Source organism: Patiria miniata, unplaced genomic scaffold, assembly GCF_015706575.1.
Source record: "Patiria miniata isolate m_02_andy unplaced genomic scaffold, ASM1570657v1 HiC_scaffold_5, whole genome shotgun sequence".
In the NCBI taxonomy this organism is placed as follows: domain Eukaryota; kingdom Metazoa; phylum Echinodermata; class Asteroidea; order Valvatida; family Asterinidae; genus Patiria; species Patiria miniata.
In genome coordinates, this window is record NW_024037072.1 from 24,695,349 (window position 1) to 24,756,296 (window position 60,948).

Sequence of the window (60,948 nt, forward strand, 5' to 3'; positions counted from 1 at the left end):
GTGGTGGACAGCCGAGTTTTGTGATCTTTTTATTGATACAAACATAACTTAAAATAGAGTATGGAAATTACGTGAAATTTTCGCAGTTAAAAGTCAATGAGATGTACCTTGTCCGTATTGGGTTTTTTTAAATGAAATGGAGCTAGCCAAATTTTTTTTTTTTAATTTTAAATTCGGTCACTTTCTTTTTCACTTACCCTGGAGTCATCATTGTGTGTGGTCCGTACAGTATATCTCATGAAATGTGTTTTAATGTGGGTTTCAAGTGGGTATTTTTTCTACCCATGAAGTAAAATTACTTGTAACCAGCCACGCTTATTAATGGTTTGTGTTTCCAAATTACTACGAAGAGATTGCAGTCATATATAATGCTCATTGCACAAAGGTGAAATTCAGGTTCCCTAGCCTTCCCTACCTAAAAAAAAAAAAAAAAACATTCCCAAGTTAAAGGAGGGTTAACAAATCTATGAGTTTTTTTTATTTTTGGAGTACAATTGGAATTGTGTTACTCGATCGCTGGAGTGATTAGGCCTATTATTATGTGAAATATAACACCTAGCCCATTGTGGGTATCAGGCGCGGCTTTGCTCAGGTTACACCACCTGAAGCCCGAAATCGGCATTAAAGGGGTACAAAACTGTTTGGTGTTTTTTTCACCAAAAAATAAAAAGAAGAAAAAAAAGTAAAAGGAAAGGTAAAAATAAACGTTCACACAAGTATCCTTCAAATTTTGGCCATTTTGTGTATTCTTGCCGGGGGTAATTTATGGGGTTAACGTTTTTACTCTCAAGAATCAAGCTGTTTAGTTGCTAGTGTTGATTCTTGTCCCACATATGCCTAGTACTTTGTGAAAATTTATCAAAACGCGTTTGTTTTCATCTGTTTGGTAAATGTTTGAGCTTATTTACATCGAAAAACCAACCGCTTCCTTTTGGAATAATTACCGCAGCTAGTAATGGGATCTCATCAAGTGAACGCCGCACGCATGTATGCACGGCACCGTGCCGCTGCATTGCATGCAAGGTGGGGGGGGGAGCGCGGCTAACAGTCAACACTCGTGTATTGGTGCTATGGTGACTGCTCTATGTTCCGACATCTCTATGTTCCCACACCCCTATATTCCGGCTGCTCAACCTATGTTCCGACACACTTATATTCCGACACACCTATATTCCGACACACCTATGTTCCGACACATCTATGTTTCGACATCCCTCCCTTCCGACCACCCGGACATAATATTGTGTTAGCCCGTTTAGAATAGTGCGTTGGGGCCATGAGACCAGCCTATGTTTACGTTTGTAGGGGTGTCGGAACATATGGGTGTCGGAGCTTAGGGGTGTCGGAACATGGGTGTGTAACCGGTGCTAGGACACGCACGTTACGTGTAGCGTATTCATTGCCATACATCATGGACGCATAAGTTGGGAAGGGGGACTCTTCGTTGAAAATGAATGTGCATGCAAAAAAAAATGTCCGCCGTGTCAGACGTAACTACCTAGGGCTTTGGGGTTAGTTTCCTTCCAACAGATCAGACCTTTGAAATAGGGTGTAAACATTCTAAAACAATATTTTCGACGATTTCAGAACGATGCGTCTTTTTAAATGCTCATGGTAAAAGTTTAAGAGGATTAGCGATTGGGTTATACTTGGCTCATAGTGTACGTTCCCAATTGCGAATAAATTTAGGATCACATCATAATAGCGTATACACAAGTTTAAACCTAAGTATGCAAAGTTTATTGTGTTGCTGACGTGCTCACCGTGATATAAGGCCATACTAGTTCCGAAAAAAATACCTTAACGGAAATTGAAGCTTGCGGTTCTGGTGACGTGGCACGAGCCAAAAGTTCGTCCTTCCGATGGCCTCGTTCAAAACCCCAAAATGTCCTTTCCTATAATGACGTCATATCGCAAACCTCTATGCCTAGCACGTTCGTGTTGACTACGTACGTGCAGCCCGACCGCCCTCTCACCTTCTTCAAACATCCTGGATGTCGACACCCCTGTCCCAGGAAGGATTAGAGTGAGGTCAGCAGTGACCAAATGGTATGTAGGATAGGAGGACCATGGGCCTCGCCAGGATTTTTCTAGAGGGGGCAAACCACATCCCCTCCCCCTCGATTTATCATTTTTCGACGGTGGGCAGGGATATTTACCACCCCCCCTCCAACCCAATAAGTTAACAGCTATATCGTTGGTATTTTCACGAAGCGAAAAAAACCTCAATATCATGCAAAAAGGTCATTCCGAGATAATCGCCTTTGAAGTTAATCATTTTTTCAAAACACCTTTTCGACTAGTATAACGAGTTAAGTTTGTGTCACTTCGTGAAAACAGAAAATACGGATTTTAGGCATTTTGTCAAATGTTTGTTTACGATAATTACAAAAGTAAACAATATTTCGCTTCCGAATTCTTCCTTTTGTCAAATGCAATAAATTGGTCGGCAAAACTTAAAATCGAAAAAATTTAGATTTTGGAGGTTTTTGTCACTTCGTGAAAACATCGACGATTTATGACTTCGCGCCTCTTAATCTTTACTTTTCTACCTTTTTTTTGCTTTTCGCGCTTCCCCCCCCCCCCCCCCTCTCCCTCGCGATGCCCTCCTGGAGGACCCTGGGGACAAGAAAACATTATTCCCTCTGTAATCATACAGTTTTAAAGTTTACTTAACACTTCCGGAAGATCATAAGAAGGGAAAACTTTCAAATTTTAAAATATCTCTTTGTCAATTTAAACATTTTGTGAACTTTTGATTCTTGATATATTGTGCCACGTTATACCTAGGGGCCCACGGCCGATGTGATTTAAGAAAGCCTACATTTACTTACGAAGCTAATCTCAAGTGACCAAAATAAAATACGTGAACAGAGAATTTCGTTAATAATCTAATAATCTTCAATGTGTATGTCGCCACCTAAACTTACTGCGTAAGTTACTCCGGGATATAGGTTGCGTATAAGTCGCGGACTGTTTTCAGTTTCCGTAAAAATATCATGAATTGCATAAGGAGCGGGGTAGCCGGGGGTGGCACTTTGAAAACTGTTAGTCATTATAAGTGACCGTGGTTAATGGGTTTAACGCCGTTATGCATAAGTGCAGTTACACCATTGCTTTAGGTTTTGTGAAATCAGCAGCGCGGCCTGGGCTTGGTAAGTCGTGCACTTGATTCCTCACTTACATCAAAACTTCGAAAAATCCTACATTCGCTACTTGAGTTTTGATGTTAATGCTAGTTTGTTTCCAATTTGTCCTCAGGACTTATGTTTCCTCATGGTGAACAGGAAGGAGACGCTATTGTTGAACCAAACGACGATGGCAGTTCTGGGATGGTGCCAATCTCCACTCTCTTCCCATATTTTGACCACAACCATGACTCTCTCTTTGTAAGTGTATCAAGTAAGGTTAAGGGGAATGTACAACATTTGCTTTTGCAACAATTTTCAGAAATAAATGGATTTGGAGGATTAGTATGTTTTAGCAAATATTGTTAAACTGACTTGTTTCACGTTTTGGGGTTGTAGATGCTGGGAAAAAAACAAGAAAACCAATCATGTTCTTGTATTCTGGTTCCTTGACTCCACTTAAGATGAAACGGAGCAATTTATAGACTTTGGGGAATTGTAAGTTCAGAGAATCGGTCTAGCTGGCTTGTACCCCATCACAGGTGTGTAATCAACTACAAAGAAAATGCGGAATAACTTAATATAAAAAATTAGGAGCAGTTTTTGACAAAAGCCAGTTTTCTCCAACGCTGGTCGGCCGACCAGCGTTGGAAAAATAGAATTTTTCTTGAAAATGTCAGCACACCAGGAGCCACGATTTTACAGGATGCTTCAGACTGTCATTCCTTATCAATCCAGTAAGGTATTTCGTGATAATTTGATCATTTAATTTGTTGATGTTTGCAAATGTTGTATCTTCCCTTTAATACACCTCTATGTTCCGACAACCCTATGTGCCGACACCCTATATATGTTCCAACACCCCCATGTTTCGACTGTACATATTCCTATTCCTCCTAACCCTAACCCTAACCCTAACCCTAACCCTAACCCTAACCCTAACAGGGAGTAACACAATCTTATGTGCGGGTTGTCGGAACATAGGGGTGCCGAAACATATCAGTTGTACAATCTCGAAAACAGGAGGGCATGGCTTGCATTTGACAATAAACTGGGGGACAAACTATCATAATTGGGGACAGAATATCCAGTCAGCCGGCCAGACACTCATGTCTAGGATTGTCTTCCATGGACATTTTGTACGGGGCGAAAATGCTGTTTTCACTAGCGATGAAGAAAGTCAAATAGGACGTAAGCTTATACGATTCTGTCTAGGCAAGTCCGCAATACAGAGTGAGTAAAAAAAAGCGGAACCCAAACCCCAAAAAATATATTTCAAATTTAAAATAAATACGGTGGCACCAAAAATAATAATGACTGGAAAGCCAATTTCATAAACTACTTTTAGATGAAAAAAATACTTAAATTGCTCAGTCCATATTACCATTCAAACGCAATGACCCTAAAACCTATTTCGCCCAAAAAATGCAATTTATTGTATGTGCTGACTGCTTAAGGAAATGAGACAAAATACTTGTTTCCACAACAGCCGTAGTACACAATATCTTTATTAACGACCGTGCCTAGGCAAACAATATGATTTATAAAATCATTTTTTTTTAAAAGACGGGCCTTCATAAGGATTAATATTTTATTACTTTTAAACTGAGGTGTGACGACGATTCTTCAAATCTCATTTTTGGACGAGAGAGGTTTTAGTGTCATTGCGTTTAAATGGTGAGATTCTTTGGACGGATTGAACAATTTAAATATTTTTTTCATCTAAAAGTACTCTATGAAATTGGCTATCCAGTCATTATTATTTTTGGTGCTACATCATTTTTTGTAATTTGAAATATGTTTTGGGGGGGTTTGGGTTCCGCTCTTTTGACTCACCCTGTATCAAGGGCGGATCCAGAACACAATTTTGGGGGGGGCCAAAAAAAAATTTGGTCCCCCCAAAAAGTGGGTCCAAAAAATTTCGGCGTGGGGTTCGGGGCCCGTAAGTGCCCCGAAAATTTTTTGGATTCTAGATGCTCTGTGGTGCGATCTGAGGCAATTTCTGACAACTTTAACCAATGTTTTTTGAGGAAAAGATGGTGGTGTACTCATTGCCTGCCTTTATTGCGATGTCACATAAAAAAAAAAAAAATTGGTTTCGTTTTGGGGGGGGGGCATGGCCCCCTTTGGCCCCCCCCCCCGGATCCGCCCTTGCCCTGTATTTACTCAAAATGGTGTGATTTCTACTTCACAATAGTAGTCCTTGAAATCAGAACAGGGTGATGAATGGACTTTTTGCCTAACATATCTTGTTATCCCTCTTCCTTGCTACAATATGAGTACAACCTACAACAACAACCAATTATACCATTGGCCTCAATCTTGTCAAACCGCAGGTGAACACGAACGGCGCCATATCATTTCTCATCCAAGTTTCGTCCTACACCCCGACACCATTTCCACTTGGCGGCGGCAGGCGAGTGGTGGCGCCGTTCTGGGGTGACGTGGATGCCAGATATGGCGGCAACGTGACCTATCGTGAACTTATCCGTGTTCCTCAGAGTGATCAGCTGTTCTCGCAAGCGGATAGTGTCGTCAGAGGAACCTTCGTTGATCAGTCGAGGTTCTCGGCCACCTGGATGTTCATCGCAACCTGGAACAAAGTGCCCTTCTTTGGAGCAATTGGGCACAACGCCTTGAATATAGTGAGTGTGGCTCATATTCGCGTAGGATGGCGCCTATCTATTAAGACATTGTCTAGACCTAGGCCTTAATATGACAATATTAAGTATTTTATTAAATATTGATATTAATATATTGAACGAAGACTAGGCAGTTTTGACTTTTGTCCACGATCATTGGTGTTTTTTATGTGAATAACGATGATTTGGGGGCATTTGTTTTAGTTTGGTAATGCTCGCTTACAGTAAAGCACAGGTAGACATGTAAATGATTGAAAAAGAGCCGGAATTTGGTTTCGATAATTTAAGCTGTTGCTTTTTAAGAAATATAAAGCAATGGCGCAGACCAATTGCAAATTACTTCATTATTGGTATATACTTGAATAACACACACACCCTGCCGGCCAAATGCGCACGAGAAATGAAAACTCGTGGTAAACCTTTCTGATAGAGTTCCTCATCATTCATAATACGTTCTTAATGAAAACTTTATTTTGGAAATAATAAGCGATTGTTTGTGCTTTTGATCTGCTGACGTTGCCCTCGGATACCAGCGAGTAGCATTGGTGAACATAAAACTGTGTTTTGTTTGAATAAACCATGTTTTACTTTATAGACAAACACATTTCAAGCCGTTCTGGTGACCAACGGAAGACACTCCTACGCCATATTCAATTACGAAGAAATCAAATGGACTACTGGTACAGCAAGCGGTGGCAACAACGTCGGGCTTCAAGGAACACCCGCGCAAGTATGATTTTTATATTCTTAAAACCCTTTTTTTTGGATAGCAAGAAATGTTTGTTTAGAACATTGCGTTTAGACAACTATTCAACCCTACTTCCGGCGTTTGAAAAGAGATTGAAATTTGAAAGGTGCTAGTATATGCCGATATAAAATATAAAGAAGCAAGAGTGGTCGGTGATAGTTCTTGGTAATTGGTCTGAAAAGTTATCCAGTTGTAAAACGTTTTCTGGAAACAAATTGTTTTAATGAACGAAATCCAAACTTTGTAGATAATCAACTTGATCACCGGATGTTCTCCCGCTGCCCTTTGTTTCCCTCAGTGCAAAGGTTGAACATTCAGGTCATACGAATACTGCTGCTTCTGGGCCTACTACATGTACTAATACAAAAAAAGTCAATGACTTTGGAATCACTTTATTTCTTTATCTATTAAGGTTGGGTTTAATGCTGGCGATGGCTTCACATTCTACGCTGTTCCTGAATCCAGGACAAACGCAATCGTTGACATCGATCAAGATTCGAATATTGGCACCAGAGGGCGCTTTCTGTTCCGGATTGACAGCAGTGATATCGTCGATTCTGGCTGCAACACTGCAGGTGTGGTCACTTGTTTGAAATTAAAGGGCTCATGAAGTGAATATTTCTGAGGAACATTTTTTTGTGCTACTTTCTATTCCTCTTAAGTGTATAGAAACTTATTCATATTCCTTTTTGGTTAATTTTGTTGAAAAGTGCACTACTTTAAACATTTAAAATTGTCCATGCTTTTCCGGACAACTGATGGGGCTGTTGTCGTTATTTCATTTCAGGAAAACACTGTTCATATTAGGTGTTTTTCTGTTGAAATAGTGAACCCACAAAATGCTCATTGAAAACATTTGTGAGAAAAGTTTGCTCATTGGCATTGGCTTACTGCCATGAACTGACACAACAACGAATCACTAATGAAAAGAAAGTTTACGACAGCGAAATATCCAAAAATTTTGCAACTTTTTGTGCATAGGCTATTGCAACATTGAGGTTTCCGCCTGGGATAGGACATCACAATTTTGCTCATGAATATGGACATTCGCATTAGCATAAAAACCAAAAAGGCACCAAAATACCCTTGAAAATGGCAAAATAAAAATTGAAAATAAGGTTAAAGGGACACAAAGGTGCATTTTCAAGGATTTCATTAAAAATTACATTTCATGGGCCCTTTAATCTTTTATCAGATAAATGCTGGGTTCAATACCGTTTTGACTATGGATTCGTCGATTTCATTCGCACGTTCAAGTTGAATGTTTCTTTCATTTCCGAGTATAAATAACTATTGTGTCTTTATTCGTAGACAGGCTGTTATAATTGTTTGGAACGGATACACAATTGTATTTAACGAGATCAACAAGATGCACCTCCATTGTTTTACTTCATATTCAGGGACTCTAGCTGTCTTCCCCGTTTCTGGCTCAATGCTCGGCGGAGATATTGTCCACATTTCCGGACCGTGTCTCGACGAATCCTCCACAATCGTGTGCCGATTTGCTGATGTTGAAGTACCCGGGCAGGTGGTTTCTAACACCACAGCCAGATGCGTCAGCCCACTAGTATTTGAAGTCGGTCGTCTGCCACTAAAAGTGTCAACTAATGGCGGCGAATCCTTCGATTTCACTGGAATATTCACCTACCGTAAGTGTTTGTATCAAAACTTGAGTGAATATCGAGTCCTTAGAGAAGCATAGATATAACAAACTTCAAAATAGGATCGTCTGCAATTTTAGGGGGGGGGGAGAGGGGAAAGTAAATCATTATTATTGTTAAGCTATATGCTTAGGTCTCGATTTGTTTGCAATTATATTTGTCTTCTCAAATTACTGTCGTAGTGCCTGCATCTTTCAGGCTAAAATGGTACCACGCTTCTGAACAAAATAAAAGTTGGCAATATAAGGTGAAATTTAACATATACAAAATTTTACAAACTGTTTATAAGAATTCAAGAACCTGACCGCAGTTCATTTCTGTTTGGATTGGTGTCCACGCGTATTCTTTTAGTGTAATTAGTTTCTATACTTACCGTAATTTAGAAAGTGCAAAGGCCATTATAAAAGGGTTTTTTTGTAAACCTTTCCACATCTTCAGTGAGCCCAGAAGACGTTTCTCCATTTGTCAAGAGACTCGATGCTGCAGAATGGCACCAGAAAGACCCACTGATCGTTGTTTGGGATACCGAGTTATTCCAAGAATATGTGGACTATGTTCGGATCTCTGTCTATGGTTACGGGGAGGATCTGGCAACGGGGGCGGTGAAGCTTCAGTCGGTATACAGCAGTAGTCAAATGGTGCCGTACAACGTAGGCGTATTCAGATTCAGCCGCCCTGAAGCCCCAGATGGAGTCCAATACACAGTGGGTGTTGTCCGTGTTTCTCAGTACGGAGCAAAGGGTCAAAATGAGCTGTAAGTAGTCCAACATTGTATTTTCCCACCAGTTATAACCGATACAAATGCCCCGTTTAGGAATATCAATAGTTCTATCTTCTTTTTTTTTTAAGTATTCCCACCCGGTCTCTCTAGGCCTACTAGCCTACTTGTATCTTTGAGAGAGTCTGAGGTTGGGCGCGTTGTTTCAGGGGTCTCTCGGTTTTGATACGCCAGATTTTATACAAATCGATGGAATATCAAGGGAAATGTTTACAATCGTCAGATTAATCATCGATTATTTCTGTAACTGCAGGACCCTACCAGGGATGTGGAGCGACATCCACAACCTCCACTGGCTCTATCCAGTCCCTGACCCTTCAGCATGGTGTGATGGTTGGGCGGAGGAGGCTAGATCGGACTTGGACTTCCTTGAAGTGACTGAGCCGTGCCCCTGCACGCTGATCCAGGCTCTTGTTGATACCGGTCGGTTTAGCCAGCATCCTCTCTGCAGCCTGGATGCACCACTCGGTTGTGAACTCTTCAAGCCTGGAGCTGTACACTGCGTTAGAGCCGACTCACCGAGGTAGGTCGGAGTCCTTCTATCCAAAACCCTGCCTTTGTAACTTGACCAATTGATAGGTTTAGTGTTTACTGACAAAACACAGCAAGAAAAACAATTAAATGTTTCTTATTGTTTGATTATCTGATATTTCATGACTAGTGAATAAGGTCTAATGACCATTTAATAACATAAAGTGTGTGTTTAAAGCCATTCGAAAAAAAATAACATTTTGAGGATATTGTTACAAATGAAGCAGTAACCCAAGTTACCTTAAAGGTAGCGTCCGTTATTTGTAATTTGTGCATTATTTTCGTTTGAAGCGACAAAAGTGATCAAAATCTAGAGAAGGTCCGCTCACTGAACCGACGAATTACAGCATGCGCGGGTGCGTCGTGTCAACGCTTGCACGCGCTTCGCCGAATAAAAACTTGAACTGCTCACGGAAATGTCCAACAATTCGTCTTTAGACGCATCGTTGGAAAGGCCTTCTTTTTTATTGATTTCTTCAAAATGACAGCTCACCAGAAACAATAACTTCACAGGGAGTTTAGTCCCATTACTATCTTTAAACCAAGTATGCTTTTTTGACTATAGTTACGTCAGTTCCTTTTTGGACAGCTACAATCAAATGATGGACCTAGTTTAAAGTTTATACCAGTCAAAAACTTGGTGCAAGATGTTAAAGGTTAATACAATAGTGGGGTCTTAAAGATTGTTGATTTCTAAAACTAGTGCTTTTACGCAACACAGTGACAGTCAATTTTGTTTCCGACAGTGAGAAGGGAGGTGGGCAAGAGTGTTGCTATGGGAACGATGACAAAATTCTGAACGTTTTGAGGTCGTCAGGTGGTGGTTTCGCTCACCGTAGACATCACGGAGGAGTTGTTCCATATAAGGTCAGAGTCAGGAGTTTTCCAGGCTTTGTTTAAGTTTAAGTTTATTAAGTGTTTGAGTTTAATCCACTTATATTTAAATAATTAATAAAATATCATTTCTATGGTAACCATTAAGAGTTTTGGTCAAATGGAAACTCAGTAGAAACTCAATAATACTCAACTGTAGGCCATTGAAGTTGAATTGTTACTATAGGTCATGTATGGTTTTCAATGTCAAACTCAATGTAACAAACAACTTCTATTTGGTTTTGTATAAACTGAATGCATAATAACTTAAAGTTGTTTCACTGATTTGAAGGATGCTGGTCGTGTTCCCTACCTCTCTCACTGGATATCTGACACTCTGCCATTTGAGCATTGCTGCGTTTTCTCTGAAGAATCATGTCAGCTGTATAAATTTGTGCGACCTTCCCAGACCTGCGAAGGCTACACAGCGCCTGCACCAGGTAATGCCGCCAAACAAAACAATGTTTTGTGAGTAAGGTTTAAGATTCGATGCTCTCCTTGTCAGTGCTTGTTAAACCACAATTTGCGTTATCTGCTAACCAAAACTTTGCTGTTCTCTAATGTTATAATGAAGATACTGAGTGAAGATCCTGCAAGTTTGAGATATTGAGACCTGGTTTATTTTGAGGCAACGTTGTCCAGGTTGTGTGTACCATTAATTTTAACGCAATAGGAAAGGCGTCCTTTTATTTTTTCAGAGATGATGTTAAAGTGAAGGAAAGGTTTAGCCAAACCAGCCCGAGTTTAATTATATTTACAGGCCTGTGAAAAACTACCCTCACCCTTCTCCTCTGCCTGCTTTGTTCTACAGCAATTACTACCGGTGATCCCCATCTGATTACCCTGGATGGCGTAGAGTACACATTCAATGGAGTCGGTGAATACACCATGCTGGAAGCATGCAATGGTTCGTTCGTTATGCAGGCAAGGATGGCTGTCCTCCAGATAGGTAATTAATATTAAAATATATAGTCTTGCTCTGTAATTAATGCATCGTCAAAGTGTATTGTATGGCCATACACCTGTATCTCAGTGCTAGACTGTGCCCTAATAAGAGCAATTATGCATTGAAATCATTGGCATATTTGGATCCAACTCTGCAAGAGTGGGGGGGGGCAAAAGTGGGGAACTCATTTTCTGGAGGGGCGTATTTAACAACGTCCCTCAAATTCTGAGCCGGGGTACAGACCTATAGAGCCAGCGGCGGCGGAACGGTTTTGAAACTGGGAGGCATCACCAAAAAGGGGCACTTGCTCAGTAAAAGGCATCTTCTATCGGTGCAGAAGCGTGTCCAGCATTTTTTTTTTGGGGGGGGGCACATTCGTGATGAAATGTCGATACGGTTTTTTTCACACTTGGCCTCCGAAAAATCAAATAGTGTTTGGGGGGAGGGGGGGGCTGGTACCATCTTCCAAAATAGGGGGCCATCTTCAAAACCGGCCATTATGCAAACTACGCATTATGTGCCCATTTTCAAGGCGCATTGTAAGGGTTTTGTGGCTTGGTTTTCATATTCCTCGCTCACATCAGAACTCACTACTATACCATTTTGAGAAATGGTTACTGAAAACAAATTCTCAGAAATTTTAGGAGCAGTTTTGTTTTCATCGCAAGGGGGCACATTTCTCGAGGGGGCACATTTATTTCCGCAAGATAAATCTGGGAGGGGGAGTTTTCCGCCGCCCCTGTACAGATTAATATGACCCCTCCCCCTATTTTCGCCACTAATTCAACTTCCTGAAGGCAAACATACTCCTTCAGAATAATGCAGTAATCCCATATCAAAAATTCAATTTCCCATGGTATACTTTCATCGCTACCTCTTAGGAACACCCGCAACTGTTGTAACTGCCCTGGCGGCCGTTGATACAGGAACATCAGATCAGATTCAGGTTGAGGTTAGCAATCGGCGCGGTATGGATGTTTGGTATCGCCAGGAAGGAAATGGAAGTGACTGGACTATGCTAGAGTTTGACGACTCCCAGAGTCGACGGGTAGATCTGGAAGGTGAGGTTATACAAAAGACAAAAACGGTGCTGGTAGTTCCCAGCACAACATTGTAACGCTTAAATTCAACACCGTTTCGACGAAGTTACGAATCGGATAGGGATGTATAGTCGATTCCATCACAAGTCACCACACGTCCCCACAAGTCCTCCAGTCCCATTTCAAAAAACAAGCTATTCAAATGAGTTTTGACAAAGGCATTCCTTCGTTATTGTTCATCCATTGTTTCTTGTGACTGGACTTGTGAATGTACTCGTTAATTACTTGTTACTGGACTTGTGATGGACTCGACTACATCCGTGGAATCAACCAAAACAGAACACAGCTTAAACCGAGTTTTGAGAAAATCGCTTTGAAAGTTGGTCGATTTTTCGAATTGCGATTCTGTATGCATTGTACTTTACAAAACAGTTCGTCACTTTATCCAAACGTAAATTAGGAAAACGTACACATTCACCATGCATGTACACAAAGTCGCCACTTCGTAAAAACGCAAAGCATGCGCGCGTGGATAAAATGTGTACATTCGCGGCATGGTACGCAGATTCGTCACCTTGCCAACACGCTTTTTCAGCTGCAGGCTATGCTCTGGCACTACTGTAAACCATTATACATGTACAAAATGACCAATCGAAACACTATTTTAGTCGGATTCGTCACTTCGTCTGAACGTTGACGAATTAAGTCATGATACCATGAGGAATTGAGGATACAATATCGGGTTTTCCGTGGACTGCCTTATTGTCCTTACATGTTCGGTCAAGACAGTTAAGTCAGGTGAATCAATACTTCCGACCGGAGACCAACTTGTTTCCATCCCTGCACTAAAACCATAAAAACGTGTACATAAAGAATAGCTCCTTATCGCGAAGCCTCTTAAAAGTGTGGCACATCGATGTTCCCTCCTCGCAAATAGTTTTCAAGAAAATGGTTGTGCCGATTGTGGTCTCGTCTCTTTCTGAGATTACACAATTTGGCTCGTATGAACTGCTCTAAAACTATCGAAACTGATCGTTCTTGCGTGTTTGTAGGTGTGGCGGTCTTCTACAGGGAGGTAAACAACTCGGGCGTGATGACCAAGAACATCCACGTGAATTTCAAGTGTGGAGTGTCGTTAGTCGTTTCAACTACGTCCGGGTTGCTTAACGTGTTCACCTCGCTGCAGCAGGAACTGAAAGGGCGAACCAGGGGACTGTATGGTAACTGGAATGGAGAGAAAAATGACGACTTCGAAAGGCCAGACGGCACCATTTTACCAGTTGACGCGACCGTGCAAGAGATACACAGCGAGTTCGGTCAGAAATGTAAGCTGTGTTGATATGTTAGGTTGTCGATTTTATTGACTGAATTTTATTTTAGAAGGACCAAGCCAATCAATCGAAAATTATCCATGACTGATATCTGCAGCATACCTTATTGGTACCCGATACATGTACGTGCACCAACTGTGATTGAGGCATGGATCCTTTTGACGGCAATGCAATGAGCAACTCACATAGTAAGACGCCAATGAGTTTGTTGTACGGCTTTTTTTTTCGATGTTTCAAATGACGATCCCGTGCAATGCGATATAACAACCTTTAGTTTATCAATATTTTTCTGCTTTAAGCAGGCATGATAAGACACACACCTATGTCAAAGACTGTGGTATTATTGTTGTTTTGTCTATCAACTCCATTGTCCTGTTATTAACCAGAAAGAAAAAGCCTAGTTCCCAGCATATTTATTATTTGCAGGGCAAATCGAACCAGAGGATTCCCTCTTCAGATATCCCAGAGGCAAGGGTCCTTTTGATTACAGTGATGAGACATTCACACCGAGCTTCATGTCACCTGAGGCAGCTCTCACCGGAGAAGCGCGGGAGATTTGCGGCAATATTTCACAATGCGCTTTCGATTGGGCTGTGACCGGCAACAGTGACATCGCCAGGGCGACTGGGGGCGCTGTTGCTCACTACAGAGCCGCTATTGAAAGTGCATCCATAGGTAATATCAATGTCATGTCATGTATTGTCGAGAGAAAGAAATCATTTACAATTCGGGTGTTCAGAATATTTTGGAAAACTGGAACGCATTTCAGTATTACATTGTGAAATGATTGCTCTGGGCCGACCTTTTGTGAATGTGTCTTTCTTATTCCTATCAGTGATCTGTGGTTCTGTTGCCAACCCAGCAAACGGGAGGAAAGAAGTGTCTCGTGGCAGCGTGGGCGGAGTAGCCAGCTTCACCTGCGATGATGGATACACCTTGCAAGGGGACAATGAACTCGTGTGTCAAGAGAACGGCCAGTGGAGTGGTGAAGTCCCAATTTGTGAAGCATCAGGTTAGGGGAGAGTATAACCTTCTTTGTTTAGTCTACCTTTTAGGAACTTAGATCCTCAAAACAGCCATTTTGGCATTCGCCAAATTTATTGACACGTCTTTCATAGGTTACAAAACACGTATTGGCTTTTGACGTTTGAATATAAACTTAAAGTTATTGTTGACGCTCATCACTGTTGGAAAAGTGAAGACAGTACTAGATAGGCTTGAGGCACATTTCACGAATTTGAAATAGACACCATACAAAACATACTGATACGCGTGTTTCGTTTATTTTTTTAGGGTTGCAGGCTTGGCAAATAGTCGTCATTGTCGTGGTATGTTGCTTGGTGCTGATTGCAGTTGCAGTGATTGTCATCTTGGTTCGGAGAGCAAGGTAAGGGCCTCGATGCAGGCAATATGTGTCCATCTCGGTATTGACGCAGCAGCGAAGTGCAAATAGAAAAAAATTGCTATAGTGAGCCATGTCTTGTCTCTCAATCAGCTTGATAATAGCCCACGGGTCGCACTGATAACAGCACACGGAGACTGATAATCAGCGGAGACTAATAACCAAAAGCAAGATTGATGGGTTTTGTTAAGGAAATTGTCACAAACTTGCAAATTTTTCTTTGGGATGTGTTGGGGGAGTAGGGAATAAAAAAATAAACCTTCAACCATTTTGACTCAATCATTTACGTCATCAAGATTAAATTTCATTCTTTTTTTTCAAATATAATTTTATTGTTCTTTATGGTACAAAATCTCAATATCACACGAAATCTCAAAATCGTTTTCACAGGCTAAATCTAAAACATTTAATGTCAAAAATGAGTAAATAACGCTCACAAACGTCACCGCTACATCAAGAAAGCAATCATGGTCCAAACGCTAATTTAGTTTTTCTTTTCTTTTTGTGGATTTCATCAACACATGAGGAAATCTCCTCGGGGTACTTACATGTGTCCCGTTCCTAACATTGATTCTCCCCTTGTACTAGTGCATGTTGAGTTTTCAGTTCTTTGTATTCCATTTCATTTTGTTCGTGTATTTTTTAGACATGCGCCTTGCAAGATATCTATTCTTATTTTTATTGTTAAAGTCAATTAATCTAGATGAAACATTTGCATGCATTAACTTGGGCGACTTTTTTCGGGGGGGGGGGTGCAAAACTAGTTAAATTTGTTAGCGAAAAATATTATTTCTTCACCGGAAAAAAGTTGTAACAATCACCACAGACTGTATTATGTGTCTCCCCTTGGCATCCTATCGTGACGGAAATACGGATATAGTGAACGTGCATGTAGTACGCTTTATTAAGAATGTTTTTTGGATTAACTTTGTCCAACAGAAAATGAAAATCCGCTGCCCAAGCATGAATCATCAGTGACTTCGGAGAACCTCAAGACGAATATCATTATAGGGTGCTTGGCTTTATTTGAATATTCGTAGTTATATGCTTTTGTTAGTATATGCCTTTATAGTGGATTTTGACTAAAAAGATTACAGTTTGATCTGAGAAGTCGATTAAATAATACTGTCCCTACACTTCAACAAATTACTTATTATTGCTCGTTCCAGTTTGACGACCAATTATTAATGATGTACTTTTTTCGCAATACTCTCAATGAATTTGTTATTTGTTCTGCTTTTCACTTTTAGTGCACAAAAGATATGCCTGAATAATTGTTGGGGGCCAAATTATCCAAGAATTGTATAAGGTTATTATCTCAAACTAGAAGTGTGAAGAATGTTATTTTTCGTGACTATCTGTTCATAATCGAAAAAATGATAAAGTTGCCACACTCGAACTGATTCGGTGTCTTCTCCAAGTGGCCGATCCAGTAAGCCCCGTCCCCTGGTGTCCTGACCAATCACAGCCGTGATTTACGTCTGACATGCGCGCACATATTAAGTCCGACATGCGTGCACGCGCGTATGACGCGCGTGGCTGGAACATGAAGTGTAGCATTGGAGAGGAGCACGTGTTACTTGCCAACGTGCGCAGTGGGCGGGGCTTACTGGGTCGGTCTGGTTCTCAGACCAAACTTGAGGATCTATCTGATGAATGTAAAATTCGTCAGAAATAAAAGTCGGAATCTTTTGAACTGGGAACCAGACTATGGTCTCCCCCAACTCTCCCTTTCTTGCCGGTGAGGGGATAGGCTATTTGTGAACGAAGCTCATACGGACAGGTTGATTAACGACCTATTTTTATATAGTCTTTTGCTCTTTTCGGCGGTTAAAAAATGGAACACAAAATTCGTTATAGGTCTGCTGAATGAACAGTTATAATATAAACGCAGGAATATCGCCTTTACGCGATGTTTAATGCAGTATTTTGTATATATTTTGTAAGACGTGTGGTTTGCGCTTATTTTATGTTTATTTAATTCAGTGTACTTCACTGGGCTGGGGTGATTAAGTTAGAAGACTGTCATTATAAAGGTTAGATAGAACATGGAGGAAGGAAACAATACCAATATGCGTTATTCACGAGTCGGTAATATTATACTGAGAGCGAGGTAAAATCTTCACTTTTGGAACTTGCGAATAAAAACTGAAAGCAATGAAAAAAGTAAATTACAAATTAATAATAGTCTACTCTGATGAATACATGTAATTTAAAATGTGTGAATTAATAATGTAATGCTGCATTTTGTAATTTATAAACGGTATATGCTCTTCCTCACAACTTGAGGCGTCGTCAGTGTGTAATCACTATAGACTAACACTCTTTAAGTTTAATAGCTATATGTACAGATTTTATAAAGGCAAAAACATGTACAAGTTACTGATAATGTAAGTGCATTAAGTATAGCTTTCAGGTATACAAAGAAAACCGCACAAAAGTGAGTTATCCACAAAAAGGTAAAATTGTGGTCCTTGTAGCAGCCCAAGATCAGATCACTGTTTTGTTCGTTTGATTGGTGGTACTTCATTGAAAAAAACTGTGAATCAGCTAATTAATTTAGAACAACGTGTCCCTGAATATCATATTTCCTTGCAGCAACAATAGCCATGACAAACAACACTTCTCAACTGCCACTTCATCAACATGTACGGTACAGCAAACAAATGCAAAATTGGCACGGCATAACACAACACAGTAGCACAGCACGGCACGGCACGGTGATACAGCATTTCAACACCCAAAATTAAAATATCAATGTATAATGTACATAATAGACACTCTCCGTAAATCATTCTGCCAATCCAAATGAACGATTTTCCAATCCTACAAAACAGCATTCGGTCAAAGTCAAGACGTCATAGACACACTTATCTAAATTCTAAAATCAGAATGAAATCAAACTCTAACATAACATTACGTGCACTCCCTGTAAAACATTCGGCAATTCAAAATGAAAGATTGTCCAAGCCTTCAAAACGGCAATCCGTCAAAGCAAGACATAAACTTACTTCTATTTCTTTTATCAATATCAATGTGCATGATATAAAATCTAAGTGTGCAAGATATATAATTATCGCTCTTTCTTAGAAAGTTCTGCAACTGTTTACAAAACTACTAAAGTGCTTTTAAACAGCAATGAATCTAAAAATAAAAAAATCTGAAAAACTTGTTGAAGACACAACGAAATGTTCACTTGTCAGACCCATAGATAACTAGAAAGCACTCAGAGAGCGCAAACCTCCGCCAAGGCTAAACAATTCTCTGCCATAAAATAGTACACCCAAAAGAAATACTTGCATAAAATTTGTTGAAGAATAAAAAAAAAACCAAATCATGGATCGAGACCCATATCCGGATCACTTCCAAAATCCAATCGATTTGTTCTTGTACCAAGGACCACCCATTAAGAGTTTTCACGGAAATCCGTCCATAACTTTTTGAGTTATTTGGTTTAAACAGACAAACCAACCAACCAACAAAACTCGATGAGAACATAACCTCCTTGGCGCAAGGGCGGATCCAGAACACAATTTTTTGGGGGGTCCCAAAAAAATTTGGTCCCCCAAAAAAGTGGGTACAAAAAATTACGGCGTGGGGTTCGGGGCCCGCTTAAGGGCCCCGAAAAAATTTTGGACTCTAGATGCGCTGTGGGGCGATCTGAGGCAATTTCTGACCACTTTAATCAATGTTTTTTTAGGAAAAGATGGTGGTGTACTCATTGCCTGCCTTTATTGCGATGTCACATTAAAAAAAAAAAATTGGTTTCGTTTTTTTTTGGGGGGGGGGGCCATGGCCCCCTTTGCCCCCCCCCCCCCCCCCGGATCCGCCCTTGCCTTGGCGGAGGTAATTATTGACCAGGTTGTTGCCCCGTTTGTATTTCGCTATCTGGATTCAAGGGGGCAACTTTGGACTTTCCCCAACATTTGGCCACGACAACGACAACGACAAGGATGAGAGTTACTGCTCCAGCCGCTGCGATGGCGATGATAGCGTCCATACTTATAACGCTGGTATCCCTAAGATCAGGTGTTGTAGTGGAAGTTGATACACTGGTTGAGGGGTTGATGGTAGCTGCGACAAGCCAAAAGTTTGATAGGAATTACTAAACATGAAAAACAACAGTCTACCTTTGCAAACAGCATTACTAGGCCTACTGAAAGCTCATGCGAATGCACTTCCAACGTGTGACACATATTATTTGACAATTTGATCTCCAGCACTCACGAACAATGTAGTAGTCGAACCCACCATAAGTCCTTCCCAAGTTCGATTGCAGGTCAATCACAGGTCAATAATCCGTATTTCTGATTGAATTAGGACGTCGCAACAGCGCCATTTTCGGGGTACAAAACACAATGTGAATCCCAGGTTATCGACGTAATATGTTGCTATTATTTAGAAAATTACTTTTTTTAGATCTTTTATTTTAGATTTAAATAAAGTTGCTTAATTGATTCAATAACGTTGTATTTCCACTCTTGGTACCCAGAAATGGCGTTTTACAGCCCCTTCGTTCGCTAACAAAAGTCCGATCACAAGTAATAGAGCATGAAAAATATAGGATTTTATTTTCCTATTGGTCATTTGAATAGCTTGTGACTTGACTTAGGACTGGATAACAAATTTAATTGGATAACATTTATAACTGTATTTCTTAAAAAATAATGTACTGCAGAATCAATTATGGTTTGAACTATTTGAAATATAGACTTTAAAAAAAATGCTAAAATTATCTGGTAGGTCTGTGGTTTATTTATGGAAAATTGTCCTATCTCGTTTTATTTGTAAACATTGTAAAACTTGCTTGGACGAAACACATACAGTGGAATTCAACTCTTACCTGTGTCACAATTGCTCCCTATGTATCCTTCCGTACATCTGGAATTACAAAAAATACATAATGCACCATCAAGAAATTTCACTTTTCGAATATAGTTTTTGTTATTCAAATCATTACGTCCTTTGCTTATTTGATGGGTTCTGTGAACGTGACAACTTAATCAGTGGTCGAGATGCGGACTAAAATAGCCTCAAACCACTGTTCTCATCTGACTGGCAAAGTAAGGGGCAGATTGCATAAATCTCCATTTGTAATATCATTAATGTTTCTAGACACAATAGGCCTTTCCCGATCTAACTTCTCGCCCCGTCGTTATTCCCCCCCCCCCAAAAAAAAATAATAACAATCTGATTTAAAAGGCTGCATTTCCATCCTTACTATGGTCTTTTGTCATGAAAGGCACACATCTTCCCAAAATGCCCTTGACGAGCTCGAAATGATCTGGGAAGCTGCGGCGCAACTTGTAGCATATAAGTCATGTACATTTGTAAACGTTTGTCCTATAATGCACAACTAGTCACGTGGTCGTGACTGTCAATTGAAAAAGATTCTCATTTTGTTGGAGTCAGTTGGTGCATGAAGCGTTTCATAGCACGTGGGACACCCAGTTTTGTGCAGTAGGGACCTACTACAGTGCCAGCCCCAATGTGAAAATGAATTGGTAGCTGGTCAGTGGAGACCTATGAAAGTGTCACATCACAGGGCCATGAACCTGAATAACGTGTTGTTCCGAGGGCCTAAGGGACAGGGTAATTGATTTCCATACACGTTTGCTGACGTTTGTTACTAACCAACCAACCGACAGAGAGACATGAGTACTTGTTGAGCTGCTATTTCGCAGCTAAAGGGGTCAAGCAATATTAAGTTTGATAGTATCCCTGCAAATGTTTTCTATTCAACATGGAAAGGGAAAGAGGGTCTGCGTTCAGAATCACAGTGCATAAGATGACTTCGTAAGCAATAGCATGAGAGATAATTTGTGATGGGATATGTCTACGAAAAATGGTTTGGACTTACGTGCATTCTATTTCATCATTGATAATTGAACAGGTACCGCCATTTAAACAAGAGTCGAACTCGCAGAAAAGAGATAATTCTGTATTGAAACAAGACGAATGGCAAAGTGTTTGTGTCAGACAATTAAGTTTGCTAATTCCGATAAATAAAAGTCACTTTTTACTTGAACTGTACTTGCAGGCAATCTACAATGTCCGTTTTCGTGTTCTTTTTGATTTGTTGGAAAATTCCAAGACCTGAGCACATGTTGTGTAAATGTTAATTGTATCCTCCCTGAAGTCTTATCTTTCATCCACACTGCTGTTCATTCAATGTACACAAGATATCTTAAGTGTATAAACTGATAAGAAAAAATATAAGCGTATCAAAATTCACCAATTATCTTTCTCAATATACATGTTCCGTTTCGAGAGTACACTCTAGACAAGAAATCATAATTTGCAGGATTTTTAATTTTAAGGTCGAGTAAAAATGGCTTACCAAATATGACTGAAATTCCGCGGTAAGTGTGAAATACCAAAAACCTGTACGAAATCGGTCTTTTTAAATGAATGTATATGTTTGTCACGTACTAGCTCTCAAAGACACTGAGCGTAAAATAAACTGCTTTATTAGCAAAGAAAGCATTTACAGGCCTTCCACGAGAAAACGATCCCCAACGTGCGTACCGACTACGACAACGGTTCCCAAGTCCAATTCCAAGAGGGCTGAGTTGCCAGAAAAGTAGTTGACAATTGCTTCTTGAACCACATCCTCAGTCACATTCGATGTGTCCGGGAAAAGTAACAGAAATTCCACGTCAATGCTCCCGTTGGTGAAGCCCAGCACTTTGCAGGTAGTTGCATCACTTGATTCAGTCAGGACCTGGGAACGAAATGAGCAAAAGGAGGAGTACAGATACAAGGCTACTGAGATGCAAGACTTGAGTCAATACGGAATTGCTTAAGTCGGTATCTTAAATAATAAGTAAAAAACAAATTAGTTTACATCTTTCCAGAAGACGACAAGGTACACTTTAGCATGCGTTCCACTTCAGTGCCGTATAACAATGCGCGAACACTGCATGTACATTGTACAAAATTAATGTACATGTGTGTGTGCATGTACAGAGCATGTGCATACATGTGGTGCAAGAGTTGCTGTATTACTTGAAAATATTATGTACATGTACGTTTTTAACATGATGATGGTCCGGATTCGACGCATGAGGGCGCGCGTTATGCTGTACGGACGTACGTATGCGCTATGCGTGAATTTAATACAGGCACAGACTGAGCGCAACCCAGACTTGGGCCAAGTCTAGTGAAATGCGCGAGGAAGAATTTCTGACCATTCAAGTCATCCAGTGCAAAAGAAATTGCCAATAAATATAATTTTAGAATTTTAGACGAAAAATAACGCAGCAGGGAATACACAATTCAGAAAACGAAAGGACCGGCCAATTGACATGGTGTCCGACCTCCCTCTCAGTCCTGAGAGTTTCAATATTTCTTCCTCATCATCCAATAGTTGCCGATAACCCAGGCCATCGAAGGACTCAATAGCCCTTTATCATGCTGCCAACATTTCATTCATATTCCCTTTATCCAATCACAGTACTGAATGATAATGTTTTTTGTACAAAAAGGAACCAGACTATTTTTCCATCCAGCCTCGCGTTGGTTATGTTGATTTTGAATGGGAAAACATGAAGATGGCCGCAAGATGATAATGGCCTATAGAGATATTAGCCAATTACCATCTGGAGTATATATATATTCATATTAGTGCTGTAGTTATGAGTCCACTTTTAAGATATCTCCTTTTTTAAGCAAAGGGACGCTGTGTTTATCATGAGGTTTGAATACTTAAAGATTGATTTCCTCTGAGCGTTGTTTACTTACTTCCTGCAACTCAGTCGATAACGTTGTGAATTCCACTGAGGACGTGTTCCGGAGATCTTCCGTGAACTTTGCCACTGTTCCATTGATGCGGATAACTTTTAAGCTTCCTATGAATCTATGAAGCTCTGTTCCGTTTAAAGGACAAAAAAAAAATATTATTTGTAAAAAGCGGAAATATTTAATTTTAGTCAATTCAGTAATACCTAAGGTTGAGAAAGAAATCAAAATGGCGTTTTATATTAAGTTAAAAACAATGTTGTTTACAATGTTTTCAAAGTACCTATTTATTTATTTCTAATTATATCATACATCATACAACAGCGCAAACGCCAAAGACGGATGGATAATTGATTAATTTACAGTAAAGAAATATAAATTAGCAAATTTGCATAATTATCAAGACATCAAAACATTAAATTAATGATACAAAAAAAAAATGCACAAGATGAAACAGGCTCACTCTGTGCTTGACTATCAAAACATGATCAAGTCTTGGAAACCAATGCGTCATTTTCTTGGATATTTAAAGTCCTGTTTTACAATAAATGAATGAATAATGTTTAAAATAATGAAACAAATGACATGAAAAGCTTTTTATCCAGGCTTTTTATTTTGGTCCCATGTATCCGGGCATGGAGTCGCTGTATGGTCACGGTGGTCATCAGTTTCGGTGAGGGATGCATTGTGCCGGCTAAAGTACAAAACAAACCACTCATGACGGTTACTGAACTGGACTAGCGCTATGCCTACACCATTGATGGGGGCTACACCATTGATGGGTCATCGTGAGTGTATAGTGACTGTGTACCTGAATTGGTCTTGCACGTCTGGTACTTCAACCAGAAAAGAAGGAACAGGCGTCTGCTCATGTGAAATCAACCGGATGATTGCTCAACAAGTACTTACTCTGACATCGGGCATTATGCAGCGTCCACCCATCCAGACAGTTCTCACAGTGTGACTGTCCAGGCCTGTCGTGAACACAGTCCACAAAACTCCGATTCCTACAGGATTGCTTAACGGTGCTGTCCAAGCAAGGGAATATTTCTGAGAAACAGGTAAATTAAAGAGAATACAATGATACCAAATAATACCTGTAAGTGACATCTGATTCACTATACACTACGAACACATGGCATTGTGGATTGTTTATCTCAGATAGTTCAAATGACTGGATGTGCCAGTTGTTGGTGATGTGAGGTGTAGGCTCCAGAATGATGTTACTTGAACTGAGAAGGGTTATATAGGATTATACCTCTAGGCCTATATAAATCCAATCTTTAAAAAGTAACACTGATTCCAGATTTCGGAGCCAGTAAAAGGGAGGTCGAGTGTTCGAATCCCACCGGAGTGAGCTTATGACTTTTCCACAAGCCCTTGAAAAGCACGGAGTATACACGTACACAGTTCACGAAATAATGTCCGGCCGAAGGTCCGGGTAAACAGCTTAGATTGAAAATATGATACTTTCCATACACTTAGCCAAACGTCATAGTCCAACGTGAACTTATGTTTTCGATGATTGAATATTCTTTGCTCCGTCGACCTGCTCTTCTCAGTATCGTAATATAATGGACAAATGATGAGTGTCATTGTTAACAGGTCATTTCACATGCCTGAATTCTTGTATTGCACCTCTTTGAAAACTGATATCAAATCTTGACAATTGCTTTTCCAATCAGACAACGCTTGAGATACCCCGGAGCACGTAGTCATGCATGCATCTCTCAATAGCCTTTATTGCAAAGCTTTAGGGCCTGCTGTCTTGGACAGTATTCATGCGCTGTCCTGACGGCATTCCTTCTTCATACGGTATAATTACCTTCACACTGGGTAGCGTTTGTCGTTTTCTCGTAACCATCTTCACAGTCACATCGGTAGGAGTTTAGGGTATCTGTGCAGACAGCATGCTCCCCACATATAGCCAATTCATTAGCACATCTAGCCTCAGCATCTTCACAGACAAAAAGGAATGTGAGCTTTTCACTTGTGAGCTTATTAAAATCATAATTTGGGAGTATTGTACTTGCCACAAGCCTAACTGTTAAATGATTGCTGTAGACTACAGGATTTCTGCTTTTTGCCGTGTTTCAAATTGGTTTTGTTGTTTACGGTATTGGAGACCACTTCACAATCACTTTTCAGGGTAGAGTTAAAATTAAGCTAATTCATAATAAATTTATTTATTCTCTTAGCATAAATATTGATAAATGAGACGATGAAGACATGAAAGTTTCTTGACCGAAACATAAATGTCTAATTTCAATTCTGGTCAGGCACACAAGATCAGACTGCCTCATCACTGCAGAGCAGGGTCACATGGCTTCAATTATTAAAACCCCTCTCATTTTTTTTTCAGAAGAGATTTGAAAACATGGAATATATGTGATGATAATTCGCTTTTATGCCTACCAGTTTGAGTATTGGAGACTTGTGTGGTGACGCCCATCATCTCAGTACTTGCCTCAATCCCTGATTCAGTGCTCATGTCTGTCAATGGGTTCTGAGACGTTGCAACAAACTGCAAGACCTCATATGTTGCATAGCCTGTTGAGTCAGTTAACCAGGCTTCGGTAGTTGTTGATTCCATGGTCGAATGATCATCCATAGTGGCAACCTCAGATTTGGTTGACATGGATTTGTCAGTAGTACTTTCTTCTGTTGTAACTTCACTGGTAGGGATAGCTGACTCTGCAGGAGACGTTTGGGGATCAACTGGGGAAGTTTCAACTGGTGTATCGATGGTGGAGTCATCAGATGAACCCCCAACTTGGGTGACTGAAGGGGATTTGACTGACCCACTTTCTTCCTTGTTAGTTGTAGGTTGTATAGAGGTAGATGATGACGTAGTGCTGACTCGCTCAAATGGCGGGCCCATGTTTGTAGCATAAAGTGTTTCCGTTGCAGTACCAAACTTAACTTCAGTTGTAGTTTCCGTGGGAGAATGTTCCACTTTCGTTCCGTCTTCAGTAACTGAAGTTGTAACCTCTGATTCGGTGGATGTAGATTTCGTAATGGAGTTTTCTGCTGCGGACTCACTTGTACTAAGTAATTCGGCCTTCGTAGATGTGGATTCAACTGAGGAACTTTCAGCTTGTGTGATGATGGATCCACCTGAAGAACTTCCGGCCTGACTGATTGTTGGGGATTGTACTGACCCACTTTCTGCTTGAATGGTTGCAGACTGTGTGGAGGTAGCTAAGGATTCAGTGCTGAAACTGTCAAATAGTGCGGCTGTGTTATCTGCATCCATCGTTTCTGTTGAGCTACCTAACTTAAGTTCTGTTGAAGATTCCTTGGAAGAATATTCTGCTTCTTCAGTTACTGAATCGGTAACTTCAGATTTGGTGGATTTAGATATCGTGATGTAGGTTTCCTCTGTAGGTTCATTTGTGGTAAGAAACAGGTCGGCTCGGGTAGCTTTGGAATCAACTGTGGACGTTTCAGCTTGAGTAATTATGGATTCTAGGGAAAACCCTTCATCTTGAGTTGTGGGTGAGACACTGTCTGTTGTCTTAGTTTTAGATTCTACGGGAAAAGTTGAATCAAAAAGGAAATTCGTGGACAGGGTTGTTGTGGAATGAACCGTGGCAGTTTCAGCTTGAGTAATTATGGATTCTAGGGAAAACCCTTCAGCTTGGGCAGTTGTGGGTGATTTACTGTTTGTGTATTCTACGGATAAAGTTGTTGAATCAAAAAGGAACTTGTTGGTCAGGGAAGTTGAAGAATCAAAAAGGAACTTGTTGGTCAGGGAAGTTGAAGAATCAAATGTCGCAGTTTCAGCTTGAGTAATTATGGATTCTAAGGAAAGCCCTTCAGCTTGAGGAGTTGTGGGTGAGCCACTGTCTGTTGTCTTAGTTTTAGATTCTACGGGAAATGTTGTTGATTCAAAAAGGAAATTCTCGGTCAGGGCAGTTATGGAATCAACTGTGGCAGTTTCAGCTTGTGTAATTATGGATTCTAAGGAAAACCATTCAGCTTTGGCAGTTGTGGATGAGCTACAGTCTGTTGACTTAGTTGTAGATTCTACGGGAGCAGTTGTTGATACAGGAGAAGTTTTTGAATCAAATTCGTGAAGGAAATTCGTGGTCAGGCTTGTTGTGGAATGAACTGTGGCAGGTTCAGCTTGAGTGGATTCTAAGGAAACCCCTTTAGCTTGGGCAGTCATGGTTGAGCTACTGTCTGTTGACTTAGTTGTAGATTCTACGGGAAAAGTTGTTGATTCAAGAAAGAATTTCTCGGTCGGGGCAGTTATGGAGTCAACTGTGGCAGTTTCAGCTTGTGTAATTATGGAATCTAAGGAAAACCCTTCAACGTTGGCAGTTGTGGATAAGCTACTGTCTGTTGACTTAGTTGTAGATTCTACGGGAGCGGTTGTTAATGCGGGAGAAGTTGTTGAATCAAAAACGAAATTCTCGGTCAGGGCAATTATGGAATCAGCAGAAGGAACTCCAGTCTGGATTGTTGTTTGTGGTGTCATCAATAGACCATCATTTTCAGAAGTTATAGAATCAAGCAAGGTACTCCCTGCTTGGGTAGATGTGAAGGTTGCCAGAGGACGCCCTGTTTGGATAGTTGTTGACTCTGCGGTAATTTTGGATGTAACAGGTTCTGAGGCAGTTGTGAAATCATCTTGTGAAGTTGTAGATTCGAGTAAGGTTCCTCCTGCCAGAGCAGATGTGGATTGGAGTAATGAGCTATCCGTTCCCACAGCTAACTCCGTCGTGTCGACTTCCTGGACTTTGGTACTCGGTTCAACATAGGCTATTTCTGTTGTTGAATCCTGGGTGGTTGTGATCTGTTCACCTATCGAAATATATGATAGAAAACACGATGTTTACTGAACACTGTAATTAGCTTTACTCCAATGTTACCCTTAATACAAATTATACGAGTAATATTGACACCGAATGCTAGGTACACAAAATTTCCTTTATTGAGCTATTTGCATTAACCATAAAATTGTGGCATTACCTTCGATTACGCATCGAACTCCAGCATCTTCCAAATGTCCACAGTCATTTACCCCCAGCCCATCATGCTGACAATCGAAGACTGTTTCCTCGTCACCAGCACACGACACTTCATCAAGCAGTATTTCCATCTCGGAAGTGCCTCCACCAAAGCCAGCGTGAGTCACGGCTTCTATCGCCCCAGGAAAGCCGAGTTGACGACAGATGACAATGGCATCTGTAATGTCCCAGTCATCATCGCAGACAGTTCCCCAGGCACCAAAACCGAACACCTCAACGCGCCCTTCTGACGAATTTGATCCGCCCATCAAACGAACTTGTAACAAAAACCGAAAATGAAATTAATCAAATTTGTGTTTTGTTTAATAATGTAATGTTTTCCATTGTATCATCGATCTCAAAGCGCTTTATAATAATTCCCCCGGTCATCAGGCCGCGACACCACGCGGCAGGCGATATCAGCGTACATTCAGCCTCTACCCTTACAGGTACCCATTTATACTCCTGGGTGGAGAGAGGCAATTGTAGTTATGTGTTTTGCCTAAGGGCACAAACACCATATGTTCCTGGCAGGGCTCGAACCCACGCGCGCATATCGTGCATGAGTCAAACACCATAACCACTGGTACATGATGTCTCACCTTATTCTGTTGGTTTCCCCTGGGGTATCAATTGAGGGTTTTCTGTAACCTCTAAAAAATTAAACTTGAGATTTGCTCTCCACTCTGTTTCTTCAGGATTACATTTCTTTGGATTAGACACTTTCAGGGGCAAGTTTCTAGAAGTGAATAGATAGAGGTGATAGGCATGTGGCGAAGTCCCATTTTTAAGGTTTTTTTTATTTAATTGATGCGACCGTTGGTGGGTGTGACTCTGTCAAAGATTTTATCCGCCTTGTGCAGAAGTACCCCCGGTTGAAAACAGAGAGGCTGTAGGAAGCCATTAAATCGGTTTCAATTTGGCGCCATCGTGCTTTGCGACCTGTGAGCGGCGATTTGTTTCCCATACCACTGATTCGCTATGGGCTGATACTGAACTGAAGCACTATACCGAGTTGCAAGTCAGGTTCTCGGATTTTCTTTCCCTTGAAAAAAATCCTCCAAACCACAACTTGGTGAAAAAAAATGGGAATCGATCTCGCACCACCGGATTAGTAATCCGGTGCAGTATCCACGACACTTCAGCAGTAATTCGATCGAGAAGGAAGTTATATAACCATTACCTTATTGAATGTATAGCGCCTCCAACATATTTATATTATAATAATATCGAATAAGTGGTATGGCCAAATAAACTGCTATAGTGTGAACCAGCGAAGTGCATGCCCCAATAAAGAAGCCACTGTTGCTAGGCAAATTGCGCCCTCTCTTGGTCAAGCACGGAGCTCATAAAACTACACAGCTCTGGTAGTAGCACTTGTCTATAAAGGGGCAGGTTACAGGACTATATCCGTATCAACATGCAGCCTTACACACATTTGTGCATACAATTGGTAGAAGTTCAGAAGGAAATAAAACTACTTTGAAGCACGCAAAGCGGACTGAGCATGCTACTACCTGCAAAAAAAAGTGTATCAAATAACTTGTAATGTTTAAAGAGAGAACGTAAACTGTCTTGTTTAATATAGGAATTATTTTGAGATCTTGGGGTTTCCTATAGATCTTGATAGATTGGGTTTTTGTCACACAAAAGACTTCTGCGTGCCATATGAATTAGTAGTTATGCCTAACAGTGAGATGAATGTATTCTTACCATTGATGTCACATCGAACTCCAGCATCGTCACCATGACCACAGTCATGTATCCCCAGCCCATCATGCTGACAATCAAATATGGTTTCCTCGTCACCTGTGCACGACACTTCATCCAACAGTATTATCATGTCGGAAGCGCCTTCACCAAAGCCAGCGTGAGTCACGGCTTCTATCGCCTCAGGAAAGCCAAGTTGACGACAGATGACAGTGGCCTCTGTAATGTCCCAGTTGTCATCGCAGACAGTTCCTGTGGCACCATGCGATACGATCTCAACGCGTCCTTCTGACGAATCTGATCCATCCACCAAACGAACTGGCAACAAAAACAGTTGATCAACCATGATAACCTGATATCCTTATAGCTACCCTTGAGTTTATTCACGAGGCAACCATATTAAATTGAGGGTGAGGTAAAATCTTCATTTTTGGAACTTGCGAAGAGAAATGAAAGCAGTAACATAAAGTTTATTACAAATAATACCAGCTTGACACCCAGATGTTTTAAGCCACATTAAAAAAAAATCCAAACTAAGGCTAGAATGTATAAATAGTCTGGCACTATCCCATTCAACAGTTCACAATTTATAAAATACATTCAGGAAACACGACCAATGTGGCTTCCTCATGAATATAGGGTCCATGCTTTTTATTTCTTGCCATTTTGGCGATTCTGGCCCATGCACTGTACTTTTTCCACTTGGTCGAAAGCCCGTCATGATTGCCAACCTGATTAAAGGTTGCAGGATTCAAACAGTCACGTGCCCCTCAAAATTTAAAGTAAAGGCAACTGTATTGATGATCTGTGCAGAATGACGGGATAATTCGATTAGCCCTATTTTTGTGCTTGATGTTTCGAATGAATTGAAACATTGGCCCGGAGAACATACCTTCATTACATCTTTTTAAGTTTAGTCGGGACTACTTTAAGAACCTTAAAGCTTCGACCCACAGAATTCAGGTCAAAAAAACCCTCTTCCAAGGTGCTTTTCATAGAGGATTTTCTTTGTTCGTTGATTGCAGTAACTGTTTTATTTTAGTTGTCATGCTCGACTCATATCAAATACTTTTGAGACGATTGTTGTGACTGGCAGAATTGACAGAAACATTAACAATTGCAGTGCAGTGGTCACAGAATGTTATATTGGAGACGATAGTGTTAATGATAAGTACTGTGATGATAATGACGTTCTGGAGATGTGAAGAATAGCAACAGTTTTTTTAAGGATTACAAACTGTGAAGCTACTGTGTACGCATGGTTCAAGTCTAGTCTTCAAAAATATCAGGTACAAGAGTAAAATGCAATGGATAAACAATAATTCTCAATTCAACTGTTTGATTTTAGACCTTTTCTATACTCAAGAAAATAGCATTGTGGCGCAATACGAAAGTTGAGTTTAAAAATATACCGCAAAAAAACTGCTTAGAATAGTTGTACTGAAGATTATTTAGGAGCTTCGTACAAAGTATATTGTATCTGTCTACCTGTGCACTTGATTGCAAGAGAAGACATGAACTAGCACATACGCTGTATTTCAATGAGTAAATATTTCAACATCTTGCGCTGTCGATGTAAATACAAACAACTGATATGTGTAATACGGTCAACCTCCCAAATATTCAATAAACACCTTGATAGCAGTTAACGAGACACAACTGTGACATTACCTTTGATTACACATCGAACTCCAGCATCGTCACTATGTCTACAATTAGTTATCCCGACTCCATTATGCTGACAGTCAAATATTGTTTCCTCGTCACCTGTGCACGACACTTCATCCAGCAGTATTTCCATCTCAGAAGCGCCTCCGCCAAAGCCAGCGTTAGTCACGGCTTCTATCGCCCCAGGAAAGCCAAGATGACGACAGATGACAATGGCATCTGTAATGTCCCAGTTGTCGTCGCAGACAGTTCCCCAGGCACCTTGAGAAAACACCTCAACGCGCCCTTCTGACGAATCTGATCCATTCACTAAACCAACTTAGGAACAAAAGGAAAACGAGAAATCAATTGCATTTGATTTTGGTTTCTGGTCCTACCTGATTTTATTTGTTTTCCCTACGGTATTTTTTTTTTGGGGGGGGGGCTCTTCTAAGTCTATGTAGTAGAAAATGCCGTGGTCTATGATATGTGAGCAGATTCGCTGATTAATTAGGCAAGACAACCGCCTCTTAATTGACCTCTAGATTTTGACCAATCAGCGGGGCGCTTTCTATATCGGGTCTTCGGTCTTCACCCGTTGCGCGTCATAGACAATGGTAAAAAACCTGTGTCACGCGCTCTGTATCATGTTACGCAATAATGCGCCCGGCTGTTGTTGTATTACAAAACACTGCGTTGGAATTGACCAACCAAAGCATTTAGTCCTGATTTGGGAATGAAATGACATCACGATTTAGTAAAGTCGACTCCGATTTGCTGGCGCGCGGCTTGCATATATCTGCATGTCTAGACCATAGACATATAATATCTATGGTCTAGACATATCAGACGTTATACAGGGGGCTCTTGGCTCCGTGGATAACGGGTGATACCATAGGGTCTTCTCTGATCTGTAACTTAAACTGAACAACTCTACGAATGTTTTCTCTCCACTTTAAATTTCTTCAGTGTTAAAGTATTGTTCAGGCGGGTACGTTGAAAATTGTGTTCATTTATAGGGGGGTCTCTGGCTTTTGGGGCATTATAAAAGTTATGAACTTTCCAATGGGACATTGATCGAAAAATGGTTACGTCACCTTAGAGTTGCGTTTTCCCCATACGTTTTGTACACGTATTCGTTTAACCATGCACTTTGGCACTTTCTTAAATCTAATCGACTTTAGACTTGGCACATACTTGGACTACCACCCACAGATGGTCCTAGAAGAAATTCGTCGTCGTGACGTTATCAGGTGTCAGGTTATGTCACATTAAAGATGCATTTTCCCCCATACGTTTTAAACCGAACAACTCGACGAATGTTTTCTCTCCACTTTAAGTTTCTTCAGTGTGACAGTATTGTTCGAGCGGTTACGTTGAAAAAAAATCATTTAAAAGGGGGGTCTGGGGGGTTGGGGGAGGGAAGTAGGGAGGGAGGATTGAAAAAAAATCGATCCACACTTTGTTTCAATTCACTTGACTCAAGTCGAAGTTAAGTCAATATCCACAACGCACACTGCCATCACAACATTCTTTCGGGGACATTATATTCTTTGAAAATTCGTTCGGAAAGAAATTAAAAATGTGAAAAAAATCACGGGGATACTACTTAATGACTTCATTACCAATGAATACATGTGTGCTTGTGATCGACATGTGGTGAAGGTCCCTTTTTAAAGCTTATTCTATCACTGCGCACTTGTATTGTGTTCAAACAATCGGTGGATTGGTATGACATCCGTTCAAGGTCAATAGAGACTATATAGGTATCAACAGCTTTTCAGCAAATTGGCGACGCCCATGGACTGAGCATGCTAGTACCGTTTATGTCTACAAAAGAACTTATAATGATTGAGGATGAACTATTTAAAACATGAGTAATATTTAGATCTCCAATATACACGTTTATTGTGGGTTGTGTGAAATATCCGATACAAAAAAGACATCTGCAATCCATATAATAATAATAACAATAATAATAATAACGGAAATTTATACTGCGCCATTATCCGCCATAAATGACGCTCATGGCGCAAACAAAAATTATATCAAATCAGACATAACAAAACAATTAAATAAAATATATTCTTAGCTGCACCTTTGATGTCACATCGAACTCCAGCATCTTCCAAATGTCCACAGTTATTTACCCCCAGCCCATCATGCTGACAATCGAAGACTGTTTCCTCGTCACCAGCACACGACACTTCATCAAGCAGTATTTCCATCTCGGAAGTGCCTCCACCAAAGCCAGCGTGAGTCACGGCTTCTATCGCCCCAGGAAAGCCGAGTTGACGACAGATGACAATGGCATCTGTAATGTCCCAGCCGTCATCGCAGACAGTTCCCCAGGCACCAAAACCGAACACCTCAACGCGCCCTTCTGACGAATCTGATCCACCCGCCAAACGAACTTTAAAAGTGAAAAAAAAACTATGAGCAGTTTACAACAGTATTATCAAACAATGTCGTCGTTCCAGCCGAAATGCGTATTTCTTTATTTGTTTATTTTTTTGGCAGCATACATCGTATTTTAACCAATTACATCATGCACCCTTTATATGAATATTGATCACGCTGTGTGGATGGCAGCAGGTTCTCGATGTTTTCCCTGCAATTGAACCTATCCCAACCAAAAAAATGTTTGATGAAAATGGGCACAGGCTCGAACCACAGATCGTGCGATCCATAGTTCATTCCACTATCCACTAGGCCACTGTGGCAGCTCGACGAAATCCGTTCTTTGTAATCCTTCAATTTTTATTCATGACTGAGTGCTAGCAATGGTGTGTCGTCATTATTCTTTTCTATAAATAAACAACGAACTAGCTAAATCCATTGACGATGTGTGCTGTAAATAAAAACACCGCAGCCGGGTTGCACATCTTTTTTTCCCCAAACGACATCCGTTTCCCATCCTCTTATCAGTCATTACATGCATATCTAATGCCTTGTTCTCCACAACACACTCACAAACCCAAGATAGTCTTTACGTCTTGTGAGAAATGTTCCTACCTCACTCTAGTTATTTAAAAGGTAAAATGACAAGAAGTGAAAAATGCTCACTGAGATTCGAACTCGGATCACCTGATTAGAAGTCAGGACTACTTCCAACCAGTCCACGAATCAGCTGCCAATCGTCGGTGATTTAAACACCATTATTCCTTGTTATCCGGTTCGTTAGTGTGACGTCACCTCCAGCACTTTTTGCACGATTTGAACCGGAAGTTAACGCAGTTCGAGCGTTTGCAGCCAATGGGCGCTAGTAATCAGTGGTGTGCGCGCGTGTATGACGTTTTTACTAACGAACCGGATATAACTTATTCTTTAAAGCCCCGGAGATCATGAATATGCATAACTCAGAGAGAGCACCCTCTTTTGATATTGTCCGATCTCGTTTGGGGAACAAAATTCGCAGCCGGGCTGTGTCCAAAGAAATAGACCAGGATTAGAGCGATTCATAAAACGATTAGAGATGACATAATTATGCGAAATTGACATATGCGTAATTGACAAGGAAATTATGTTCTGAAAGTGCATAATTCCACGGTCTTTCTTTAGTAACCATGCTTTCGTCGAGGAAATACTTTTTACTATATCTTTATGAATAAGAGCCATTGACTGGTAGACTGGTAGGCCTGTGTCTGGATATCAGTCAAGTGACTTAAGAGATGGCTTCCATCCCACATGGTTTGGCACACATTCAGTAAAATTTGAAACTGGTCAGTACTATCTTTGCGAAGTAAATGCGAACAAGAATAAAGCAGCTGAACTAATGATAATCCCGTGCACGTATTTTTTAAAACCATTATTGGTTGCTCTGGATTAAGCATAGCCCCTTAATCGCTTTGGTTTTGATAAACTATTCACATGAATAAACCAAGCCTAACTCGATGTTGGTTTTTAGTTAACGAACAATGATCTTACCACCAACTTCACAGCGGACTCCGGCATCTTGGCTATGGGAACAGACGTTGTTCCCAACCACGTCGCGTTCACATTCAAATATCGAATCTTCGTTACCCGAACAAGTCACGTCAAGCAGAATTGGGACATCGTCATCAGCCGGACCGAAGGCAGCGTTGGTCAGTGCTTCCGTCGCGCTGCGGTAACCCAGCTGGCGACAGGTGACATTGGCACTGAGCAGATCCCAATTATTGTCGCAAACAGTTCCCCACGCATGATCCACAAATACCTCCACACCTCCTTCATATGTGGTCGAACCGCCCGTCAAACGAACTAAATGATAAAAGGGGGAACCAACAAAAGCAATTCTTTACATGTATGTACCATAAAACTATCATATTAATGCAATTTTGCCTGACTCAAATATTCACAAGAAACTTTAATAAGAGATGTAAATTCAAATTGTCGCTTCAAAAAATTTAAAGCCAATGTTTCCGTATCCCATTGTACACTGTAACGTGCAGAAATGGACTGTAACGATTGTGTGCAATGCGGGGAGGGGCTTATAACTGCTCATCAAAGTTTAAGCTTAAGTTTGTAATTATTAGGCCTACGTTAACAAAAAAAATTTTTTAATCTGATCACATCATTTTACTTGACTTCATTGTAATGACATCAAGAGGTAGTCAAGGGACGTCCTATAATTTTGAGTGACGTTGGAAGGTTAATTGAGAAGTACATTTTACAGTGATGGTAATTCGGCCAAGACCAATAAAATTAACGTCCTTGTCTTAATGCACTGAGTGAAGACGAATGTGAGCTGGTCACTTGGGGCGAAGGCAAGAGACAAATACTTGGTTCTCTTCCTTAACTAACGGGCATTTTAAGTCCAATAATTAACAACTTAACAAACACAACTTAACACCACACAAAGATATCAAATAATTAACAACTAACACACACAACTTAACACAACACAAATATACGCACTTCGAAACCATTGGTGAAGTTGCATGATATGATATAGCTGGGGTCTACCCGATGTTCCCAAATACCTCTGTGACCCAAAATCCCTAAGGTTAGGGTTAGGGTTAGATATGGTTAGGGTTAGGGCTAGGGTTAGGGAACATAGGTATTGGGGAACATAGGTATTGGGGAACATATTAATGCACCCATATAGCCTATCACCGTTGGTCATTCCTCAGACGCTACTCCAAAGCATACATGCAACCATTTTGCGTCAATATAAGCGGTGGTCTTTGCCACTCACCAAGCGCATCATAGCACACAACGCCTGCATCCTCGCTATGGTAGCAGTTACTGATCCCAATCCCCCGATGGTAGCATTCTCCCAAATGCTTCTCATTGCCAGTGCACTTTAACTCATCCAGCAGTACATCGCCTGTGCCAGGACCGAAGGCAGCTGACGACTTGGTCGTCAGGACGCTGTTGTAACCAAGTTGACGACAAACCACGATGCCATCTTGTGCATTCCAATTATCATCACAGATTGTTCCCCAGTTGCCAAGGGCGAAAACTTCTACCCGACCCTCATGGGGACCTGAGCCGTCGACAAGTCGAACGCCCTCTAAGGACTCTGAAAGGAAAATCGACAGAGAAATGAATTTGGTAATTTACAGGATAGTGGGGTTGAACAGGTTTATTACGGTACATTATAGGCCTCGCGTTGAACTTATCATATTGATCTTTCTTATATATTTTTGTTTATTTCAACAACTCTAGAATAATTTGCAGTAAAGTCAATGCACAAAACCAACTTCTACAAGTTATTTCTACGTTTCGGGTGTTTTCTTTTGAAGGAGATTAACATCTGAAGAGATTTATTCATTTCCCCCAATTGAAATGCGCAGAAGCGGTAACCGATTACCAAGAAAAGAAGTCATGATACTGACTGCCAGTAATACCAAAAGGCACATAAAGATACGTGATGACTGCTTTGTCGTCATGATTATTGAAACACCCCCCCCCCCCCCTCCCCATGACACTTGTGACTGAAATGGTTAGGTCATTGTCTGGCAAGTCACAGCGATATTGTCTAACAACAACCACATACCAGATGATACGACTTGGCAACGCACCCCGGCGTCAAGCTCATGATAGCAGTCGGGAACCGTAAAGCCGTGATTGGGGCAATCAAACAAAGATGCTTCGTCCCCATCGCAGTCAAGATAGTCAAGGAATAAGGCCTGATCCTCATCGCCAACGCCGTATACAGCCGAAGAAGCTTCCAAGGCGCCCTGAAAGCCGAGATCGCGACACAGCACGGTGGCGTCATCTATGTCCCAGTTCTCATGTCTTCCGCAAACAGTCGCCCAGCCACCATTGACGAACACCTCAACGCGTCCTTCGCTTGTCTTTGAACCATTCACCAAGCGAACTTCAAGTCAAAGAAAAATTTATGAATTTCACTATTAAAATAACCGGACTTTGGTTTAGAAACTTATTTGTGGTTCGCTTACTACATGTATTAAAACAGAATCTGATTTTTCCAGGCCTTTTATATCAAGGACTATATGAGTTTTCATCTAAGGTGCAATTCTGCTGGAGGAAGAAGATCAATTATTATAAATAGTCCTTTTTTCTCCCTTTGGTCTTTTTTCCAAGACCAATTTGGCGAATGTTTTCTCATCAACACCCGAGGCCGGTTGATTATTTTCGTTACGTCCTGTGTTTGTCGATGCTGATGTCAGTTCGAAAATGTGCGTGTGTAGCTTTCCAGAACAATATAAAACTTGTTTCAAGATCAGCCTCACCAAATTTGAAATTTACTTACAAGTTTAAATGTGTTAAATTTGTGTGTAGCAGTATACTTACAATCTTGGACCTGGCATCGAACGCCGGCATCCTCATCGTGTGAACAAATGTTTATCCCAAGTCCTTTGTTCCGACAGTCCAACAACGAATGCTCGTCTCCGATGCAATCCACTTCGTCTAGGTGTATGTCTTGCCCCGCACTCCCGGGGCCAAAGGTAGCCATGGACAGTGCTGCTTCTGCTTTCTTAAATCCGAGCTGTCGACAGACGACGTTGGCTTCGTTTAGCCCCCAGTTGTTATCACAAACAGTTCCCCAGACACCATTGGCGAAGACTTCGACGCGTCCTTCAGTAGAATCCGAACCGTCAACCAAGCGAACTAATTGGAGAAAAGGTACACCTTCCTTTAATTTGACATTACTTGGGTATTATTTGTAGGCAACACATAATTATTTTCATAACATTTTGTCAGTATCAAATAGATGTATCGCTGAGCAAAACATTCTTATTGCTGCAAAATATTGTGATGGATTAATGAGGGTTTGCGGTATTAACACCACCATGTGGGAGAATCTCTTTTGAGAAGATGTGTGGATCTGAAAAGAACCGGGTGGTTGTGAACACGACGTTCCGATCAGTATGCTCTGCAGGATCGTCGGGTTTTTTTTCCTTTTCTTTTTTTTTCTCCTGAATTTGCGGCGTACCGATCGGAACGTCGAGTCTCACAACCAACCAGTTTTTTTTCCCAATCCCATCTTCTCAAACGAGATTCTTCCACATGGTGTAACCGCAAACTCTTACTAGCTTACACTACGGCCATGGAAAGTTTTACAATTATTTATTTTCATGGAGATATCGAAGTATCGAAGCTTACTTTGGAAACCTTTTGGTTGGCTTTCTTTTTACAAAACTGGTTTGTTCATGTGAAAAAAATACATGGGGTAAACAGCAATACAATTCATATCAAAACCATACTAGTATTTGTGTATTTTGCATGTAAATAATGCGCCTGATACCTTCTGCTTGAGAAACATTTTTATAATAAGCCTGGCTGCTGTCAATCCGGAATACGAAGCGGCCAGTGGTGTTGACATTAGTGTCTTGGTCAACATCAACGATCAGGTCTCCCCGTGAGTTCGGAACAGCAATGAACGTATAGCCATCACCAGCATTCACCCCTACCTAAAATGATATAAAATACAAGAGGTGCAGTGGTTGCAAATGGTTTAAACATGTTGAATATCATTGAGAATAAATAATTAAATAATGGCAAAGAAAGACTCGTATGACTCCGAATGGAGACGTGCTCCAGTACCAATTTTAAGGTTCAAACTTAAAATGTCGCTTCGTAGATAGAGTCAATGTTAAATTCTGAATCACGGAACAAATACACATTGTTTGATGACTCGGTAAGACACTGGGCTGAGGACTTTTGGACTCATTGATGAGTAACTCTGTGTTCTTTTCAAGCGCGGATCCGGGAGGATCAACGGGGGCTATGCCCCCTCTCCCCACCCCCACCCCACCAAAAAATGAACCCTTTTTTTTAAGTGACGTCGTAATAAAATGCAGGCGTTGTGTGCACCACCATCTTTTCCTTAAACAAATGGTTAAAGTGGTCAGAAATTGCCTCAGACCGCACCACAGAGCAACCCCAATACCCACGCCGTAATTTTTTGACCCACTTTTTTTGGAACCAACCACTCTTTTGGGCCCCCCAAAAAAAGTGTCTTCTGTATCTGCTCTTGGTTTTGGTTAAGTGCACTGAACTGTGTAAGTGAATGTACTTTCGTACAAGGGTTGTAGTACACAAGAAGCTAACTATCTAACAGACCGCATGAACAATGACTTCAACCGATATTTTTGAGTTCTGGGGCCGGAATAATACAAAACTCAAACAAAACGTCAAAGAACTACACCTCTACTTACCACTGCTGGAACACCATTTTGTCCCAAGGTATTGCCACCACTGTTTCTTCCAGTCGTCCAACAAATGTTTTCATAGTTGAAAATGGTGAATGAGTACACACTGTCGCTCACAAAAACAGCTTGGAATGTGTTAGTCTGATGAATAAAATATATCGTCGAACAAAATGGATTAGCTGTCAGATTTAATATTTTTCCCACAATGTTTATATTCCTTCAAATTAACGCGCCCTCAAGTAAACTTGAAATTTCGGTTTGCAGGTCTTCAAGGGTCTACTTCAATAGATCGGGGCGGAGTGACGTCATACGATGAAAACATCTATTCATTTGCGCTCTAGTTTCCATTGGTTGCTATTTGTTATAACATTCAGCACTCCAGACTTAAGAACCATTTAGATTCAAGAACATAGTTCTGGGAGCTAGATAAGCCAATGTCCCGGATCCACCTGCAGTAAAAAGACCGGGATTTTAAGATTAGTACATTGTAATTATCGCCCAACTTGAAAAAAAAATATTTATTTTTATTTTATTTTATTGTATTTTATTTCTTTCTGGTAATGAAACCAAGGGTCCCTCAACAGTGCCTTAAGCACTGTAGCCCGGAAGCCTGAAGAAACCTGTAGAGAGAAGACAATGAGAAGAAATTACAGTCTTAGAGGTGGGAGGAAAAGCCCAGAGGAATATTCTGAGGAAAACCCACGGAATCAGGTAGGGACTGAAAACCCAATCCACTATGTGTTTCGATCGGACGTCATGACTTGTGGATGTCTCAGTAATATGTATAGACAAAACAATGACCAGACTGCGGTATTGTAAACGCACTCGAATATCCAAGTTTTGTATATGCACGTAAGCCACTGCCTGTCCAGGTAAGCGCACTCCTCGACGCCACGGGGACGAGGTTGGTTTTCAAACAATATACATATTTCCAATTTTAATTCAGCGATCTGCCCGATCAAACCCATTTAGAAGTGAACTGAGTTTTCTGAGCGTTCGTGGTACTTAAATCGTTGCATTGGACAGCAATACGGCATATGGTCAACTTACTAATACGTCGTTCTGCCGTTCATAGGGCCAAATAAAAAACGGCACTTTGTCCCACGTTGCGACGAACATCCAATCAGCTACGAAGTCGGCAAGTGTCTGGTTGACGAATGCCTGTCTGACTATATTCTCTGCCTTGACAAACATCAACTCGTTGTCTGAAGTACGAGAGGCGACTTCGCGGTACCACACGCTGCCATTGTGTTGAATGTTCACATCGGCCCAGAATACAGCCACCAAAATCTCATCAACAAGGGGAAACGGCTTAGGGGTGTACTCTGAAACTTGCGTGAGAAAGGAGAATACACCGTTGGTGTTCACCTGCAATCAAATAAAAACAAAAGTCTGGGCTTTCCGGTAGTTTACTGCAACAACAAAAAACAGTTCGACAAATTCATTCACTATTAATCCTTTATGGAACTGTCAACACACAGATATCAATAAAGGGAGATGTCTATCTTCCCAAGTTGCTCTCAAGACGTTGTATATTGGATACGCAATCACTTGCCGCGAAAAGGCGTTATCATTGGCAAACCACTATCATAACAACGTCTTGGCAATGCTGTAAAATCTCCCCGAGAATAAGGCAAAAGGTGGCGCATATACTACTTCTGTGGGCAAATACGATCCATTTTCGATCGCACGTGTACTACATTCGACAAAAAAGTGTTGCCGTGAAGATGCACAAAAGTCTATAAATGTATCATGCTCCAAAAGATACCTGTTTTTCAAATGAAAGCAAATGGTCCTACTCTTGAGGCTGAATTTCCTGATTCTATTTCCGTTCTGACATAAATATATTTACTGGGCAATGTCCAGTAAAATAGTTGTCTGTGTCTGCCCGATCACCCTGCGTTTGTAACTCAACAAACACGAATCACCAGTTTTATTTAAAACGTATGTAATATATCACCCAAAGCTTTAATTCTCGATACGAATATGGAATTCAATTTACATCACGCTATGTAAATTTTAATGTCAAGGCAACCCTTTTCTAAATTTCATTTTATTTAATTTTTTCTTGGATTGATATTAAAGTTACTACATTATTCATCTTTTTAGGGTACTGAGATTTGTGAATACTAGCGAGGTATGAAGTGTTTTGCTTGCCATGTCTGAAAAATAGTTGAGGTGGAAATACTTCAGCCTGGACTATGTGCGATCTACACCTAGGACAACACACGGCATGTGCATATCAGAATGCCCATATTGAACCAAACCATCGTCGTGTTTGAAAACGAATAAAACTGAAGCAAACTGCTTTTTAACTGGATTGACTGAAATATACTAAAACATTAAAGCGGCCTGATGTTTCGATCTCAACAAGATCTGCTTCAGAGGCAATATTACATCATAACGTTTTATGGCTTATGGGTTTTTTTTATTCTGTGCTTTTAGTGCTTAGGCCAAAAAAAAGTCTCCGGTTTCTGGTATGGAGCTTGCCCAAAACGTGGTGCGGCGACGCAGCTTTTTTTTTTTACCTGTTTTTTGGCTTCAAATGTCGGCGGATGACTGCAAATGGTGCCCGACTAAACTTAGTGCAAATATTATGGAAGACCAGAGAGGCCACATAAAGCTTATTCTCGATCATAACCCCATCTAAAAACACGTTAAAATTGTGCAGCAGCAGGATTCCTGTCAAACCAGTGAGTTTGGCGGTTTAGAGACATCATCTTTCATTGAAAATTTTGCCGGCGCGCATGGTTACGGCGATGCGCGCGTATACCAGAAACCGGAGACTTTTCTTTTTGGCCTTAATCATCCATTTTAGTTGTCACAAACAACTACAGTTGCAAACTTACATATAGAGACTCGTGGCTTTGGTCGAAAACGGGAAATGGCTTAGCCAGTGACAGCCTACCGGAGCCTTGATCATCATTTGGAGGGAGAATTGAGTCGCCTTCATTGGTTCCATACAAGAACATAAGCCCGTCGTTGTCTCCTTCGGTTTCTTCGTCGGTTTCTGGGGGAAACATGCAATATCCAGGATTTTTTTTTGTCGGTATAAAAACTTTTAAAATGTCAGTTACAAGACTATGCAAATCTTGTAAAACTGGTCAAATGGTGTTGGACCAATTTGGGACCAGCGAAATAAAGTTCAATGACTTCGGCGAATCATTCTGCTTATCGAGGCTAAAACTAAACTTTACGGAACGGAACATGTCTAAACCTAAACTTCCCGGAATGGATCATAATGTTACGCTCCACCTGCAGGGACTGATTCAACTAATAATACTCGGGACTGTGGTTAGGGCCATTGCTATAATCAGAAGTAAGAATGCTGGACAAAATTCAGTTGGCCTCTGCCCTATGCAAGATAGTTTCACCGTCTCGTCAAACCTTTTGTACATGTTCTGCATTTGCACTAGATTGATGAGACGTTTACCCTGCCTGTAAAATGATATTCATTGCAATGGTGTACACCATCAAGGAATTAATTCACCATCAAGGAATTCACTTTTTTCCAAAAAAAGATGCGGATTTATGCTCACATGGAAGCGTTTGTTTGCTAAGTTATAGCTTCGCTTTCCTCTGCTCCATAAAGTGAATGCAATGTTTCCCATCATTTTGTTTCATCAAGGAGTGCTTGATTTTTAGCAGCCCTGGTTTTAAGCACCCTGTCAATATCGCCAACCCATCCCCCCCCCCATGGGCTTGACATTTGATGATTTTTAACGAGGTCACTGTTATATACCAGAACCTTATTCCAAAGTTGCCATTGCAAACTATTTTTTTAAAGGTATTTATAAAGTTTTTTTTATAAAAAGGAACCGTGCATGTTTGTGAGTACAAAACATTGTGTTCTCTGCCCAATCCTATCAAGTGTTCATTTTCGACGACAAGCATGGTAAAGTATGTACAATATAGCTTTTTAAAAATATTTCTGATATACATGTACCTGTAACTATGTATGTCCGCAGTATGTTTCACCAATGTACTTTTCCTTATGAGTTTTACTTTACTTAACATTATTTTATCATTAATGCAGGGCCCCCAATGGACACCAGTTTTTAACTGTTGGGCATACCCTGCGTGCATTAAGATATGGAATAAATAAATAAATCTGATCAATTAAAATGAATGCTTGTGCTTCACTTGTGTAAATTCATGCCAAAACAAACTCACAATTTTGGCTTGTGACCTTGGAAGCCAAACGTAACTGCAACGATAGTTTCTGAAGATCAGATCCACAAAATTGAAAATTTCGAAATTTGAATCGGGCACCAAATGTGATTGGCACAATTGCACCAATACAGGACGACTGGAAAAAAGTAAACCCAAATGGTGCCCCTATGTACTTTTCTGGTTGTGGAATTTTGAAGACAAACACTGTTTTTTTTGTCCTGCACGGATCACATTTAAGGTATGTGTTTTTCAGTAAAATGAAACCATACCGTATCCTGAAATGATATAAGAAAAATCCCATAAGTCTCCGGGCTAGAAGGTAGGGCAAGACTATACTATAAACTCTTGACATTGTAAAGCATGGTTTTTGTTTTTTGTTTTTTTTATTAAATAAAATAGGGAGCCACCATTATTTTTATTTTTTTTGGGGGGGGGGGAATTTCCGTTCGTGTTGATAAAGATAAGTTTAACCCTTTTTGAAGATAAGTTAATACTTGAAACCGACACTTTTGTATTTTCAATATTTTAAGACGTGAGGTAAAAGAAAATAAAAACAATGCCGTTTATGCAAAAAAAGTATTTTAAGGCTTCATTTTAGTTTTTTGGCCTGCTCATAGCCTTTGCGTTTAAATTTTACATTTTCTGTGCTCTGGGTTTCCACGTTAGGTTCGCCTTCAATAAAAATAAAAGTGCATTTTGTATCACCAATAAAACAAATTAAATAATTTGCAACATTAAACTTTTTGAATTTTCAAATGTGTTTAGTAGATGCCCTCAGAGTACTGGTAGGCTACACGTTAAATGTAATGTAAAATGAAAATCATTTAGTGGGTTGTGTTTCAATAATGAACCGTGAAAGTATTTTCCCCAGAACCATTGAGGGCCGCCAGATTAATGCTCAGTATTTGTATAATCTTACCAGATCCATCAATATAGACAAGACAGTCAAGCAGTATCAACAAGATAGCTATCCATGCACGGCGCATCTTGGCAGCAGTCATAGCATACAGCAACCGGTGCAAACTGAGGCCAAATTAAAACTGTTTTCACGCTAAATATTTTGAAAACCGATTTGAAATCAATTAAATAAATGACTGATGGCAAGTGTGCCCGATTCGCACATTTTAATTAATTTCGTCATATCGCGTTGTCACGGGCGGGTATAGGGCGTGAGCTTGGAATTTGGGTTTGGACTTATTTGTATATCGTCCGGGTAACCCGTACAGAGAATAATAACGGCACTGACTATATTTCACTGCCAATGAAGAAACAACAACAACTTTTGAGGGAGGCTCCGTGCCACTGGATCGCTCCGTGTATAACGCCGTGGGAACGTAATGCAACAAAAGGATTCAGCCTTGGGCGATAGATGAATAGTGACACAAATAGCCATCCATAACTAATTTTGATAGGTTATTTGTCGAGATAATGGCTTGCGACAACGATGAATGACTTGCGTCTCGGCAACTTGCGATGACCCAATGAATTAAGTGTGGATTGTCAATGGAAATTAGCTGTTTGGAAAATTTTAATTAAAGTTCATTGGCCTTACGACTTAACCTCAAAGGGTGAATCCAGGTGCCACCGATTAAAGCACGCGTATTATTTTTTCCCACGGTAAAATCTCAGTAGGTCTGGGGCCTGCTACCCGCCCGCAAATCACCTCCGGTGCCTGCGGGCGAAATTCGAAAGGAGGTGGGGGGAGGTCCTGGACCTCAGACATTGCGATGGGCAGCCCTGTCCCCTTATTTACCCGTTATTTAGCGAAATAACAATAAAACGTATATAAGCAGAAAGAAACGTATGGGGCTGTTCGAATAAGTCTAATTAGAGCACAGCATGGTACATACACAAGACTAATAAAGCCATTAACACTAATACAGAAAAAAAAGAGTAAAAAGGCAATCAAGGACAATTTGCAAAAGAAAACAAAACAAAGACACAAGGGACTAGAAGTAAATGAAAAGAGGGAGATACGAAAAAGAGAAATCATCATGGTAAAACCCCCAAAGAACCCGGTGAATAAAGAAGCATTGGAGATAGAAACTGCGCATATGGAAACTCAGGATGAGAAGCTGTGCTGCATACAATGACAGGAGGAATCTCTTATGCGGAGATTTAAAGGGAAGATACAACATGGGAAAACATCGCAAAACGAAATGATCAAATTATCACAAAATACCTTACTGGATTATTAGGGAATGACAGTCTAAAGCATCCTGTAAAATCGTGGCTCCTGGTGTGCTGACATTTTCAAGAAAAATGGTATTTTTCCAACGCTGGTCGGCCACGGCCGACCAGCGTTGAAGAAAACTGGCTTTTTTTTTCAAAAACTGCTCCTCATTTTTCATAATTAGTTATTCCGCATTTTCTTTGCAATTGATCACACATCTGTGAGGGGTACAAGCCTGCTAGACTGATACTCTGACCTTACAATTCCCCAAAGTCTATAAATTGCTCCGTTTCATCTTCAGTGGGGACAGGGAACCAGACTACAAGAACACGATTGGTTTGAGCATCTACATGCCCAAAACGTGAAACAAGTCATTTTAACAATATTTGCTATAACATACTTATCCTCCGAATCCATTTATTTCTGAAAATTGCAGCTTTTTTGTTTGTTTGTTTTTGTGGGGGGTGCGAACCCCAAACTCCCCGGTCGCTATTATATTGTGACCGACGAGCCTGTTCATAGGTACATTCACAATGAAGTTTAACCGACCGCCTATATAGTATAGACTTAACCTTTATATCGCAGAAGTCAGTATTCATTATTTCGGAGAAATTGTGTGTGGTCTAGTTTCATTCTTTTCTGATTGTGATAGGTAAATGTATTTCAGTTATTAAATACCTTCACATGTTGGTACCGAGTCACTCCAAGTGACGTTGCTATAGCCAGTCTCAATGCATTCAATGCTGGATGTTCCATGGAGGGTATATCCAGGGTCACAGGAGAAATCCACACGAGTCCCGAAGAACTTGAAGTTGTTGAGATTGTACGACAGTGAAGGCGGGTTGGTGATGGTGTGGTCTCCGTTGGTTGGTGGTCCTATGTCATTACTACACACTCCTTGTGATACTGCATTGAGACAAGAAGACACATGTACCTCGTGAACTTCTGATGAGGGGATCCATGTTGATCCACGAGTCAATCACAATTCTGTTCGCTTGTAAATCACAAGCTACTTCACAAGTCCGCTCACAAGTAACATTGGATGAATGTTGGCAAAGGAATGCTTTCTGTCTCAGTTTATTTGAATAGCTTGTGACTTGACGGGGGACTGGATGATTTGTGATGGACCTATGAGGACTTGTGACGCAGTCAACTGACTTTGACTGAAAATCCACAGTACATTTAAATCAAACTGTAAAATGTGTTCAGTTGGTTCGTTTGTGTACTCACCTCTGTACACGGATAAGCGCCAACCGCCTCCACAGATCTGGTCGCTGTTTCCGGTGCACACATCTTGACAATCGGAATCCGGCTCTTCACCGTGTTTGTCGTAGTCGTTATTCCCACACCAGCATTCCTGCGCGTCTTGCAGTCCCGCATATTTATACTCGGTAGGTTCCAAACAGTTTCTGAAGCAGCGCTCAACCGACTGTTGATTGTATTCTATTGCTGGACCAAACGGTAGGGCACGATCACTAGCGTCCCCAAAACATCCCAAATAGCCAGGGACTGGACAAAGAAAACACATTTGAAAAGATAACTCGTATTAAACTTCACGAAATGTCTTTAAAGTGTCAACCCAATAAACACAAGCTTATAGCTTGAGCACTAACTTCATATCGCTTTATTCACCAGCAATGTCAGATAGGCCTACTGATGGTACGATTGGGCTAATCCCCGATGGCCATTTGCTTCTATTCGATTTATTTTACTCTGCAGTTTTTCTTTCGAGGAATACAGCGCATTGAACTTGAAACTTAATCATTATGAACAAAGACCCTGTTTTGCATGATTTGTTGGATCGCAGTGTTAATGCAGTTATTAACGTACATTGGGCTTGATATTGACTATTTCTTGGCAAAGAATGTATCATTGATTCACTGAACACTTGTGCTTTTGTCAAACTCGTTTACTTTCCCACCAAACTTGATAGAGTTTTGCTTGGTTAAAATGGTTCATCTTCTTCATCACTGTACTTTTCTTCAATAGGCCTGCAAGCGTAATTTTGTTTCCTAGGAGGGTTAGAGGCAATGTCATGAATAATTCAGTTTTTCCTTTGAATCATTGCAAGACTTAGGTTCTCGTTCTATTTTCCCCTTAATTTAAAATTATCTCAGTGATAAATTTGGAGAAGAAAAATAGCTGATGAAAATGAGCAGCCACGACGTGGATTCGAACCAGAGATCTTTGTATCCATAGCTCATCTCGCTATCCATTAGGCTACCGTGTGTTAGCTCAACGACAACCGTTCTTTAAAATGCTTTAGTGTATTGTAACTAGTTGAGTAACTAACAACAATGCTGTTGATGTCATTGTCCGTTCTCATGGATAAACATGAATTATTCATGAAATTGCCCCTAACCCTCCTAGGAATAAAAATTACGCGGCCTGCAAGCAATAACATGTGCTGCGTGTGTTAAGTAAATACAGCCTTCATCGTAAGGGGGGGGGGGGGGGTCTGCGGTGCGAACCCCAATTTCTCCGGTGGCTGTACGCAGATTGTGATCGACGAGCCTGTTCTTACATACATTCAAAATGAAGTTCAACTGACCGTCTTTATAGTACAGACTTAACCTTTAGGTCTAAATTGGAGAAGACAGTATTCAATATTTTGGAGACAGAATATGTGTAGTCTAGTTTCATTCTTTTATGATAGGTAAATGTATTTCAGTTATTAAATACCTTCACATGTTGGTACCGAGTCACTCCAAGTGACGTTGCTATAGCCAGTCTCAATGCATTCAATGCTGGATGCTCCATGGAGGGTATATCCAGGGTCACAGGAGAAATCCACACGAGTCCCGAAGAACTTGAAGTTGTTGAGATTGTACGACAGTGAAGGCGGGTTGGTGATGGTGTGGTCTCCGTTGGTTGGTGGTCCTATGTCATTACTACATACTCCTTCTAATACTGCAATAAGACAACAAGACACATGTACCTCGTGAACTTCTGACGAGGGGATCCATGTTGTTGACGAGTCAATCACAATTCTGTTTGCAAGTAAATCACAAGCTACTTCACAAGTCCACTTACAAGTAACATTGGATGAATGTTGGCAAAGGAATGCTTTCTGTCTCAGTTTATTTGAATAGCTTGTGACTTGACGGGGGACTGCATGATTTGTGATGGACCTATGAGGACTTGTGACGCAGTCAACTGACTTTGACTGAAAATCCACAGTACATTTAAATCAAACTGTAAAATGTGTTCAGTTGGTTCGTTTGTGTACTCACCTCTGTACACGGATAAGCGCCAACCGCCTCCACAGATCTGGTCGCTGTTTCCGGTGCACACATCTTGACAATCGGAATCCGGCTCTTCACCGTGTTTGTCGTAGTCGTTATTCCCACACCAGCATTCCTGTGCGTTTTGCAGTCCCGCATATTTATACTCGGTAGGTTCCAAGCAGTTTCTGAAGCAGCGCTCTACCGACTGTTCATTATCTATTGCTGGACCGACCGATAAGGCACGATCACTAGCGTCCCCAAAACATCCCAAATAGCCAGGGACTGGACAAAGAAAAACAAATTTTGAAAACATAACTCGTATACAACTTTACGCGTAGAGTACATCAAGTTCGTCAAAATGTCTTTAAAGTGTCAACCCAGTAAATACAAGCTGTACTTAGCTTGAGCACTAACTTCAAATCGCTTTATTCACCAGCAATGTCAGATGCTGATGGTACGATCGGGCTAATCCCCGATGGCCATTTGCTTCTATTCGATATATTTTACTCTGCAGTTTTTCTTTCGTGGAATGCAGCGCATTGAACTTGAAACTTAATATGAACATCAACCCAGATCTCACAAATGCAAGAATTTTTCTTAATCTGCCTATTGGATACTAATCATAACACCGCTAATGGACTTATGAAAATGAAACAGTGAGTGATGTTTGAAATGGACGCTTAATTTAGGACATAAAAATATAAATAGATGTCCCGCTTTAATATTATTCGGTTTCTCATTGTGATTCTAAAACAAAAAATGTGTTGCATCGAGGAAGCAGTAATAGAACTCGTTCCCAAAAAGGATGAGGTTCTTTTCTTAGTCCTCCAAACTCAAAGACCCTTTTGTGCATAATTTTGTTGGATCGCAGTGCTAATGCAGTTGTCACCGTACATTGGGCTTGATATTCGACTATTTCTTGGCAAAGAATGTATCATTGGTTTACTGCGCAGTTGTGCTTTTGTCAAACTCGTTTACTTTCCCGCCAAACTTAATAGAGTTTTTGCTTGGTTAAAATGGTTCATCTTCGTCATCACTGTACTCTTCTCAATAGGCCAGTAAACTTCTGTCCAATAATGTGCTGCGTGTGTTAAGTAAATACAGCCTACATCTGCAATGTCGCCCTCTATGGTTATTTTGTAACTACGGATACTGAGATAGGCCATTTTTTACAGTAAATGAATACAAAACTTGATAAGCCACACAGTTAAATTGAAATTTCTAATTTTGGGTTAATTATTTATCCTTAAAGGTATTTTTGGCCGAACAAAATTCTTGAGACATTCAAAGAAAAACATATTTCTTAAAAATAAACTCGGCAGCCATTTAGAAAAGCAGCGTGGAATGCAGCCCATTGAACTTGAAACTTAATACGAACACAAACCCAGATCTCACAAATGCAAGAATTTTCTTAATCTGCTTATTGGATACTAATTATAACACCGCTTATGGACTTATGAAAATGAAACAGTGAGTGATCATTTTTGAAATGGACGCTTAATTTAGGACAAAAAAATTAGGACGGAAAAAATCAAACACTTTCGATCTCAGGCTGTGCGCCGTGGTCATATACGGCTCGATGTGGCGGCTGCCTAAGGCGCCTTTACATGCCTGCGGCTCGACCACGTTGTAGCCGCGTCCTTCGCAATTCAGCTTCTCAGCTGCGAGTAAGGATGATTAGCATCCCAAATGATTATTATTATTATTAACTACAAAACCGGTGGTATAAAACAGTTTTGGTTTTTTTTTCAATAATGAACCTTGAAAGTATATTTCCCTAGAAACCTTGAGCGCTCCCAGATCAATGTTCAGTATAGGTCTATTATTCTTACCGGATCCATCTATATAGACAAGACAGCCAAGTAGCATCAACAAGCTACCTATCCAAGCACGGAGCATCTTTGCAGAGTCAAATCATACAACAACCGATGCAAACTGAGGCCAATTTTCAACAATCTTCAACAGTTTTCACGCTCATTGTTTTGGAAACGATAATGATTTATGACAAGTGTGCCCGTTTCGCACAATTTAATTAATTTCGTCATGTTGTAGTGTCACAGGCGGAGACTAAGTAGGGCGTGAGATTGGTACCTTGGTTTGGAATTATTTGTAGATTGTCCTAGTAACCCGTAAAGAGAACAATAACGGCACTTCCCGTTGGTCGACTCTATCTCGTCACGGTTGCCAATAAAGAAACAACAACAAGTTTATGGAGAGGCTCCATGCTACTGGATTGCTCCGTGTAGCTCGCCGTGGGAACGTACTGCAACAAAGGGACCCAGCCTTGGGCGATAGATGAATAGTGACACGAATAGCCATCCATAACTAATTTGATAAGAAACAAGATTATGAAAACCGACAATGAAGAATGACTTGCGTCTCGGCAACTGTTGATAACCCAATTAGTTCAGTGCGGTTTGCCATTGGAAATTAGTTGTTTGGAAGATTTTAATTAAAGTTCATTGGCCTTACGACTAAGCTAAAATAGGAAAATTGAAGTGGACTGATTAAGACCCGTGTGCATTACGCGTACAATACGATAGGTAGGCAACTTTCTTGGGGTAACATCTGTGTAACAAAGTGTCTTTGCGTGAGCGTTATCAGACGTCGTCATCAGAGCATTCGAATGTGTCAGCTCCAGTGGTCTCCCCAACTCTTCCTTTCTTACCGATGAGGGGGTACTCACGGAACCCATCGCATCACCAAAATGCCAAAATGTTAGATACTTCTTTTTGCTGATTCATTGTTTTTTCATCACATGACATTATGGCAATGAACGAACTTTCTCACTATTGTTTTCAACTTGAGCAAACTTTGAGTTCACAATTGGCAAAGAAAACGCTTTAACTGAACAGTGTCTTCCTATCACAACAGCACTTTCCAATAAAATTAACTAAAAAGGGATGTCACAACAGTTTTCATACATTAAAGAGGAGTAGAAAGGTGCACAAAATATGTTCCCAAGTAAAATTCATGCAATGGTCCCTTTAAAATAATTGCTATAAAATACTAACCCCCAAATCCATCCATTTCTGAAAATTACAGCAAAAGCAAAATGTTGTATGTATTTCCTTTAATGGAGAAATATACAGTCAGGTTGGTTCCAAGGATTTTGCTCGGGCGATGAAGTCGACCTCAGTTGCTAAATGGCTTGAACACAAAGATGATGCCGTGTTGAAATTGGTACTTGATGCAAACAAAATTATATCACGGTCAATAAAATGGTTTAAAATGGAGTCCCGTGCTCAGTTTTACTGGGATAATTTTCTACATGTAAGCTTGGCCATTATTATGTGCGGCGCATAACCAGTTAAATAGATTACAATAATTGCATCGCATATTCAATTACACATGTACGCTGCGTAGGCCTGTAAACCGATTCTACATTGTGTGATCTTCGCTGAGCATAAGTGAGTAGCATAATAATGGACTGCACATTGAACTACTCAACCATTTTAGACAAGGATATTTCCTTTGTATGCAATCTTTAGAACAGAATGTTTGTTTATTCTGACGGACTAATAATACACACGCACTTTTGCTCACTAAAACAGGTATACAAACTCAAATGTAGCTGGTCTACAATATAATACTATCATACATCCGGTGTCATATGAAAATCAGACTCTTTTTTCCCTTTTATTGGTTAAACCCTCTCACGTGACCGGTCCCTCTCCTAATTATCTATGCATGAGCATGCGCGATACCACCAATGAGTCCGTATTTCATAAAACCTAAATTCATGCTACACCGGCATTCCGGCTACTGTGAAAAGAAATGTTATCATTTAGCTGTAAATTTGCAAAATGACAGAATACAAAAAATATGTGACTCTTTTTGTCCTGAAATTAATGTTCCTTAAATAGCACTGGCAATTTAAAAAAAAAGAAGGCAAGGTACTAGGGTATTACCTTAGTCCCTCGTTACCATGGAATTGCAGATACAGTGATTCCTGCGGGAACAAACCCAACATCAAATGATCTGGTAATTTTTCAATGTTCACATTATCTTGAGTAAAGATCCGTAACACGGGGAAAAAAATTAAAGAATATAATCATTAACAAGTAAGTATCAGCAGGGCTTACACACCTTCCTTGTTTGACTCACGGCATATTGAGAAATACATGAAGTTCATCGTATTTACGCTAAGCTAAAACCATGTAGGAGTCCTCTGAAATGAGAATCAGACTCCAAATTAAGTAAAACTAGGAGTAGTTGGACGTTATGATAAAACGAAGCAGAATATAAAACGAAGTAGGATTTATCTAAGTACTGAAATGAAATTTCTCAATCAATAAGCTTATCATCACTTTGCCGGCCATGAAATTTCCTTTTGCGTTAAACATACCAGCTGTAGATATTCTGGATCCAGCAACAATTTTAAGCTCAGAGATATTGTTAATCTTAAACTTATGTCTTTAATTACAGATATCATTTCTGAGGCCTACATAGTACCCTTAAAAACAAAACTACTCATACAACAGAAATACTTCCATAGTGATTACAGAATGATAAGCACACGATGGAGACAAATCAGTCTCTACAAATTGGTGTGAAATAATTCCAGAAGCAAAGGTTTGTCACGATGTATAATTATATCAACAGTAAGCAAAACAAAAAACCAAACTAGTTCTTGAATGGCAAAATATTAAACCCAATATTGAAAATAGTTCTTGCTATTAAACTTGAAGAGTGTTAGTCTATAGTTATTAAACATTGGCGGCGCCTCAAGTTGTGAGAAATAGCATAGGTCTATACCGTTTATAAATTACAAAATGCAGCATTAAACTACTTAAACAAACGTCTTCGATTCCCAATAGACGTTATTCACAAGAAAGACATTTTTGATCGTGATCCTAAATGTATTTTGTAAACTGTAGCTCTTCATTGGCATGTGCAAGACTATTTATGCGGTCTACGTTTCACTTTCATTTTTTTTTAAATGTGGCTTAAAACATTAGGGTTTATTAATTGACACATTTTAATTTCATGTATTCATCAGAGTAGACTGGTATTAATTGGAATTTACTTTAATTTTTATTCGCAAGTTCCAAAAGTGAAGATTTTACCTCGTTTTCAATTTAATATTACCGACTCATGAATAACGCCTGTAGGTCTTGTTCCCTTACTCCATGTTCTAACCTTTATAATTACAGTCTTTTAACTTAATCACCCCAGACCGGTGTAGTACACTGAATTAAACAAACATAATATAAGCGCAAACCACCACGTCTTACAAAGATATATCCAAAATACTGCATTAAACATCGCGTAAAGGCTATATTCCTGCGTTAATATTATAACTCTATGGCATCGCGTAACTACTCGGTGCGCATTTCTTGCTTCGCTCTATGCTTCGCGCGTGTTGAACTAGGTCACGTGCTGGAGGAACGATACATTTAGCTCCGTTACTTTACGTTAATTTGTTGTGCTATCATTGATCTCCATATACACAGAATGGCGGAGATTTATCGCACAGTGAATGGGCGCGTGTGGACGCGCTGCCGATCTAGTCTTTTTATTCTATATTCATAAATACCTCAGACAGTTTAGCTATTCCTATTGGTCGGTCTTAAACGGATGATAAAGACATGGCTAGCTGGTCTTAAACACTTTTCCAGTGTCACAATAAAATGTGGACTCCTAAAAATCCAGTGCCTCTTACCGTTTCATTGGTTGAACGTTCACAATCCTCACGTAGGCATGCGCAACACTACAAGCGAGACAGAATTTTATAGTTCTAAATTCAAAACGCAACGCCCCAGGTGCGTTCTGCGTAACATCGCGCAGAACATGCTACGCGCGCGTCAATCTCCATAAAAGGGTTGTTTACATCTTACTCGCCAGCTGAACACTCCATTATTTTGCTAGAGGGGTGTTTCAAAAAGCATGAAGTGAACTTGTTGATCAAAATCCCACAGGAATTAATTTCATGCCATAAGCTCCGTGATATAAGCAACCGTCTTTCTTATATTCGTCGCTAATTCCTCCCGCCCCTTTCTTTTTGTTTGGGGGGGGGGGGGGTAAGGGGGGGGGGTCTGCGGTGCGAACCCCAATTTCCCCGGTGGCTGTACGCATATTGTGATCGACGAGCCTGTTCTTACATACATTCACAATGAAGTTCAACTGACCGTCTTTATAGTATAGACTTAATCTTCAGGTGTAAATTGGAGAAGTCAATATTCAATATTTCGGAGACAGAACATGTGTAGTATAGTTTCATTCTTTTCTGATAGGTAAATGTATTTCAGTTATTAAATACCTTCACATGTTGGTACCGAGTCACTCCAAGTGACGTTGCTATAGCCAGTCTCAATGCATTCAATACTGGATGTTCCATGGAGGGTATATCCAGGATCACAGGAGAAATCCACACGAGTCCCGAAGAACTTGAAGTTGTTGAGATTGTAAGACAGTGAAGGCGGGTTGGTGATGGTGTGGTCTCCGTTGGTTGGTGGTCCTATGTCATTACTACACACTCCTTGTGATACTGCAATAAGACAAGAAGACACATGTACCTCGTGAACTTCTGATGAGGGGATCCATGTTGATCCACGAGTCAATCACAATTCTGTTCGCTTGTAAATCACAAGCTACTTCACAAGTCCGCTCACAAGTAACATTGGATGAATGTTGGCAAAGGAATGCTTTCTGTCTCAGTTTATTTGAATAGCTTGTGACTTGACGGGGGACTGGATGATTTGTGATGGACCTATGAGGACTTGTGACGCAGTCAACTGACTTTGACTGAAAATCCACAGTACATTTAAATCAAACTGTAAAATGTGTTCAGTTGGTTCGTTTGTGTACTCACCTCTGTACACGGATAAGCGCCAACCGCCTCCACAGATCTGGTCGCTGTTTCCGGTGCACACATCTTGACAATCGGAATCCGGCTCTTCACCGTGTTTGTCGTAGTCGTTATTCCCACACCAGCATTCCTGCGCGTCTTGCAGTCCCGCATATTTATACTCGGTAGGTTGTAAACAGTTTCTGAAGCAGCGCTCTACCGACTGTTCATTATCTATTGCTGGACCAACCGGTAGGGCACGATCACTAGCGTCCCCAAAACATCCCAAATAGCCAGGAACTGGACAAAGAAAAACAAATTTTGAAAACATAACTCGTATACAACTTTACGCGTAGAGTACATCAAGTACGTCAAAATGTCTTTAAAGTGTCACCCCAGTAAATACAAGCTGTAGTTAGCTTGAGCACTAACTTCAAATCGCTTTATTTACCAGCAATGTCAGATGCTGATGGTACGATCGGGCTAATCCCCGATGGCCATTTCTATTCTTTTCGATATATTTTACTCTGCAGTTTTTCTTTCGTGGAATGCAGCCCATTCAACTTGAAACTTAATATGAACATCAACCCAGATCTCACAAATGCAAGAATTTTCTTAATCTGCTTATTGGATACTAATCATAACACCGCTTATGGACTTATGAAAATGAAACAGTGAGTGATCATTTTTGAAATGGACGCTTAATTTAGGACAAAAAATTTAGGACGGAAAAAATCAAACACTTTCGATCTCAGGCTGTGCGCCGTGGTCATATACGGCTCGATGTGGCGGCTGCCTAAGGCGCCTTTACATGCCTGCGGCTCAACCACGTTGTAGCCGCGTCCTTCGCAATTCAGCTTCTCAGCTGCGAGTAAGGATGATAAGCATCCCAAATTATTATTATTATTATTAACTACAAAACCGGTGGTATAAAACAGTTTCGGTTTTTTTTCAATAATGAACCTTGAAAGTATATTTCCCTAGAAACCTTGAGCGCTCCCAGATCAATGTTCAGTATATGTCTATTTTTCTTACCGGATCCATCTATATAGACAAGACAGCCAAGAAGCATCAACAAGATAGCTATCCAAGCACGGAGCATCTCTGCAGAGTCATAGCATACAACAACCGATGCAAACTGAGGCCAATTTTCAACAATCTTCAACAATTTTTACGCTCAATGTTTTGGAAACTATAATGATTTATGACAAGTGTGCCCGTTTCGCACAATTTAATTAATTTCGTCATGTTGAAGTGTCACCGGCGGAGACTAAGTAGGGCGTGAGATTGGAACCTTGGTTTTGAATTAGTCGTAGATCGTCCGAGTTATCAGTAAAGAGAACAATAACGGCACTTGCCGCCGTTGACTCTATCTCGTCACGGTTGCCAATGAAGAAACAACAAGTTTATGGAGAGGCTCCGTGCTACTGGTTTGCTCCGTGTCGCTCGCCGTGGGAACGTACTGCAACAAAGGGACCCAGCCTTGGGCGATAGATGAAAAGTGACACGAATAGCCATCCATAACTAATTTGATAAGAAACGAGATTATGAAAACCGACAATGATGAATGACTTGCGTCTCGGCAACTTTTGATAACCCAATTAGTTCAGTGCGGTAGTGCCATTGGCAATTAGTTGTTTGGAAGATTTTAATTAAAGTTCATTGGCCTTACGACTAAGCTAAAATAGGAAAATCGAAGTGGACTGATTAAGACCCGTGTGCATTACGCGTACAATACGATAGGTAGGCAACTTTCTTGGGGTAACATCTGTGTAACATAGTGTCTTTGCGTGAGCGTTATCAGGCGTCGTCAGCAGAGCATTCGAATGTGTCAGCTCCAGTGGTCTCCCCAACTCTCCCTTTCTTACCGATGAGGGGGTACTCACGGAGCCCATTGCATCACCAACAAATGCCTAAATGTTAGATACTTCTTTTTGCTGATTCATTGTTTTTTCATCACATGACACTATGGCAATGAACGAACTTTCTTACTATTGTTTTCAACTTGAGCAAACTTTGAGTTCACAATTGGCAAAGAAAACGCTTTCACTGAACAGTGTCTTCCTATCACAACAGCACTTTCCAATAAAATTAACTAAAAAGGGATGTCACAACAGTTTTCATACATTAAAGAGGAGTAGAAAGGTGCACAAAATATGTTCCCAAGTAAAATTCATGCCATGGCCCCTTTAAAATAATTGCTATAAAATACTAACCCCCAAATCCATCCATTTCTGAAAATTACAGCAAAAGCAAAATGTTGTATGTATTTCATTTAATGGAGAAATATACAAGTCAGGTTGGTTCCAAGGATTTGGCTCGGGCGATGAAGTCGACCTCAGTTGCTAAATGGCTTGAACACAAAGATGATGCCGTGTTGAAATTGGTACTTGATGCAAACAAAATTATATCACGGTCAATAAAATGGTTTAAAATGGAGTCCCGTGCTCAGTTTTACTGGGATAATTTTCTACATGTAAGCTTGGCCATTATTATGTGCGGCGCATAACCAGTTAAATAGATTACAATAATTGCATCGCATATTCAATTACACATGTACGCTGCGTAGGCCTGTAAACCGATTCTACATTGTGTGATCTTCGCTGAGCATAAGTGAGTAGCATAATAATAGACTGCACATTGAACTACTCAACCATTTTAGACAAGGATATTTCCTTTGTATGCAATCTTTAGAACAGAATGTTTGTTTATTCTGACGGACTAATAATACACACGCACTTTTGCTCACTAAAACAGGTATACAAACTCAAATGTAGCTGGTCTACAATATAATACTATCATACATCCGGTGTCATATGAAAATCAGACTCTTTTTTCCCTTTTATTGGTTAAACCCTCTCACGTGACCGGTCCCTCTCCTAATTATCTATGCATGAGCATGCGCGATACCACCAATGAGTCCGTATTTCATAAAACCTAAATTCATGCTACACCGGCATTCCGGCTACTGTGAAAAGAAATGTTATCATTTAGCTGTAAATTTGCAAAATGACAGAATACAAAAAATATGTGACTCTTTTTGTCCTGAAATTAATGTTCCTTAAATAGCACTGGCAATTTTAAAAAAAAAAGAAGGCAAGGTACTAGGGTATTACCTTAGTCCCTCGTTACCATGGAATTGCAGATACAGTGATTCCTGCGGGAACAAACCCAACATCAAATGATCTGGTAATTTTTCAATGTTCACATTATCTTGAGTAAAGATCCGTAACACGGGGAAAAAAATTAAAGAATATAATCATTAACAAGTAAGTATCAGCAGGGCTTACACACCTTCCTTGTTTGACTCACGGCATATTGAGAAATACATGAAGTTCATCGTATTTACGCTAAGCTAAAACCATGTAGGAGTCCTCTGAAATGAGAATCAGACTCCAAATTAAGTAAAACTAGGAGTAGTTGGACGTTATGATAAAACGAAGCAGAATATAAAACGAAGTAGGATTTATCTAAGTACTGAAATGAAATTTCTCAATCAATAAGCTTATCATCACTTTGCCGGCCATGAAATTTCCTTTTGCGTTAAACATACCAGCTGTAGATATTCTGGATCCAGCAACAATTTTAAGCTCAGAGATATTGTTAATCTTAAACTTATGTCTTTAATTACAGATATCATTTCTGAGGCCTACATAGTACCCTTAAAAACAAAACTACTCATACAACAGAAATACTTCCATAGTGATTACAGAATGATAAGCACACGATGGAGACAAATCAGTCTCTACAAATTGGTGTGAAATAATTCCAGAAGCAAAGGTTTGTCACGAATAGTCTTAACAAACCAGCGACATTAAAATACTTAACGAAGCCCTATTATATCTAATACCTTTACATCATAATCTCAATGATCCTTGCGAAGTCATCTTAAATTCACATAAGCTATAGACCCCTACATAAATGTAGATGAATGCTTTTTTACCATACATACATGAACGCTTTTTTTTTTAATCCTCCTGTGTAATAATAGTAAAATACGATGTATAATTATATCAAAAGTAAGCAAAACAAAAAACCAAACTAGTTCTTGAATGGCAAAATATTAAACCCAATATTGAAAATAGTTCTTGCTATTAAACTTGAAGAGTGTTAGTCTATAGTTATTAAACATTGGCGGCGCCTCAAGTTGTGAGAAATAGCATAGGTCTATACCGTTTATAAATTACAAAATGCAGCATTAAACTACTTAAACAAACGTCTTCGATTCCCAATAGACGTTATTCACAAGAAAGACATTTTTGATCGTGATCCTAAATGTATTTTGTAAACTGTAGCTCTTCATTGGCATGTGCAAGACTATTTATGCGGTCTACGTTTCACTTTCATTTTTTTTTAAATGTGGCTTAAAACATTAGGGTTTATTAATTGACACATTTTAATTTCATGTATTCGTCAGAGTAGACTGGTATTAATTGGAATTTACTTTAATTTTTATTCGCAAGTTCCAAAAGTGAAGATTTTACCTCGTTTTCAATTTAATATTACCGACTCATGAATAACGCCTGTAGGTCTTGTTCCCTTACTCCATGTTCTAACCTTTATAATTACAGTCTTTTAACTTAATCACCCCAGACCGGTGTAGTACACTGAATTAAACAAACATAATATAAGCGCAAACCACCACGTCTTACAAAAATATATCCAAAATACTGCATTAAACATCGCGTAAAGGCTATATTCCTGCGTTAATATTATAACTCTATGGCATCGCGTAACTACTCGGTGCGCATTTCTTGCTTCGCTCTATGCTTCGCGCGTGTTGAACTAGG

General features: G+C 40.2%; 2 protein-coding genes across 2 annotated transcripts in view; one reads left to right on the forward strand and one right to left on the reverse strand.

Annotated features, from left to right (window-relative positions):
• The window catches only part of LOC119741924 (sushi domain-containing protein 2-like), a 19,566-nt gene extending 2,352 nt beyond the window's left edge, over positions 1-17,214 (forward strand). Inside the window, exons 2-17 of the mRNA XM_038217877.1 lie at positions 3,262-3,389; positions 5,465-5,773; positions 6,366-6,500; positions 6,931-7,093; positions 7,919-8,167; positions 8,618-8,933; positions 9,211-9,480; positions 10,235-10,355; positions 10,654-10,801; positions 11,173-11,310; positions 12,189-12,368; positions 13,400-13,672; positions 14,105-14,353; positions 14,514-14,690; positions 14,972-15,065; positions 16,020-17,214. Of these exons, the coding sequence (XP_038073805.1) occupies positions 3,262-3,389; positions 5,465-5,773; positions 6,366-6,500; positions 6,931-7,093; positions 7,919-8,167; positions 8,618-8,933; positions 9,211-9,480; positions 10,235-10,355; positions 10,654-10,801; positions 11,173-11,310; positions 12,189-12,368; positions 13,400-13,672; positions 14,105-14,353; positions 14,514-14,690; positions 14,972-15,065; positions 16,020-16,026 (2,957 nt within the window). The 3' untranslated portion in view covers positions 16,027-17,214. The remainder of the gene's footprint in view (positions 1-3,261; positions 3,390-5,464; positions 5,774-6,365; positions 6,501-6,930; positions 7,094-7,918; positions 8,168-8,617; positions 8,934-9,210; positions 9,481-10,234; positions 10,356-10,653; positions 10,802-11,172; positions 11,311-12,188; positions 12,369-13,399; positions 13,673-14,104; positions 14,354-14,513; positions 14,691-14,971; positions 15,066-16,019) is intronic.
• A 1,691-nt stretch (positions 17,215-18,905) lies between these two features.
• On the reverse strand, positions 18,906-56,538 carry LOC119741307. The gene is made up of 26 exons (XM_038217058.1): positions 56,183-56,538; positions 55,631-55,858; positions 49,375-49,650; positions 48,824-49,051; positions 47,372-47,650; positions 46,820-47,047; positions 42,645-42,805; positions 40,846-41,163; positions 39,802-39,936; positions 38,889-39,054; positions 37,934-38,251; positions 37,173-37,496; positions 36,369-36,695; positions 35,120-35,431; positions 33,291-33,605; positions 31,217-31,531; positions 29,549-29,863; positions 27,798-28,112; positions 25,236-27,629; positions 24,646-24,777; positions 23,730-23,870; positions 22,824-22,948; positions 21,609-21,804; positions 20,941-21,019; positions 19,924-19,961; positions 18,906-19,154 (listed from the first exon to the last, which is right to left on the reverse strand). Exons 1-26 carry the CDS (start codon positions 56,487-56,489, stop codon positions 18,931-18,933), a joined length of 8,196 nt encoding a protein of 2,731 aa, XP_038072986.1. The 5' UTR covers positions 56,490-56,538; the 3' UTR covers positions 18,906-18,930.
• Positions 56,539-60,948: the final 4,410 nt, after the last annotated feature.

Excerpts from the sequence above, each read along its gene's own strand:
- LOC119741307 (XM_038217058.1), bottom strand. The coding sequence starts at position 56,489 with ATGTTTTCAAAATTTGTTTTTCTTTGTCCAGTTCCTGGCTATTTGGGA. Across the intron at positions 39,937-40,845 it reads AACGGCAGAACGACGTATTA|ACTAACACATTCCAAGCTGT; the intron begins GTAAGTTGACCA and ends TTTATTCATCAG. Across the intron at positions 38,252-38,888 it reads AAATGTTTCTCAAGCAGAAG|TTCGCTTGGTTGACGGTTCG; the intron begins GTATCAGGCGCA and ends TTCTCCAATTAG.